This window comes from Nicotiana sylvestris, chromosome 8 (assembly GCF_000393655.2).
Source record: "Nicotiana sylvestris chromosome 8, ASM39365v2, whole genome shotgun sequence".
NCBI lineage: Eukaryota > Viridiplantae > Streptophyta > Magnoliopsida > Solanales > Solanaceae > Nicotiana > Nicotiana sylvestris.
This window is the reverse complement of record NC_091064.1, coordinates 100,047,763-100,117,112: the sequence shown is the minus strand read 5'-3', so window position 1 is coordinate 100,117,112 and position 69,350 is coordinate 100,047,763. Positions and strand designations below refer to the sequence as shown.

At 38.8% G+C, this 69,350-nt stretch overlaps 2 protein-coding genes and 1 pseudogene across 2 annotated transcripts; 1 reads left to right on the top strand and 2 right to left on the bottom strand.

Annotated features, from left to right (window-relative positions):
* Positions 1-51,970: 51,970 nt before the first annotated feature.
* Positions 51,971-53,282, bottom strand: LOC104240560 (protein SENESCENCE-ASSOCIATED GENE 21, mitochondrial-like; annotated as a pseudogene).
* Positions 53,283-56,877: 3,595 nt separating this feature from the next.
* LOC104240561 (late embryogenis abundant protein 2-like) lies at positions 56,878-57,507 on the top strand. The gene is made up of 2 exons (XM_009795423.1): positions 56,878-56,951; positions 57,056-57,507. The coding sequence occupies exons 1-2, from the start codon at positions 56,878-56,880 to the stop codon at positions 57,264-57,266; spliced, it is 285 nt and encodes a 94-aa protein (XP_009793725.1). The 3' UTR covers positions 57,267-57,507.
* Positions 57,508-58,065: 558 nt separating this feature from the next.
* Positions 58,066-68,856, bottom strand: LOC104240562 (poly [ADP-ribose] polymerase 2). The gene is made up of 18 exons (XM_009795424.2): positions 68,619-68,856; positions 68,267-68,540; positions 65,141-65,253; positions 64,933-65,014; positions 63,383-63,618; positions 62,916-63,042; positions 62,731-62,786; positions 61,488-61,561; positions 61,289-61,335; positions 61,045-61,094; positions 60,504-60,566; positions 60,098-60,178; positions 59,765-59,875; positions 59,583-59,658; positions 59,349-59,491; positions 59,068-59,141; positions 58,812-58,917; positions 58,066-58,588 (listed from the first exon to the last, which is right to left on the bottom strand). The coding sequence occupies exons 1-18, from the start codon at positions 68,706-68,708 to the stop codon at positions 58,496-58,498; spliced, it is 1,896 nt and encodes a 631-aa protein (XP_009793726.1). The 5' UTR covers positions 68,709-68,856; the 3' UTR covers positions 58,066-58,495.
* Positions 68,857-69,350: the final 494 nt, after the last annotated feature.

Here is a 69,350-nt window from a genome sequence, read left to right as displayed (position 1 = left end):
GGGTTTAATTTCTTGAAAATTTTAATATTCTATTCCAAGGTTACATAACTTTATCATTTTTATTCCTGAACGTGAGTATAACACTTCTACTTTTCATTCTCAAAAGAACACTCCAAAATCAGAATTCATATATTAAGTAACGTGGTTAAGCCTGTAGAACGTAAGTCTTCAACAATTCAATGTAAAAATTTTGCGGTTCCAAAGGAATACGGTGAAATCTTTTCCAAGAATATTATATGGATTTTTCCTACTCCAGGTATATTAAGGTCATCCCTTTTTTCTTTTTGGCGTGGTCCATGTTATATAGAAGAAACGAGCAAACTCACAGTTTCCATAAACGACTCTATTCATAGAAATACTAGGAGTCTCCTTGTTCTTGATTCCCCATGTGACATATTGTTATATCTTCTATTCATGGGTCTCAGAATAATGCACAGTTGATAAAGTTTATTCGCGAAGAATATTAAGATTTTTAACATATTTTCAAGTGTTTTATTCATTTATGCATGTACATTGACCCATAACCAAACGGCGTTAATATATATATATATATATATATATGTGTATGTATGTATATGGGATATGGGAAAAAGGTTACGGCGTTATGTACGCACCACCACCTGATCAGTTAGTTCATGTTGATGATGTTGCCCATAGAGGCCGAGAAGATATGATGGGATGCCCTCAGTGTCTTGATGATGTTATGTACACCTATACCCATGCATGACACGACATTTATATACACATGCATAACATTATAAATGTTTCAGAATTTACAAAGTTATTCAGATTTAAAGATGGATTTCTTTATTCCATGCTTCATCTATGTCTTTTACGTACTGATTTTCATGCCTTACATAGTAAATTTTTCGTACCGATGACCTATTTCACGAGGCATGTGTTTCATGCTCGTAGGTGAAGGTAGGCAAGATGATGGTCCCCCTTCTTAGGATCCTTGATCAGCGAGAGTTGGCGTGCTCCACTTCATCCGGAGTTGCTTTTTATTTTGATATGATATGTTCGTGTATATATATATATATATATATGGGTATGATGTGACTCAGACCCGTCCTTGTACAATTATATTTCTATTAGAGGTCTGTAGACAGTATGTCTAGTTGGGTTTTATATGGCCTTGCCGGCTTCCGATTTTGAGGTATATAGTTGTCTATAGCAGCCTTATCGGCTCGCCTTACGTATGTTGCACGTATATGTATGTATGCCTTTTTGGGCAGGTTTCCTTCATGTATATTATTCTCGTAATTCAGCAGATGTTATTCAGATTTATATATTAGACGCATGCTTAGGGGTGTTTGACAAGTAGGACTCAGGCACCCATCGCGGCCCATCGATTTGGGTCATGACAAAAGTGGTATCAGAGCAGTTCTATCCTAGGGTTGTCTACAGACCGTGTCTAGTAGAGTCTTGTTTATGGGTAGGTTATGCACCGCACTTATAGATAGGAGGCTACAGGACATATAGGATGTTATCCTCTCTTTTTGTCTTAGATGGTGCGATATAAGAATTCATGTTCCTAACGATATGTTATATTTTCAGTGATGCCTCCAAAGACTGCAACTACCCAGAAAGAAAAGTCTGTGGCTGGTGAGACTACTAGTCGAGCGCCATGAGTTACCAGGGCTCGGGGAGAATCTCATAGTGAGATTCCATCTCAGACTTCACATACCCCGCCCTTTCAAGAAGAGCTCCGAGATGCACCAGCTCTAGCACCCCCTTGTACATCCAGATCCTCAACCATATGCACTGGGTCAGGAGATTAGAGATGTTATTCAGCTATTAACCCGATTAGTAGTCGCGCAGGCTCGGCATCAGGAAGTAGGTATTGGTCATATAGATAGGTCCGTTAGTGCCAGGGTTCGTAACTTCATTAATTTAGACCCTCAGGTATTCACTGGCGCAGACCAAACAAGGACCCTCAAGTATTTATTGATAGAGTGCAGAGGACATTACGGGTAATGAAGGCCACTGCGACTGAGTAAATTGATCTAGTTTCCTATGGACTCCGAGATGTTGCAGTTAATTTGTACGAGTCTTGGGAATTGTCCAGAGGTGAGGATGCCCCTCCAGCGGTATGGCAGGAGTTTACAGAGGCTTTTTTCATCATTATCTACCACCAGAGCTTAGACGAGCCAGAGTTGATATGTTCTTGACCCTTCGGCAGGGTAACATGAGTGTTTGGGAGTACAGCCTTCAGTTTGATTTGTTGTCTAAGTATGCTCCTACTATTATATCTAAGATGGAGGATCGGGTGCACCGGTTCGTGATAGGATTAGAGCCTCACTTCAGCCAGAGATGGATATTTCTCGTATTCAGGCATATGCTCAGGGTGTAGAGGAGCGTAAGCAGAAACAAAGGGCCGATCGTGAGCATGATAGGGCCCAGAATAAGAGAGAGAGGTCTTCGGGTCATTTTAGTGAGTTTCGAGGTGGTCAAGGGCAGCAGTACCTGAAGTATCCAGCCTAGCCATCGGCTAGTGCACCCCCTCAGTTTGGAGGTAAGAAATTTGATCAATCCACATATTCAACGTCTGGTCAGAATTTTTAGGCCTCGGGTTCTCATTATGGGGGTGAGTCAAGTCAAATGAGGTCGCCCTTGCCACGATGTGCTCAATGTGGTAAGCAGCATGCCGGGCAGTGTCATATGGGATTGGGTGTTTGTTATACTTGAGGTTATCCGGGCCACGTTATGAGGGATTGTCCGACGAGAGGTTATGCAAGCATAGCTCAGCCAGTGGGATTTGTAGCTGGGTCATCATCATCAGTACGCCCCCCCCCCTAGGCAAGGTCCACAAGAACCAATGAGTCGTGGTAGAGGTAGAGGCGGAGCATCTAGCTTGAGCAGTCCTCAAAACTGCATTTATGCGTTGGCAGGACGACAGGATCAGGAGTCATCGCCTGATGTTGTTACATGTATATTATCAGTCTCATCATATGATGTATATGCACTGATTGACCTAGATTCCACCTTATCATACGTTACTCCATTAGTTGCTAGTAGGTTTGAAATAAAACCTAAATTGGTTAAACCTTTTGAGGTGTCTACACCTATTGGGGACTCAGCGATAGGTAAGAAAGTATATAAGGGTTGTATAATAGTAGTTCATGGTCGGTCTACCGTAGCAGACTTAATCGAGTTAGATATGGTAGAATTTGATGTTATAATGGGTATGGATTGGTTGGCTTCTGGTCATGCCACCGTTGATTGTAGATCAAAGATAGTCCGATTTCAATTTTCAGGGGAGCCTGTTTTGGAGTGGAAAGGTAATATGGCATCGCTGAGAGGTAGATTTATTTCCTATCTCAAGGCAAGGAAATTGATCAGTAAGGGTTGTATCTATCACTTAGTTCAGGTTCAGGATATAGAAATAGAGTCACCAATTATTCAGTCCATCCCAGTGGTTAATGAGTTTCCCGATGTTTTTCCCAATGAACTTTCGGGTCTTCTGCCAGATCGAGTAATTGAGTTTGCTATTGACCTACTACCAGATATTCATCCAATATCTATTCCTCCCTATAGAATGGCCCCCACAGAGCTGAAAGAATTGAAAGATCAACTAAAGGACTTGCTTGAAAAAGGCTTTATCAGACCTAGTACATCCCTGTGGGGAGAACCTATGTTATTTGTGAGGAAGAAAGATGATTCCTTACAGATGTGTATTGATTATAGAGGTTTGAATAAGGTGTCGATCAATAATAAGTACCCGCTCCCGAGGATTGATGATTTATTTGATCAGTTGCAAGGTGCAAGGTGTTTTTCAAAAATAGACTTGAGGTCCGGGTACCATCAGGTAAGGATTAAGGATAAAGATATTCCGAAGATAGCATTCAGGACCAGATATGGGCACTTTGAGTTTCGTGTTATGTCATTCGGTTTGACCAATGCCCCAACAGTATTCTTGGATTTGATGAACTGTGTGTTCAGGCCCTTTTTAGATCTGTTCATAATTATATTTATCGACGATATATTGGTGTATTCTCGTTCAGCACCAGTTCTAACGCTCCCATAAGGGACCGATGGTTATGTGATCTATTGTGACGCTTCTGGTATTGGATTGGGTTGTGTGCTGATGCAGCATAGTAAGGTTTTGGCTTATGCTTCTAGACAACTAAGAAAGCACGAGAAGAACTACCGTACCGACGATTTAGAGTTAGCCGCGGTGATTCATGCACTAAATATATGGAGGAACTACTTGTACGACATTCATGTTGATATCTATATGGATCATAAGAGCCTCTAGTACATATTCAAGCAAAAGGAATTGAATCTACGCCAAAGGAGATGATTGGAGCTACTTAAAGACTATGATGTTGATATTTTATACTATCTGGGGAAGGCAAACATAGTAGCCGATGCCCTCAGCCATATATCTATGGGTAGCCTATCGTATTTACAGCCAGAAAGATGGGAATAGCCCATGAGGTTCATCAACTAGCTAGTCTTGGAGTTCGGTTACTGGACTCAAGTGATATTGGAATTACTATTCAGGATACAACAACATCCTCTTTAGTAACTGAAGTAAAGGAACTCTAGTACGAGGATCATGTGTTAGTTCATTATATGGATATCACCCCTCAAAAGGAGAAGACACCGTTTGAAATTACAGAAGATGGGGTCCTCAGATATCGGGGGCGATTATGTGTGCCTAGTGTTGTATGGATGCATCGGCTGGTTATGGAAGAAACTCACTATTCTCGTTATTCTATCTATCCAGGAGCAACAAAAAATGTATCATGATATCAAGAAAGTATATTGGTGGGACGGAATCAAAAAGGATATAGCTGAGTTTGTTGTTTAATGTCCTAACTGTCAGTAGGTTAAGATTGAGCATCAGAAACCCGGTGGGTTATTGCAGGCTATGGAGATTCCGACTTGGAAATGGGAAGTAATCAATATAGATTTCAACGTAGTCTTACCTCGTACCCAGCATAAGTTCGATTCGATATGGGTGATTGTTGATAGGCTTACAAAATCAGCTCATTTTTTGCCCATTAGAACTACATATTCCTCAGAGGATTATGCAAGGCTTTATATTAAGGAGATAGTACGACTACATGGTGTCCCTGTATCTATTATCTCGGATAGAGAAGCTCAATTTACAGCTAACTTCTAGAGGTCCTTCCATAAAGGATTGGAGACTCAAGTAAGTCTTAGTACAGCATTTCATCCCCAGACATACGGACAGGCTGAGCGTACTATTCAAACACTGGAGGATATGTTACGAGCTTGTGTAATAGACTTCAAAGGTAGCTGGGATGATCATCTGCTACTTATTGAGTTCGCATATAATAATAGCTATCATTCCAGTATTTAGATGGCTCCATATGAAGATTTTTATGGACGAAAGTGTAGGTCGCCTATAGGGTGGTTTGATGTTGGAGAATCTCGGTTACATGGGCCATACCTGGTCCAGCAATCCATAGAAAAAGTAAAGCTTATCCGGGATCGCCTGTTGATAGCTCAGAGTTGTTAGAAGTAATATTCTGACGTGCAGCGATGAGATTTACAGTTCGGGATTAATGACTGGGTATTTTTAAAGGTATCACCTATGAAGGGTGTGATGAGGTTTGGCAAGAAAGGTAAACTTAGCCCATGATATATTGGGCCTTATAGGATCATTTGGAGAGTGGACCAAGCAGCTTATGAGTTAGAATTGCCCTCGGAATTGGAGTCTGTCCATCTGGTTTTTCACGTATCTATGTTACGAAAATGCATTGGCGATCCTACCCAAGTGGTGCCCATGAATGATGTACAGATTATAGAGGACTTGTCTTATGAGGAAATTCCGGTTGCCATCCTAGACCGACAAATCTGCAAGCTATGGAATAAGGAGGTAGCCTCTATGAAAGTACTTTGGAGGAACAACAATGTGGAAGAAATGACTTGGGAGGCCGAAGAATACATAAAGTCTAGATATCCTTACTTATTTTCTCCTCCATAGAAGGGTCCGACTGGGACATCACAATCGTAAGGTACGGGTATAAATTCTTGTATTGGTTATCATCATTGGTATTGTGAGGCCATTGTCATTATTGATGATTATGGTCCTATGTGGCGTTGAGTTTTAAGCTTCTACAGGGAAAATTGGTAGTAGTATTGTTACTAAGGCGACTCTACCAAAGTTATATAGATCCCGGAGAATTAAACATTTGAGGACGAAGGATGTTACATCTCGCGTTTCCGTACGTTAAAATTTTGTCTTCAATTAATTGACATAGACTCGGGGATGAGATTATCTTGAGGTTAACGTATTTACGCTATTTATAACAAGCAATAAATAAGTGTCATGAAGGATAAAGGGTACACGAATTAAAGAAAACGAGTTTCATCAAAAGTGACCAATTTGGAATAAAATACGGGTCGAGCGATACTACCCGATATTTATGGACTAGTACAATACAATGTACCATATGGCCGTGATAGTATGATGTATTAAGTATATTAAAAATAAGTAAAGTTTTAAGTAATTTGAGATAATTTTTAATTATGAGGGTAATTGGTTAATTACCGGGTAACGGGACATTACCTAATTAACTAAGAAGTGGAAAAAAATAATAATTCCCACTCCCCAAAAGAAACGTGGCAGCTAGCCACCTTATAAGGATATGACTAAGGTCATTCCTTGATTATGTGCCATAAGACTACATATCCTTTCCAATTCCAAGGATTTCATTTCTTGAAAACTTTAATATTCTATTCCAAGGTTACATAACTTTATCATTTTCATTCCTGAACGTGAGTATAACACTTCTACTTTTCATTCTCAAAAGAACACTCCAAAAATCAGAATTCATACATTATGTAACGTGGTTAAGCATGTAGCGACGTAACTCTTCAACAGTTCAACGTAAAAATTTGGGGTTCTAAAGAAATACGGTGCAATCTTTTCCAAGAAAATCATACAGATTTTTCCTACTAGAGGTATGTTAAGGTCATCCCTTCTTTCTTTTTGGCATGGTCAAGGTTATACAAAAGAAACGAGCAAACGCACATTTTCCATAAACGACTTTATTCATAGAAATACTAGGGGTCTCCTTGTTCTTGATTACCCATGTGACATATTGTTATATCTTCTGTTTATGGGTCTCAAAATAATATGTTTTTGATAAAGTTTATCCGCGAAGAATATTGAGATTTTTAACATATTTTCATGTGTTTTATTCATTTATGCATGTACATTGACTCATGACCAGACGGCGTTATATAAGCATATTTATATGTATATATTTATGTATATGGAATATGAAAAAAGGTTACGGTGTTATATACGCACCACCACCTGATCAGTTGGTACATGTTGATGATATTGCTCACAGTGGCCGAGACGATATGATGCCATGCCCTCAGTGGCTTGATGATGTTATGTACACCTATACCATGCATGATACGATATTTATATACACGTGCAGAACATTATAAATGTTTCAGAATTTACAAAGTTATTCAGATTTAAAGATGGATTTCTTTATTCCATGTTTCATCTATGTCTTTAACGTACTGATTTTCATGCCTTACATATGCAGATATTTTTTGTACTGATGCCCTATTTTATGGGGCCTGCATTTCATGCTCGCAGGTGCAGGTAGGCAAGCTGACGGTCTCCCTTCTTAGGATCCTTGATCAGCGAGAGTTGGCGTGATCCACTTGATCCGGAGCTGCTTTTGATTTTGGTATATATATATATAGGTATAGGTATGATGTGGCTCAGTCTCGTCCTTGTACAGTTATATTTCTATTAGAGGTCTGTAGACAGTATGTCTAATTAGGTTGTTTGTAGCCTTGCCGGCTTCCAGTTTTGAGGTATATAGTTGCCTATAGCAGCCTTGTCGGCTCGCCCTACGTATGTTGCATGTATATGTATGTATGCCTTTTTGGGTAGGTTTCCTTCATGTATATTATTCTCGAAAATTCAGCAGATGTTATTCAGATTTATATCTTAGATGTATGCTTAGGGGTGTTTGACAGGTAGGACTCGGGCACCCGTCACGGCCCATTGGTTTGGGTCGTGACAGATGGCCGCAATAAAGATCTACTCCAGATCTGATACTACTGAAGAGGCTCAGTCCAAAAGTTGATTGAAAGTTGCCATAGAGATTGTTGGCCAAATCAAAAGGAACCAAACTAAAATGATGGGACGACAAACATCTCAAATACAATCAGAATCTATTATTGGCTTAGGTTATCATCTTTAAAAGGTGTAAGATCCTTTGCAAGCACGATCCAAAAAGGGAACGATGTCGCCGAAAGGATCGAGAAGGTTCTTTTCTAACTTAGTTTATCTAAGTCACAGAAACCCTTCATACAAGCTGATGATGATGACTTGGGCGATGGATCTATTCTGGTCTCTATTAATATGACCTCTCAACCAAGATCTATCCCATTAATTATCTATGTCATTCTTTATACTCTACTATGATCATGCAAGTGATGGTTATTGAAGCTTCTACCATTAAAAAACATGTAAATTTGACGAAAGCAGTTGAAGGCTTGTCAACGAGCGTACAAGATCAAGATACTAAACTTTTCAAGTTAACAAATAAATTGGATAGCATAGTAGAAGGAGAATTCACACAAATACCTTTAAATCTTAAAAGGTCACAAGAGAAAGGAGACTCCTCCGTGTGAGCATGTGATTTTTGCACTATACGAAATACTCCTATAAAATTCCCAAAAAATAGGTTTTCTGTTAATTATTTGCCATTTTTAGGAATTTTTCTAGAATTTTCTTAATTATTTGCATTTCTGTGCATGTTTAATTTTTATTTAAATCATGAAAAATACCAAAAATATCATGCATTGCATTTAGGATTTGTTTTTATATTTTTAGGATTAATGTAATTAATTGTTTTATAGAAATTTGAAAATCACAAAAAATAGCTTATTTTTACATTTTTGTCATTTAATTTTTAGTTTATTGATTTTTCTCTTTTAATTTATAATTAAGTGGTGTTTGTAATTTTTATAAATAGTTAAATAATTTAATTTCACATTTTAGATAATTTAGGATTTTTAATTAAAAAAGAGAGAGAGAAAAGAGAAAAGAAAAGGAATAAAAAAGGTACTCCAAAAGAATGGATTTTCGGAATTGGATTAAATAACCAAATAGCCCAAAATTTGACCCAAACCAGTCCAAATCCTACCCAAACCCAAGCCCAAAATTAATTATACCCGGTCCAGCCCCGTCTAACCCCAAACGACCTTGTTTCATCACCCTTTAATCCTAGCCGTTGGATTTCCTTGATCCAACGGCTCGCAACTCCCTACCTAATAATTATAAAACTGTCCGAAAACCATACCCCCCCCTAGTTGAACCCTTTCACTTTCCATCTCTCTCTGTAAATCACCCAAACCCTAGCCGCACTTTAATCCCATGCCGCCTCCACCATAAACCACCGCCGAAAATCGCCTCACGGCGGTTTCGGTGGTCCAATCGTCCCCAAAATAACACCATGAACTCCCCTTCAGCTCCCCATTCCAAATCTCCACTCCCTTTCCCTCGAATCACTGTCGGTCTCTTCTAATCTTAAATCGAAAGACACGGCCAAAACCCTAGTTATTCCAAATTCCACCAAATTCATACCCTACAACCCTTACCCCTATCTAAGCCTTAAATTACCTTTAGCCCCTTCCAAATAGCCCCCAATTTACCTGAATTTTAGATCTTAGATTCATAAGCCCTAAAAAACCTTTGTCAGAATTGATTCTGGGTTTTAATGGCTCTATTCTACATGAGTCAAACTGCTTTTGATGAGAGCAGTTGACTTATGTAGTTTGGACCTATTGTTCGAAGTGGCCTGACTCCGACCAAGTCCTCCGGCTCTAATTGTTTTATTATAGGTAATTTTCCAAGTTTTTTTGCTTTATATCTTATTCTCCTTTTTCTTTTCTCCTGGCCACTTCTTTCTCTTTTCTTTTGTTTAATTTTCCTTTGAGTTTTGTTCTGTCTGCAAATTGCATGTTTCAATTTTCTTGTTTTGCATTTGGCCATAGGAACTGATAGTGTTGTTTTAGGTTTTGTTTTTAGTTTGGCTTGTTTTGTTACTCAGTTTCCTCCGTAATTTCATTTTTTCTTCTAATTTCTTTTCCTTTCTCCTAATTACATTTCTGTCTAGTTGCATGTTTAGGCTAAGTTCAGATTTTCGTTCACATGTTCAATTGTTTATTTATTTTCGATTGATTAAAAGCATGTTTGAATCTTGAATACTCAAATTGCATGATTTTGAATCGGTGCCACTGTTTTTCTTTGAATATTTTCCTGGTATCTCCTTGTCTTTTCCTTCTCTTTTTAGATGCCCTAACTCAGTTTTTTTTGTTTAGAGAACTTCTTCTTTTAGGGAATAATTTAGATTTTAATTCTAGGTGGTAGTCTCATGATCCTTCTAGGCTTTTGATTTAGATTTTTGATCTTATTTAGGTTTGTTTATGTTGGCCCTGATGTGAAAATCAGTAGAAACTTTAAGGACCCATTTTAATTAGAAAAGTTTTGATTAAGACTGAAATAAGTAGTAACCTAAAGGGTAAAAAGGAGTTTTTACTTAAGCTGAAAATCAGAAATTTCTAGAAAATGTACAGATGTCCTAGCTGTTATAAAAATGTGCTAAAATATAGGACAGTTGTACCAAGAGCTGTTAAAAGGACTGTACTATTATTCCTTAGGATAAGGAATATGCTTAAAAGATACCTTCCACATCGACAGCCTATATATAGGCTCAATCATTCTGAAAAAAATAGATTTGGATATAGATTTTTCATACAGATTCAGCTTCAATATTCTGCACAAAATCCCTGAAATCACAACATATTTTTTCATAAATCTTAAAACTCCTAATTTTGCTTCCGATTCTTTACAAGTTGGGAATGGTTTGAAATAGGGAGTTTCTTGGTTCAGTTGTTCATTTTCTGGGTTCAAGTGTTTGATTTTGAGTTTGAAACTTGGTTTTTGGACTGTTGTGGTTCCTATCCTGTTGCTTCTCTTTCTGGTTAGAGTTTCATCCAGTTCTTGCACCTTTTAGTTGATGTGTTGTTGTTGTTGTACAAGGTACTAAATTTCATTCTCCCCATGTAATGTTTGTTATTAAAGAAATGTGAAATCAGTTGCATATAAATGATGTTTGGTGATAATGAATGTCTTTTTATGATAGTATTTAGCCTTAATGATATGATTATAGTTGAATCTTGAACATGTGAGTTTAGATTTTGAGCATGAGCAAGTTGATCTATGTCTGAATATTTTATGAGTTTCAATCCTGCAAAGTTAACCATTAGGGCTGGTTTTGAGTTTTTTTAGTCAGTTTTTTACCTTTTGTTTGGACATATAACTTTCCCTTTTATTTAAATCCTTTTGTATGTCCTTTGTTTTTTCTATTATAAGCTGATACCTACAGATTTGGCTATTTATTGGCCAAATTAGCAGGTTTAAAGGCTAGAAATTGGAGTTTACATTATGCTAACACAAGAGAGGACCAAGCTCTAATGGACAAACCATGTCCAAATGAGGAGGGATTCTTCAGGATATCAGTTATCCAAGATCAGTAATAGATTAGCTTTAGTACAGCTTAGTTTATGTATTCCATAGGTATTAATGTAATTTGAGAGTTTTCTTAATTTATTTGAAGAATGTAATGGTTATTTTTAGTTTTCATGTTTTGATTAACTATATTTAGGAATTCAGTTATGTGTTTCTCATGCCTTACAAAACAGTAGTGATGTAGAGGAGCTGGGCTTCAAGCCCACTTAGTGGAACTGAAGAAAAAAAAATTTGTTTGTTCAATAAGAAAGAAAGGGGTTGAACCTGCAGCCCAATCGAAAGGCCAACCTCAAATTGTTTGGGCTTAGCCTATAGGTCCAAAGCTTTGAGTCAGCCTCATAAGCCATCCTTTTCTTCTTAAATCGCAATTCTTTTATTATATTGCAAAAATCAATTGATTAATTTTCTTTAAAATTAGAATCAGGTTGGTAAAAATGAGTCTTCGAATTTGGATTGCAATTTTTGTCTGTTTTTGTTTTCTGATTAAAGTGAATCGTTCTCCTTGCAATTTCTCTAGCAGTTTGGGTAAGTTCAGAACACAAAGGTAGATAGGCCCAGGCGTTAACTGTGGCCCGCCTGGATAAGCCCAATGTGGGTGAATTTGTTCAAAATTCAGACTTGGGCAGAAACTTCAGGTTTCCTTCTCCATTGGACCAATTCACGAGCCCAAATACAGCCTTTACAGCTGATTCGTCCAAGTGAGGAGTCATGGCTGGCCCATTCCTTTTGTCCAAAACAATTAAAAACTTTTCATAATCATTTAGCATTTGTTAAGCTTAAGTTAGCCTCAAATAGGAATATTCTAGATGGCCTTAATTAAATAAGTTTCTTCTAAAACCATTTGAGGTGTGCCATGTTTTAAAACCTATAACATATGGCCCTCATGAACTTACTTAAAAACTTGTAAAATTGAGGTGTGCCATGTTAAATAAAACCCCTAAGCCCATGGCCCTCATAAAACTAGTTAGCTTTTATAGAAAATGTGAGGTGTGCCCTTTTCATTAAATAACACATGGCCCTCATGTAATTAATTCAAACCTTTTTAAAATCGGGGCGTGCCATCTATTAAACTTTCCATGGCCCTCGCAAACATTGTTTGTAATTTGAACCTTCGTAGTTGCTTTAGGCGCGTTCCTTAAATTGATTTTTAGTTACTAAATTCGGGTGTACAATTCATGTGACCCAATTTCAATTCTTAACATTGTTAAATAGAACATGTCGCGAACTGCGGGTGCATTTCATGTGGCGTGGTTCAAGGAATGTTTTAAATAACGTTGAATCTTCCTAAAAGCGTTTTAAAATAATTAAAAGCGGTTAATAAGCTAAAAATGCACAATAGGTTAATACATGCAATAAATCGGATAATAGGCCAACTTTAATAGTTTAAGCGACCATGCTAGAACCACGGAACCCAGGAATGCCTAACACCTTCTCCCGAGTTAATAGAATTCCTTATCTAGAATTTCTGGTTCGCAGACTTTAAAATAAAGGTCGAATATCCTCGATTTGGGATTTTAAAATAAACTGGTGACTTGGGACACCATAAATTATTCCAAGCGGCGACTCTGAAATAATTAAATAATCCCATTTTGAATAATGTCACTTTAATTGGAAAAACTCCCTATTCACCCTCGGGGTGGTAAAAAGGAGATGTGACAGCTCTGGTGACTCTGCTGGGGAACCAAACCCAGAACTTCGGTTCAGGGTTCAAGAATTTGAGCTTAGAATAACTGTTATAATTTGCTTGTTTTATCTGATTTTTACATGTTGAGCCTAATGTGCAAATTGTCGTTTTTTACCTTTGATTGTTTGGACTGTATATAAATTATTACGAAACCCTCCTCTCTCTGAGACTTCTAAATCATCTGGGAAGTGTGCACTTCGTGTAACTTCTTTTCTATTAGAGTAATATCCCAAATTTAGAACGAGGTTCGAATAAGTTGCAAAGCCGGTAAAGCTTATGTATTTCCGGTACGCTGCCTCCCCCCACCCCCCCCCCCGGCTCGAGCTGTCTGCTCGGGTAAGCTAGGTCTAGAACAATACACCGAGGGTTTAAACCTAGTATAACAAAGCCTCACGCTGGATCCCTAGTAGGAACACTTGTTTGCATCACGTGCATTTAACTTTGGAGACTCAACACAGGGGTTGGGTATGTCTAGGACAGGTGTACCCGAAATGAAAAGACCATCACGATGCATTCTACTTGCTACTTGTGCATTTATTTGCTTCGGATTGCATATTGACCGGCTTTTGAACAATAGAGAAAAGTTGGAGATAGAAAAATTAATTTGAGGGTTGAGAGTGATAATTACCTGTTTTGAAAAACTTGGTGTCCAAAAAGTACCGAAGCTCTTCCGAATTTTTGGAAAAAAAAAGAAGAAATAAAACTTTATTTCAATAAAATGTTTGATATTGTTTTTATTATGTCAAAAGTGCCCAAACTACGCCAGTTATACTCACCGGATGTGGGATACGTAGGCAACCCTCACCGGGTCCAACTCTATTTTTGCAAAAATAACCCAAAAAGAACAAAAATTTTATTGTTTTGTCACAAATAAGTTAGGTGATGACATTCTTGTCTAAATAGCCAAAATATCCCCAAAAGGGCGCCGGAAGGCTGCTTTTGCAAGAACAACCATCTATGGTTTCTTTTTCAGATTTTTGGCCGATTAGCAAACACAGCCTTAAAATCTTCTTTCCTGAAGTGCTGAAGGGTCGTATTTGCAAGGTTAGGTTTTTGCTTTGAAATATCAATTTTTGAAAAATTGATAACTTTCTCTTGAGTCAGAATAAATCATGATTTCTTAACCAATCACCCTAATAAATGTGCAGGATGAGTACAATTGAAAATGAACCCTTCGCAGTTCTTGAGGAAATCCCATTACAGCTTCATATGTGGTGGAACGACTTAGGAAAAGTAAGCAGACAGACTGTGGTAAAAGTTTTGGGCGGTCTTGTCAGTCTTCTGAAAATCAAACCAAGGTTGGATGTAATTGAGGCTTTGATACCTTTTTGGGACCCAACTCATAATGTGTTTCACTTTTCTGATTTTGAGCTCACCCACATGCTAGAGGAAATAGCGGGCTATGCCGGTCTTAGTGTGAATCTCAGAAGTCGATACCCGGTGGCGCCAAGAACAGTGACTCCTCACAAGTTTCTAGACCTGCTGAGCATCAGTCAGGAGGTTCAAGATGGAAATCTATCTCAGGGATTTTGCATATTCCACTTCTTGTACTAGCTCTATGGCAATCCCCACGGTTTTGAGGCACCAGATACTGGCCTGACCCATTTAGGAAACAAAGATAAATGGGAGGCACGGCGGGGTTTGGCTTTTATAGTAGCATTCTTGGGTGTCATAATCTCCCAAGAAAAGATGGAAATATAGAATTGGGTCTTGTAGGAATGGCCGACGTCATGATTAAAAAAGCTAATGGCACCCTTGTTCCAATAATCTTAGCAGAGATTTACCGAGCTTTAACCATCTACCGAAAAGGGGGAAAATTCTTCGAGGGTTGTAACATGCTCCTACAAGTTTGGATACAAGAACATCTTTGTCACCGCTTGGGGTACATGAACTATGGCATGACTGGTCTAAATTGCATTGAAGAGTATGAAACCTGGGTAGTGGGTTGTGAATTTCCAGAAGGTACAGAAGCCTGGTTTGCGCATTTGAGTTCCTTAACTTTAGACAAAATTGAGTGGACTTTCGGTTGGCTCCCTGTCACTGAAGTCATTTACATGTCAACCGAGGTGTGCTATCTTCTCCTAATGGGTCTCCAGAGCATTCAGTCGTACGCTCCACACAGGGTGTTGCGCCAACTAGGCAGGTTCCAAACTATCCCACATGACAAAGATCTGAGCCGACAAGTCATCGAATTGGGTCCAAAAGTTGTATTCCTAGAAGGAAAAGTTCATCAGATTTGGAATGAGTGTAGATTTCTAGAGCCGAAGACTCGGGTGCGGGATCTATCTAAAGGCGAGTTAGACCCTAATTACATGATTTGGTTTGGTAAAAGGTTTCAAGTCCCTTGGGAGCCCGAACGACCTGCTAAAAGACCTCACGTCCAGCAATTCACTGACGATTCGTGGGAGAAATGGGATTGGTTGGCGAAAGAGGCAAGCTATAGGGCCAAGATAAGCAAATTGGAGGGACAAATCAGGGATCTCAAATTTGACAATAGTGTACAAGTTGTTGCCGATGAAGGGGAAAAGAAGAAGTTGGCTCAAGAAAACAAAGCCCTTAGAGCCCAGATCCAAGAAATGAAGACAACTATTGAGAATTAGGAAAGAAGCCGAGCAGATGAAAGGCTCATAAGTGGTCTTAGAAGGAAAGTATCTGAGTATCAGGATGACTTAGAAAAATCTGAGGTTAATCTAGTAAGAGCCCGAGCACAACCGACAAAGAATACAGAGGGACGGGTGGAGTTTGTATGGTAGTTAAAAAGGAAATATGAAGGAACAGTCACAGAGTTGAAGAAAAAGCTAACTACCCTCGAAAATGAGATGGCCAAACAAGCTAAGAACTTTAAAGCAGAAAGGGAACATTGCTATGCATTAATGTCCCAACTAGAGGAAGATATGCAATAGCTGCAGGGTCAAAACCATCATGACACCCAGGTGCTAGAAGCTAGGTCTCAGCAAATAGGGTGTTTGCTCCAAGAAAAAGGTATCATCAGGGAGAGGGTCAGAGCAATTGCTGATTACATCATCATGAAGTGCCATAAATGTGAAGACATGACTAGAACCACCTTCTTTGCTGCGGTAGTGACTTTTATTCGTCAAATAATGAGTGACCTGGAGCGTCTTCAAGGGGATCTTGCATGCAGGCCCGTGGCAAGACCGACTGATGTCCCACAGGCCCCTGGAGTAGAAGCACTTATGTACTCTTGATTTTTAGTTTCATTGTTTGAGTTTGTATTTCAATTCCTAGTTTTTAAAGTATGTTTCGAGTCTGTTTGTAGTTTTAAATTCCTAGAAAGGTTATGATGGAGTCTTTTGTAATAGAGAACAGTAGAGTTTTATAAATGAAAATTGGAAAATCCCAAAAAAATTATTTCCTTATTTTTCGCATTTATTTCTTGAACTACGTGATGATCTGATTCACGTAGCGTCATGATACGTAGTCAATCCTCATCAAATCTGGTCATGGTTTTTGTAAATAACTCAAATAAAAGAAAAGAGAGAGCCAAAGAAAAAACAAAGGAAAAGCAAGAAAAGAGAGAAAACAAGAAAGAAAAGAGAGGAAAACAGGAATAAGAGGAGAAACATTAAAGAGCCAAGGTGTAAAGAAAAGAAAATTGGGGAGATAAACAAAAGTCGGGATGAAACACGCAACCGTTGCAAAACATATAGAAAACACACTTAACTGTGTAGGTGCATCACACCCCCAACGTGCAATTACCTATGTGTTAATTGTCTCACACTAACTGATTTGTTGTGTTTGCTACCAAATAGGTTCTATATTAAGGTGGTTGGTTTTGTGGTAATCTGGCTTCACATCCTTACTTTATAAGATCAAAAGGAAGTGTTAAAATGTCGTCGGAAAGTCATCTGCCAATAGTTCCTATCCTGGAGGATAGCCCGCTATCTGTTATCCCAACCTCTGAGTCAGCAGCTGCTGAGGAGAATAGGGCACTGCGCCTCCGCATGCTTGAAATGTGGGATGCCTGGTCCAATGGTAGGGAGCCACCAAGTGCCATACCTAGTTTCCCCGAGTTACTTCCTAGGGCAAGTGGAAATTCCAACGTCCCAATAAGTTACCCGAACACCCCATTTGGATACCCCACCATCTCAGCTCACTTCACCGAAACACCTTATGAGGTCCGCCCAGGTGATTTCGGGAGTGGCCTCTAACATATTCATCGCAATGCCAACTTTCGCTACAGCGCAACCCACTTTGCCCAGGACTAGCTTTGATCCATCATTTTCCACCTTCCAAGTACCATCTTTTCCACCAGAACCTACACAGTTCACCACCAATTCTTACCCTCAATAACCCCGATACGAGTTTACCGTGGGATAGGAGAAAATTACCAAGAACCCCGAGCAGGAGGAAATCACTTGGAAGATGAGGAGCATGGAACAGAGCCTTAAGAATATACAAGATTTAAGCGGACAAAAGATCGCATCTTACGTTGATCTATGTATGTTCCCGCATGTGCATTTGCCTTTGGGTTTCAAGACTCCAAAGTTCGAAAATTATGACAGGCATGGGGATCCCATAGCCCACCTCAAGAGGTACTGCAATCAACTGAGAGGAGCAGGTGGAAAAGAGGAGCTTCTCATAGCTTATTTTGGAGTGAGTCTAGTGGGAATTGCTTCCGAGTGGTACATGGATCAGGACATGTCTCGTTGGCACATTTGGGATGATCTGGCCCGTGATTTTGTCAGGCAGCTTCAATATAACATAGACATAGCTCCCGACAGGAATTCTCTGTCGAATCTCAAGAAGAAGTCATCGGAAAGTTTCCGAGAATATGCTGTTAAATGGCGCGAACAAACGGCCAGGGTCAAACCCTTGATGGATGAAACGAAAAGGGTGAGTGTCTTCCTACAAGCCCAAGAGGCTGACTACTTTCAGAATATGATGTCTACAATGGGGAAATCGTTTGCTGAGGCCGTCAAGATTGGTGAGATGGTCGAGAATGGTCTAAAAATAGGGCGCATATTGAGCCAATCTGCCATAAGATCTACATCCCATTCAAGGCGAGTCCGGAGGTGTAGCAAACAGAAAGAAGAAAGAAGAGGTGGCAATGGCAGCCTCAAGTTTGAGAAACCCCCGTCCACCCAGAGGTTACTTCCCTCCAAGCACCCCACAACATTATTATCCCCATCAGGATGTGGCCTATGCTATGGCTCCTCAACGGTACGCAGTAATGAACGCCCAGCTATACGCTCGGCCACAACAGCAGTTTAATCAAAACAGGGCTCCACCTCCTAGAAATAACCCTCCCAACCAAGCTCAGTATAATCCCCGACATCCACAAAATAATTTCCCCTACAATGCCCATGCTCGGGAGCCACCCAGGAGAACAAACTTCATGCCTATTGATGAGTCATATTCTATCCTTTTTTCTAAATTGGTCCAAATGGGTTTGCTACAACCCATACCCCCGAATAGGCAAAATCCCGAGTCACCTTCTTACCGACCTAGCACCCGATGTGCCTACCATTCTGGGGTGGAAGGACATGACACTGAGGACTGTTAGACTCTAAAAAGGGTTGTTGAAAATTTCATAGAGCAAAAACAAATAGTGTTGAAGGATGAAGAAATTCCTAATGTGACCAACAACCCATTACCGGCTCACAACAACGGGCCCATTATTGGGATGATTTGCGAAGATAAAGAGTTTGATCCTGCCTTGAAAGCCATCATTGCAATTCCTGAAGTCGAAAAAAGCCAAAGGCTGATGCAAAGCAAGAAAAGGGGGAGAAGAAGAGTAAACTCACCCCTCAAAACACAGAAAAGATAGTGGAAACCAAAATTGAGGCAGTACCCCCGAAAGATGCCATTCTTTATGTTCCCCGGGGTCACAGGAAAGAACAAATGACATTGAGCCCTCCAAGAAGATTCGAGCTGAACAAGGGGTCAAAGATGTACGTACCTAATGGGACCTATATGGTACGGGGGCCAGTAAATTCACCAAGGCTGAATGAGCTCGTGGTTATTGGTCACACACCGTAGAGGCCCATGACAGATCCCACTGTCGTCTCATGGAATTATAACAAAGCGGTAGTAACCTACAAAGGAAAAGAGGTCCTAGGAGAAGCAAATTAAACTAACCCAGCTGAGAAATACCTTAATATGGGAGAAGTGAACAATGCCAAGCAGAAACGCTTCCCGATCAAAAAGCCAGTTAGTGCCGAAGAAGTAGAACAGTTCTTCCGAAAAATGAAAACTATGGACTATGAGGTAATAGACCAACTTTGGAAGTCTCCTTCATAGGTTTCACTCCTGTCTTTGCTGGTGAGCTCAACCGAGCATCAGAAAGTGTTGATAAAAACCCTCAACGAAGCTTATGTTCCAATTGAAACCACTGTTGAACAACTGGAGAGGATGGCAGAAAGATTCTTCGCAGTCAATCAGATTTCCTTTAGCAAGAATGATTTGCCCTCAGAAGGGGTTGCCCACAACAAAACCCTTCATCTGATAGTTAAATATGAGGGGTACTATGTGAAGAGAGTCATGCTGGATGGCGGATCTGGAATTGATATCTGCCCTCTCTCAACTTTGAAAAGAATGGAGATTGGGACTGAGAGAATCAAGCCTAACAATATCTGTGTGAGTGCCTTTGATAGCATCAAGAGAGATACCATAGGAGAGATCGATTTGATTTTGACTATTAGTCCTGTGGATTTCGAGGTGACCTTTCAGGTCCTAGACATGGACACTTCCTATTTCCTCTTGGCAAGACCTTGGATTCACGTGGCAGGGGCCGTACCTTCCACTCTCCACCAGATAGTGAAATTTGAATATGAAGATTAGGAGATTGTAGTCCATGGAGAGGACGAGCAGTCAATTTACCGGGTCCCGTCAGTCCCATGTCTTGAAGCTTGGAAAGGTAGTGAACATATAGTTTATCAAGCTTTCGAGGTGGTGGTTGCAGATCAATGTGAGGAAGGAAGCCCTTGTCCTCAGCCTTTTCTGTCAAATGCATCCATCATGATTGCTACCGAAATGATTAAGCATGGTTATAAGCCTGGGAAGGGACTCGGGGCATCATTGCAAGACATCACAGAACCTATCACTTTGCCTACCAGGGAGAAGTTTTTTGGTGTGGGTTTTCATGCCACAAAAGCTGATGTGACATGGGCAGATGAACGAAAGAGCAATGGTTGGGTGTTACCTCAACCGGTTCCGCATCTCTACAGAACATTCGTCAGGCCTAAGTACAGCAAAGAAGAAGAAGATGAGGCCTTCACGGCCGAGGAAATTGTGGACATATATGGAGCGATGAGGCAGATGTTGTATGAAACCCACATGGTCCAGCCGAGAGAAGGCTCGAGCACTGTTGAGGTGATGTATATGGGGACCAATGCCAAGTTGCAAAACTGGAAGGCTACTCCGTTCCCAGTCCGGCGGGAATCTCGGTAGTCTAGTCTTGCCACTTTTTCTACATCACGAGTTATTTCAGGGTGTAACTCGGATGTTTCTTTTAGTTTCATGTCTTTAAATTCCAATGTAAACCCTGTTATCTTCAACATTCAATGAAATGAAATCAATATTTCATCTTTCATCTCTCTTTATTCTTTGTAATTTTTGTTACTTTTTCTTATTTCTTCTTTCAGTTCTAATAATGCGACTTTAAATAACATGACATGCTTGCGGACTTAAATTGAGAACCGCAAGAACATGAAATCAATATGCTTGATGTCTAATTGTGAAATAATAAATCAAGAATCGAAATATGATGAAGAAGAGGCTTTTAGGGAAATAAATCGAGAATTGGAACAATTTGAGAATATAAGCAGAACTTAAATGAACCGAGCCGGTTAATTTGGGTAGTTCTGAAGAAGTCCAAGAAACTATGATAAGCATTTACACGAATAAAAGAACCAGGATGCATTGATCCAACTTTTGTTCGAATTCAAAGATGTGTTTGCTTGGTCCTATGATGACATGCCAGGATTAAGTGTCGATTTGGTGGTCCATAAGTTGCCGACTTACCCCGATTGTCCCCATGTCCAGCAAAAATAGAGGAAGTTTAAAACTGATATCAATGACAAGATCAAAGAGGAGGTCACGAAATAGTTGAAGGCGGGGGGTGATCTGAGTGGTCTGATACACCACATGGTTGGCTAATGTGGTTCTCGTACCAAAGAAAGATGGGAAAACCCGAGTGTGTGTTGACTACCGAGATCTGAATAAAGCAAGTCCCAAGGACAATTTCCCTTTGCCGAACATTCACATCCTTGTTGATAACTGTGCCGGACATGAGATACAGTCTCTCATGGATTGTTATGCAGGATACAGGGTCATGCCTTATGGTTGAAGAATGTCGGGGCAACATATATGAGGGCCATGACTTCCATCTTTCATGACATAATGCACTAGGAAATCGAGGTGTATGTGGACGATGTGATCACAAATCCAGAATACAGGACGACCATGTTCGAGACCTGAGAAAGTTCTTTGAACGGCTGTGTAAGTATGATTTGAAGCTGAATCTGGCTAAATGTGCATTTGGGGTTCTGTCAGGCAAACTCTTGGGATTTATAGTCAGTCGGAGGGGCATCGAGCTAGACCCAACAAAGATAAAGTCTATTTGGGATTTGCCTCCTCCAAGAACCAAGAAAGAGATTATGAGCCTACCGGGAAGGTTGAACTACATCAGCCGGTTCATTGCTCAGTTGACATCCACATGTGAGCCCATATTCAAGCTGTTGAAGAAAGATGCGGCAATTAAATGGACAGATGAGTGTCAAGAAGTCTTTGACAAAATCAAAGAATATTTGTCGAACCCGCTAGTCTTGGTCCCACCCGAACCGATGAGGCCTTTGTTTTTGTATCTGATAGTCTTGGAGAAATCCTTCAGTTGTGTCCTCGGGCAAAACAATGTGACCGGGAAGAAAGAGCAGGCAATCTACTATTTGAGTAAAAAGTTCACATGTTATGAAGCCAAATATACCCTGTTGGAAAGGACTTGTTGCGCCTTAACTTGGGTCGCTCAGAAGATCAGGCGTTACATGTTGGCCTATACCACTGACCTCATCACCAGGTTGGATCCATTAAAGTACATATTCTAGAAGTCGATGCCCACAGAGAGGTTAGCAAAATAGCAAATCCAGCTCACCAAATTTGACATAGTCTATGTCACCTGCACGGCAATGAAAGCCCAGGCTTTAGCATATCACCTAGCTGAAAACCTTATTGATGACGAATACCAGCCTTTGAGTACTTACTTCCCCGACGAGGAGGTGAATTCAGTTAAGGTAACATCAGAAGACACCAATGCTTGGAAAATGTTCTTCAATGGAGCTGTGAACGCAAAAGGCGTTGGAATTGGGGAAATCTTGATCTCACCCACTGGTCAGCACTATCCAGCCACAGCCCGGTTTCGGTTTTTCTGCACAACCAACAGCGCCGAGTATGAAGCCTGCATTATGGGTATGAATATGGCAATCAACCAAGATGTTGAAGAACTTTTGATCATCAGCAATTCAAATATGATTATCCGACAAGCTCAGGGTGAATGGGAAACTCAGGATGTCAAGCTTATTCCCTACAGACAACATGTGGAAGATCTTAGCAAGCAGTTCAAGTCAATTGAGTTCAGGTCATTCCTCGTTTTCACAATGAGTTGGCCGATGCACTCGCTACTTTGGCCTCTATGTTACAATATCCAGGAAATCTCCACATTGACTCGTTGGAAATCCAAATCCGAGAAAGGCATGGTTACTGCAATACGGTTGAGATGGAACCAAATGTTCGGCCATGGTATCATGATATCAAGAGATTTCTGAAAACGAAAGAATATCCCGATCAAGCCAGTGGAGACCAAAAGAGAACCATTAAATGACTTGCAAGTGGTTTCTTCTTGAGCGGCGAGGTCTTGTACAAAAGAACCCCAGAGCTCAACTTATTAAGATGTGTTGACGCCGAAGAGGCTGGAAGAATCATGTATGAAGTACATGCAAGAGTGTGTGGACCCCACATGAATGGGTACATCTTGGCAAAGAAAATCCTCCGAGCAGGCTATTACTGGATGACTATGGAAAAAGATTGCTTCAGTTTTGTCTAGAAATGTCATCAGTGTTAGGTGCACGGTGATCTAATTCATGCACCACCTACAGAACTGCATCATATGTCAGCGCCATGGTCGTTCGTTGCTTGGGGTATGGATGTCATTGGGCCGATCGAGCTAAAAGCTTCAAATGGGCATAGATTCATATTGGTCGCCATCGACTACTTCACAAAGTGGGTCGAAGCAATTACTCTCAAAGCTATCACTAAGAAAGTTGTGGTAGACTTCATGCACTCCAATATCATCTACCATTTCGGTATTCCTGCAACTATCATTACGGATAATGCTGCAAACTTGAATAGTAACTTGATGAGGGAGATACGTGAGCAGTTCAAAATCACACATCGGAACTCTACCCTTTATCGGCCCAAAGCTAATGGTGTTGTTGAAGCAGCAAACAAGAACATCAAGAAGATTCTGAGAAAGATGATCCAAAGTTCTAGGCAATGGCATGACAAGTTGTCATTTGCATTGTTGGGATATCGCACTACTGTGTGCACATCAGTCGGAGCAACCCCATATCTATTGGTTTATGGCACTGAAGCCGTAATACCCGCCGAGGTTGAAATCTCTTCTCTTCGGATCATTGTTGAAACTGAAATTGAGGATAGTGAGTGGGTCAAAACCCGTCTGGAATAGTTAATCCTGATAGATGAAAAACGAATGGTCACAGTCTGCCACGGGTAGTTGTATCAACAAAGAATGGCATGTGCCTACAACAAGAAAGTGCAGCCTAGGAACTTTGAAGTGGGGCAACTCGTTTTGAGACGTATTCTCCCTCACCACCAGGAAGCAAAAGGAAAGTTCGCTCCCAACTGGAAAGGCCCATACATTATAAGAAAGTTGTTGCCAAAAGGGGCATTGTACTTGGGCGACATTGAAGGGAATGATCCTGAAACAGCAGTAAATGCAGACGCAGTCAAAAGGTACTACGTTTAACCCATTTGTGGTACCAATATTATCTGATTTGGATGACGGAGGCTTTCATTCTCGCTACCCAAACACTCCACTCCTTTGCTAACCCTTTGAGCCGGTTACCTTTCTTTCATTACCCTCTTTGGAACTTGAAGATGTTTGAAAAAATATCAAAAGAAAAGAAAAGGCAAAACAACAAAACAACAAAACAAAATGTTTCCCTGAACTACATTTGACTTGATTCCGAAAGGATATGTAGGCAGCCTCTCTTTGGGGTTCAGTCATATCAAAACAAAAATCCAAATTCCCCCAAAAGTGAAATTGGGGCAAATGTTATAATGGTTCGGCGATGGTTCGCCAGAAAGGTTCCAAAGTTGTAATTCAATCCAAACTCTTTTTATCCTAAAACCCTATTCAAGTCCTTTCGACCAATTAGTGAGAATGTTCCAGAATCGGAGAACGCAGCTGTTTGGATCCGATGCAATCAAGATGAGAGAAATAAAATGAGAGAGTCTTATTAGTGAAAACCCACAGGCACCGTAAGGCGATGGTGAGCAAAGAAATTGAAATGAGAGAGTCTTGTAGTGAAAACTCGTAAAAGAGCACTATAAGGCGGCAGTGAGAAGAGAAATGAGAGAGGTCAATTGGCGAAAACCCGGAAAAGGCGTCGTTGATCGAAAAGAATGACTCCTTTACAACCATTGGCACTGAAAGAATCCTGGCAAGGTTTCACGGTTTTAAAACACGGGTCATAATAGGTTTATGAGAAGTTGGATAGTTTCACAGATCCGGTATCCATTCCAAGAAGCATGTCATGTCTATTGAAGTCTGTATGAACTCGAGATAAGTCCTTCCTTCCCCGAAAGTGACACTTCTCTTTTAATTCATTATCCCGTCCTTTCTTTTCTTTGAATCCCTTTCGGTTTAATACTCTTCCGAAACTAATCGAAATAAAAGATGGCAAGATTGGTTTTACAGGTTTCTGTTCAACAAAAGCTAAAATTCAAGGAAAAGCACCTGGCCTCAGTAGGTGCATCAAGTCGATCTCGACTGGCCTTGATGGCCGATGCTCCAGAGTCGAAAACTCTTGAAAAGGAAATAAGCCCAAAGTCAGGTTACCATAAAGGCAAAATAAGAAAGGCCAAGGCCCCACACGGGTTAACCGTCATGCGAAATCTTGGAAAAAGTCCAGATACCCGATTGTGGAAGAGGAATCAGTCTCTAGAAAACCAACAAGCGGTAAAGGATTTCAGCGAAAGAGTTGGGCCGAGATCAAGTGATCAAAACAATCAAGGCCACAAAACCAACCACCGTTTCAAACTGACAAATTTTTCTTTGATTTGAAAACAGGTGCAATCTAAGAAAACCTCGCAAGAAGCAGGTGCAATAAAAGCAAAGAGCGCAGAGACTAGAATGGTCCTGCATGTAGAAGTTAACCCGAAAAGGGAAGTCCCTTCTAAACTCTTCACACATTCTCTTGAATAAAGTATAAAAAGTGAAATGAAAATAAGAAGAAGAAAATTTCCAAAATCATGATAGCCTAGGGTCCCCAATCTCTAGCTTCGTCTTTCCCAACATAGGGTCTCATTCCCCAATTTATGCCAGCATAACCTACTGATCTTTCCAACATAGGGCCCCACTCCCTAGTTGATTCCCGGCATAACCCGAGGACTTTTTTTCTTTTTCGGCATAACCCGATGACTTTTCCGGCATAACCCGTGGACCTCCCCAGCATAACCCGAGAACCTTTTTTCTTTTCTGACATAAACCGATGACTTTCCCAGCATAACCCGTGGACCTTTCCGGCATAATGAACGCAGCCTACTTTGCACTACTAAAAAGTAGGAAGAGAGGGTCGCAATAGCTTCTACCCGATTTGTGGGTCGGGATCGATTTCCACAAGGAGCTAAGAATGGAGTCGAGTATCTATTTAGAGTGGAATTGCATATTTGTTCCAAATATCACTTCCAATCATTTTTGGTTTTTATTTAACAAACTGCTATTATCAACTACTAATTATAAATGCAACTAGATTATGCTAAACGAGAATTGCTAAAAGTTGTATCTAATGGATAAAAAGGCACTAGGGTAGTGACTTTCACCTAGGTGGCTAAACGGGTAATTGCTTCTAAGGCACGATTGACATGATTGGAGAAATATGCTATAACCGCTGCACGATTTTACCCACTCTCACACCTCTCGGTAAAGAGAGTGATTTTATCCAATTGACTTTCTCAAGACCAAATAGGTAGGCAAATTTTCTCAAGCAACTAGGGTTCAAGTCGGGTAATTACTCTCTCGAGGTTTAACCCTTTAATTAAGACTATCAATTCTCTTGAGTCCATCCCAATTCCTTGTTGGGTCAATTTTGGAGACTTAGGCTCTCTTTCTCAAGAAGAGCCAAGTCAACTTCGTACAAACCAGTGTTTGCAACCACCAATTCGTAAATTAAACAATAAAATTGAACAAAATAACAAACACTCATAGTCAATCTAGCCCTAAATCACAATACCCATCAATTATCCACACTAGGGTTGAGGCACAACCTTAGCTAATGGGTTTAGCTACTCATGCTTAAAGAGAAGAATAGAGAAATAGATGAAGATAAAGTCATATTAATTAAACACTAAAGTAAATACAGAGATTTTATCGTTAAAACTAAGTTAAAATGCCCAAAACTGGCTACAGATGGTCTTCTCAAGAGCGCAGCTCAGTTCAGAAAATAGCTGATAATATCTGATACCCTAAAAATGGAAAACGGTTCTATTTATACTAAGCTGGAAAAACTAGACAAAAATGCCCCTGCGGGGTCAGTGTGGACCGCACAAAATGGTGTGTGGCCGCACTAGGCTCTTGACTCTGCAATTCCACTCTCTAAACCTAGGCTCCACAGACCGCGTAGAATGGACAACGGCCACGGAGGCTTCCAATGCGGTCCGCGCAAAATGGATTGCGAACCGCACAGGCTTGAACCCTGGCACTTGACATCTCTCTAAACATTGCTTCTGCGGATCGCATGAAATGGAGGTGTGGCTGCGGTGTCTTCAGTACGGGCCGCACAATATCTACTGCGGTCGCACTGCTTTGATGCCTTCAAATCCAGGTCTCTGAATCTCCCTAGTGCGGACTGCACAAAGTGTACTGCGGCCGCACTAGGCCTATTTGTCCTGAGTTTGTCTTGTCTTTGGTACTTGTGCAGGTTTCACTCCTTTTGAGCCGATCTTTGACATCTCGTCACTTTGTTGATCAAACCTGCAATCAAGCATAACTTATGATCCTTTTAGGACTATTTTGTAAGAATTTATAATCAAAGCGTAAGCAATAAGGAGCATGAAACACGTCAAAATCCCTAGTTATCAACTCCCCCAAACTTAAGCTTTTGCTTGTCCTCAAGCAAACAAAATAAGACTCACCCCTTAAGGGAAAATCCAAGAATTTTCAGCTATCCTAAAATAACCTCAACTAGCATCAATTGGAACTAACAATTTCCCTCAATACAATTGAGTCATTAACAACATTAACCTTTGAAAAACCATGGATCAAGTGTGACACAAAAGCATCAAGAGTTGACTCATTACATCAAAGAACTCTCTCAATTACTTTGGTCATTATGGAACCCAAATTCACACATCCTCTACTCTCCCTAAGCAAACCTCACCTTTTAGAATATTGGCACACAAATCGAGGTTAATGGAAATTCACTCATCTCTCTCAAAAAAAGGTCACAAGTCCGACTCTAAGTACCATATGTTTGCCCCTCATGTGAGTATCCACTAATGTAAGCATCATTCAACTCAAGATCATATAGGGCTTTTGTGGAGTCATTGTGAAGGCTTTTGGTTCAGGGCAGAGAATGTTTTGATCTAAGTGGGTTCTATCTTCCCTTAAGCACTTCTTTTGATTCATTCGGCATACATTCTCTTGACTCTTTGAGTCATATCACCTCTTTCTAAGGGGTTAGAGGGACACGTTGTCACTCTTTCTTATGCAATTCAAACCATTTCTCCTTTTTCAACTTTCCACACCTTTCATTCTTTTGCTTTTCTTGAATCCCTTTTATTCTTTTTCACATTGAGCATTCTTTTTGTCTTTTGCTTTTCTTTATTTTTCATTGCCTTTCCTTTTCTTCATTTTGTGCTTTTTACCAATTTATTGTCACCCTCGTCTCTTCCCCCAAACTTATACTTTTGCCATGTGCTCAAGGAAAGATTGGGTGCCAAGAGAGGGTATCTTTTAGAACGGGTATAGGCTTGTCTCTTGGTTCTTGAAAGAAAAAGGTCTAAGGCTCAAAAGGGTTAACTAGGGATCATATCATTGGTAGGCTATAGAATTTTTCAAGCTATTATTTGGATCAAGGAGGGCCTATAATTATGTCTCAATTAAAAATTCACTTAGGATTTCGCCTCAACAAACATTCGGGGCAAGTTCTAGACCAATGGCTCGGGACTTGGATTTGAAATTCAATTACTCAGCACACAAGCTAAAGGATCGCTAAAGACATAGAGTCGGGGGCCCACAACGACCTTAGATACGATTTGAGCACACAATGGTCCTGAAAAACCACTTGATGATTATCGGTCAACACAAGAGTCTCAAGGTCACGACTTTCACCATCCTAACACAACATTTTGTCTTTGACCATGGGATCAAAGGCAAATCTGCTAGGCCCAAGTGAAGTTTTTCTTGAGGTATCCTTAACCATAAACTACTAAAAACAAAAACAAAAACAGACTCAAACCTTTAAGAAGGTTGTCACGCCATCCATCATTGGGAAGAGCCACCCGATTCACACAACACTCCACCTTTGGAAAGAACCATGGTATTAAGAAAACCAAAGGCTTATTGAAAACGTCCAAAACAAAACAAAAGCTACGAACATAAATAAGAAGCTAAAAACGGAAAATTTTTGCGAAAATAGAACGAATATATACAATAGGGGATTTGAATATACAACGGGGATGAATATATACAATGATGTAACTTTATATACAGACCCAAAGAAAGATGAAAAATGCGATAAAAGTAACTAGATATCAGATTATATACAGACCAAATGTGAAAATCAAGAAAGCATAAAATGAGTCAATATATACAGTCATCCAAAAATGTAGGGCGCACCCCCTCAAATAAAAGCTGGCATTGTCCCCAATGCCAACTAGTCCAAATAAGCATCAAAAATAATAGAAAAAAGATATGAAGACTCCCTAATCCTTGTCGGTCTGCATAGGATCATGGATGGTCCCTAGGTCCTCTGTGTGCTCGGGAACCTCAGACTGGTTCCCGGTGTCCTCCTGCTCAGCTGTTGGGACCTGGGCCTGGACCTAGACAGGCTCTGGATCTGGTACACCCTGTGGCTGACTGGAGAAAGTCTCTGTTGGGTCCGCCAACTGGATGATAGCATCAGCGGCTCTAGAAATCATCCTCTTCCTCTTCGGAGGTCGCTGTGACTGCTCCGACTGTGGCTTAGCTGATGGAACTGGGTCCTCAAACAACACGTCTAAAGGTAGCTGGTCTACCTTAAACTTGTCAACATCCGCCCGCAGCTCCTTCACGGACTCCTTGGAGGCCCGTGTCTTTTGCAGCTTCTTATGCTCCTTAGCAAGCTCTTTGAGAGCCTTGCTATGCGAATCAACCGCCTTTGCTAATGCATCCTGGGTAGTGAGGACTTTATTCTGGTTCTCAAGAATCTCTTTCAAAGCATCCTCAATGGATTGTGGGACATGTGCTGGCTGAGGTGCCGACTGAGCTGCAATAGTGGTGGTCAAGGTGGACAACTTGCATGAAGCAGTATACATCCAGTTGTTGATACTCTGAAGCGTCTAACTCAGTTGGTGGGTAGTGATAGGATAGGCCTGGGAAGATGGGATCTCCGGGCATGCTGATGTGGAAGGGCCAGGAGGAATGGCTGAAGATGTGGAAAGTCTAGGAGGCATCTCAGTAGAAGTGGAGGCAGGCTCAGCGGGGGCCTCTACCACAACTGGCTCTTCAGACTAGCCAGTTGAGGCAGAAGTAGGGGCTTTGTAGTTCTTATCCTTGGGATTGTCATTCCCCTTCACGCTATACTAGGAGAATGGGGCTGTCACCTTGACCTTGATGTCGTATGGCCTCTTGTCCACCTGCAAGTCCCGGAAGTACGTAGTAATGGTGTTGGGGAAGGGATAGTTCCAGTCGCTCTCGGCACCGACTATAGAAATGACCCGAGACATCACATTCCCCACGTTGATAGGGTACCCCGCCATAATGAAAGCAACCAAAATAGCCTGGTGGAGAGAAAGTGTCTGGTCATGGGTAGTAGGGTCTAACCGGCTGGACACAAATGTCTCACAGCCCCTCGCCTCAAAATTTAGGGTCCTCCGTAGTATTTTGACCCCAACAGTTAACCACTCACGAATGGTACCTCGGATTGCCAAGTACTGAGCTAACCATGGACGGACATCCTCGCCCATCTCCAGCTTTTCCATATAAAGGGACTCATCCTCCTCATTGAAATCCAAGTATTCGTTGAGCGACTTCCCATCAAACAACACCTTTGAGGTTCCGAACCTTGGTCACTTTGGAACCCTTTACGATGTGGGCTACATTACAATAGAACTCTTTGACCAAGTGTCCATTATCATCCATGCAGTCATCTAAGAAGTACTCCTAACACACTCTCGTTCTGAACTGTCTATGCACGTCAGGGTTGTAGGGTAAAAGATCTTTGTCAATGAAACTCTGCTCCGATATCAATTTTCTCACCGGCCACCACTCCCTAAATTTGTGGTACGCCACCTGGCTCACAAACCTATCCTCCCAAACTTCGGGTTTTCTAGTTCGGGCAATGCCCTCAACCTGAGGCTCACCACCCTCAGCTACCTCCTCAACCCCTTGCACTTCCTCCTTACCTCCATCTGCACCCTCCCCGATAATGAAGCTGTGGGGGAGGTGGAGTATTCACCACTACCAGATGCTGATCCCTCAGACGACTCAGTGGGAACATGCTCTGGTGCTTGGGCAGTGGGTGATGGTGGAGGAGTTTCATCTATCAATCTGAAACTTGAGTAGAAATGTGTTGGTACTGAGTCTGAAGAAATATCTTGGGAGGGAACATACTCACTCCCCGACTGATCACAAGCTCTATCAGCTACCTTAATTGCCTTTCTCATCTTCTTTTTGTTTTGACAAGCCTGGGGAGTGAGTTTAACCAATCTCTACTTCCCTCCCCGGGAGGAATCACCTCTGCCGGGTTGTTTGGAGCATTTTCCTCTTTGTTTAACCATTATCTGCAAACACAATCATCTTACATTGTTAGTATCAATAGAAGGTGGGCAACATTTATGCAGAAAGGATTATAGACAGAATTGAAAAGTTGCAGCCAGGTTGCAGAAATAGCCTAGTGCGAACCGCACAAAATGGAGTGCAGCCACGTAGGGACTACTGCGGACCACACAATAATGACTGTGGCCCGCACAGGGACTACTGCGGATCGCATAATAATGACCGCAGTCCGCATAGGGATGGGGTTCAGACTACCTTTACTCTGAATCTGACCAGTGCGGCCCGCACAAAATGGTACCGCGACCGCACTGGGCCAGTGCGGACCGCACAATATGTAGTGCGGCCGCACTGACCAAGAGTAATCTTTCTGAAGTTTGTCAACGTAGACCGCACAAAAGTGACCATGGTGCACACTGGGTGCCCAGCAGTGGCACTGAGTTAGGGTTCTTAGATTTTACTTTTAAGTTCAACTTTTGCTAATTTATGTCCCTGCATATTTACCCAGTCCATAAAACTCATTAAGTCCTCATGAATCAGCATTATAACCAATCTAACCTAGCTAGTGAACTAATTAGGGGAGGAACAAGAATTATAAGCTAAGAAAAATTGAAAATAAAATGAAATTGACAGAATTGAAACAAGAAAATGGAAAATTATGTTACCAGTTGTTAGATGAAGTGAGGACTGATCGATGTAAGTAGTTAATTATAAGAAGAAAGCAAGATGAACAGTGCTATATGCTTCTGAGAGTTAAAATTGCAAAAAGGGGTAAAAGGGGGTCCCCAGGGTCTATTTATAGAAAAGCCCCTAGGGCCCAGTCTCACCTACCAGTACAGACTGCACAAAATGGACCGCGGTCTGCACTGGGTTGTTATGATCATGCTTGGCCTAGTATCCCACTGCAGTCCGCACAAAATAGACCACGGTCGCAGTGGTCCACCGCGGATCGCACAAAGTGTAGTGCGGCCGCAGTGGTAAACTTTAGAGAGGTATCATTTTGGCCTTCACCAGTGCGGACTACACAAAGTGTAGTGCGGCCGCACTGGCAACTTTAGAGATTGAACATTTTCTTCACTATGTCTTGCACTGCATCAACACAATCCCTGCAACATCTCACAACCAGTTAGCCCAAAATCAATCCTATACTACAAAGAAAATCAAAGAAAACAAGAAGAAAAACACATGGGTTGCCTCCCAAGAAGTGCCTGATTTAACGTCGCGGCATAACGCATGTTACCACCACATCACTTGAGATGAAGGAGCGCCACCATGTGGCTGTCATCAAACTTTCCAATATAATGCTTTACCCGGTGCCCATTAACTCTAAAGACTTCACCATTTTTGTTTTTCAAATCAAGAGCACCAAAAGGGGTCACAAATACAACTTCAAACGGTCCACTCCATTTGGATTTGAGCTTTCCCGGAAACAGACGTAACTGGGAGTTGAACAAGAGAACCAAATCACCTACGTTGAATTCCTTTCCACGAACATATTTGTCATGAAGGTACTTCATCTTGTACTTATACAAGAACGAACTAGAGTAGGCATGGAATCTAAATTCATCGAGTTCATTGAGTTGTTCAACACGAAGATTAGCTGCAATCCCATTCAAGATTCAATTTCCTCAAAGCCCACATGGCATTGTGCTCTAAGTCAACTGGAAGATGGCATGCTTTCCCAAACACCAAACGATACGGAGACATCCCAATCGGAGTTTTGTAAGCCGCCCGATAAGCCCATAGAGCGTCATCCAACTTCTTCGACCAATCGGTCCTATTTGCATTGACCGTCTTTGACAAGATACTTTTGATTTCTCTGTTGGAGACTTCCACTTGACCACTAGCTTGAGGATGATAAGGGGTCGAAACCTTATGATTGACACCGTACTTGGAAAGCAATGTGTCAAAAGCTTTATTGCAAAAGTGAGGCCGCCCCATCACTAATAATCGCGCGAGGAGTGCCAAACCTTGTGAAAATGCTCTTTTTAAGAAATGCAACAACACTCCGGGCTTCATTGTTAGGTAAATCCACGGCTTCAACTCATTTTGTGACATAGTCAACCGCCACGAGAATGTAAGTATTCCCACAAGAGCTAACAAATGGACCCATGAAATCGATGCCCCAAACATCAAAGATATCCACTTCAAGAATGGTATTGAGAGGCATCTCATCCCTTTTTGAATTTTCACCCGCTCTTTGGCAATTGTCACACCTCTTCACAAATTCACCCGCATCTTTGAACAAGGTGGGCCAATAGAATCCACAACTAAGAACTTTCGAGGCGGTCCTCACCCCACCATGATGGACACCATAGGGTGAAGAATGGAAAGCCTCTAATATACTCAATTGTTCTTCCTTCGGGACACATTTACGAATCACACCATCTGTGCAAATCTTGAACAAGTATGGCTTATCCCAATAGAAATCCAAACTATCCCGCTTGAGCTTCTTCCTTTGGTTAGAAGAGAGCTCACATGGGATTACTCCAGTCACAAGGTAGTTGGCAACATCGGTAAACCATGGCATATCATTCATTGACACAGCAAGGAGTTGCTCATCAGGAAATGAATCATTGATCCCAAGGCCATCACAAAGACTCCCCTCCTCCTCCAAACGGGATAAGTGGTCCGCCACTTGGTTCTCACTACCTTTCCGGTCCACAATTTCTAGATCAAATTCTTGAAGTAGTAACACCCATCTCATCAATCTTGCCTTGGAGTCTTTCTTTGTCATCAAATACCTAAGGGCGGCATGATCGGTGTGCACTATAACCTTGGCCCCCATAAGATATGGCCGAAATTTTTCCATTGCAAACAATATAGCCAACAACTCTTTCTCGGTGACTGTATAGTTCCTTTGAGCCTCATTCATGGTCTTGATTGTCTAGTACACTGGATGAAACATCTTATTAAACTTTTGACCCAGAACAGCCCCAACCGCAACATCACTTGCATCACACATGAGCTCGAAAGGCAAGCACCAATTTGGTGCGGTAATGATTGGGGTAGTGGTCAACTTAAGCTTGAGAAGTTCGAATGCTTGCATACATCCCTCATCGAACATAAACTTTGCATCCTTTTCTAGAAACTTGCACAAGGGGTTTACCATTTTTGAAAAATCTTTTATAAACCTCCGGTAAAAACCCGCGTGCCCAAGAAAACTCCTCACCCCTTTGACAGAAATGGGGGGAGGAAGCCTTGAAATCACCTCTATCTTAGCTTTGTCAACTTCAATTCCATGCTTTGAAATTTTGTGACCCAACATTATACCCTCTTCAACCATGAAATGGCATTTTTTCCAATTGAGTACGAGGTTTGTGTCTTCACATCGGGCCAATACTCTATCCAAATTTCTCAAAACTTCTTCAAAGGAATCACCAACCACACTGAAATCATCTATGAAGACCTCCAATATATATTCCACCATGTCGATGAATATAGCCATCATGCATCTTTGGAATGTCGTCGGAGCATTATACAATCCAAACGGCATCCGAGAGAAAGCGAAGGTTCCATACGGACAAGTAAAGGTGGTCTTCTCTTGGTCTTCCGAGGCAATTAAGATTTGATTATACCCCGAGTACCCATCCAAAAAGCAATAAAAAGCACGCCCCACGAGATGATCAAGCATTTGGTCAAGGACTGGCAATGGGAAATGGTCTTTTCGGGTCACCTTGTTTAGCTTCCAGTAGTCCATACAAACCCTCCAACCTATGACTGTCCAAGTAGGAATAAGTTCATTGTTGTCATTGGTCACCACAGTCATAACACCCTTCTTCGGTACACATTGCACCGGAGAAATCCATGAGCTATCAGAAATGGGGTACACAACCCCGGCATCCAACCATTTGATCACTTCTTTCTTCACCACTTCTTGCATAGCCTCGTTTAATCTTCTTTGATGCTCCAAGGAAGGCTTTGCATCATCCTCCAAGATAATTTTGTGCATACAAAATGCGGGGCTTATTCCCTGAATGTCAGCTAGAGTCCATCCAATTGCCCTTTTCCGCTTTTGAAGCACCACCAAAGTGGCCTCAACCTGCATGTTAGTAATGCAATAAGAAAGAATAACTGGTAAAGTAGAGTTTGAACCTAAGAATTCATACCTGAGGTGTGGAGGAAGTGGTTTCAACTCCAACACCGGTGGCTCCTGAAATTGATGTCTTTGTTGTGGAGTTTTCCGATTTTCAATATCCAAAGACAATTTTCTAGGCTCATAAGAATAAGAGCTCATCCCATGTAAGGCATTCACGCACTCCACTCTACTTGCATCCTCATTGACATCAAGATTTAATAGCACGGCCTCAAGAGGATCCTCTACGTTGATCATAGCACTGGTATCATCCACAATCACAGCTGTGACAAGGTCTACAAATGAGCACACCTCGGTGCTATTGGGTTGCTTCATAGACTTGCAAACATGGAAAACGACCTTTTCATCTCCCACTCTGAAAGTGAGCTCACCCGCTTCAATATCAACCAATTCCTTCCCCGTTGCAAGGAAAGGTCTGTCCAAGATAATAGGAACCTCATAGCCCACTTCACAATCCAAAATGATAAAGTCGGCTGGCAAAATGAATTTGTCCACCCGGACAAGCACATCATCAATAATGCCCAAAGGTCGCTTCTTCGATCGATCCGCCATTTGAAGTCTCATTGATGTTGGCCTAGGTTGCTCGATACCCAAAGTTTTGAAAACCAAGTAGGGCATTAAATTGATACTAGCTCCTAAGTCACATAGAGCCTTGGCAAAATCCGCACTCCCAATGGTGTAAGGAATGGTGAAAGCACCGGGATCTTCAAGCTTCAGGACTATTGAATGCACTATAGCACTAACTTGGTGAGTCATCTTTATAGTTTCACAATCTATAGAACGCTTCTTTGTAACCAAGTCTTTCATGAATTTTGCATAACCCGGTATTTGTTCAAGTGCCTCCACCAAAGGCACATTAATAGATAAGCTCTTTATCATGTCAATGAACTTTTCAAACTGATTATCATTCTTCTGCTTTGCAAGCCTTTGAGGATAATGTGGAGGTGGCCTTGGCAAAGGAGCCTTGGCTTTTGGCACAACCGGCTCTGGCATGTCAATTATGTGTTCCCTGGATGGGTTCACATCATTTTGGGTTTCCACATTGACTTCTTGAATATCAATCCTCACTTCATTGTTCATATTTCATCAACCACATCTTCAACTACCAAAGGGACTTCGTCATCTTACAACTCAACATCATCATCCCAACTTGCTTTTGCTTAAAGGCATTCACATTACCGCCTCTCCCACTTCTTGTTGTGACCGCCATAACATGATTGTTCCCACCCTTTGGGTTCACTACCATATCACTTGGTAGAGCACCCTTCGGGTGAGTATTCAATGACTGAGAGATTTGGCCTAATTGCACCTCCAAGTTTCGGATAGAGGTGTTGTGAGAAGCTAACTGTGCATCAGAATCCGCATTCCTCTTCGTCATCAACTCGAACATCATTTCAATTCTACCCATATCATTACCAGAAGAACTAGGACCTTGAGAAGGGAAAGGGGTGGATTGTTCGGTTGTTGGTACATTGGGGGCCTTTGAAAGCCTTGCCCCCGGTTGCCTTGGTTTCCATTGTTGTTCCACCCGCCTTGATTGTTGTTGTTGTCCCAATTGTTGTTATTTCCATTCCAATTGCCTTGGTTGTTTTTTTGATTACCCCAATTGTTGTTTTGGTTGTTGTTGTTCCAATTGCCACCACCTTGTTGTTGATTGCCCCAATTTCCTTGGGGTCGCCATTGTTGGTTTGAAGAGTTGCCTCTATTGACTTGATAGTTGTTGACATATTGTACCTCTTCACTTTGGTCATCATAACCATCATTTTGACACCCATCATATTCATCAACAAATTGCTCAGAATTTCCTTGATTTTGTTGCCTCCTTTGCCTTCTCTTGTTGACAAGCATACTAACACCTTCCATGGCATTCACTTGGCGAGGATTCTGAATTTGTTGCAACTGCGCCTTAGCCAATTGGTTCATAGTAGTAGTAATCTCATCTATCGCTTGCCCGTGGTCGTGCAATTCCTTGTGCAAATGGATAATCGTAGGGTCACCTTGAGGCACATTTGCTCTACTCTGCCATACTAAAGAAGTGTCTTCCATTTCATCAAGTACTTCACATGCCTCATCATAAGAAAGCTTCATAAAATTGCCCCCGGTCAATTGGTTAACAATGCATTGATTTGTAGTATTTATGCCCCAGTAGAAGGTTTGTTGGATCATGGCCTCGGTCATATCATTATTTGGGCACTCTTTCACCATCGTTCTATACCGCTCCCAAATCTCATGCAAAGGTTCCGTTGGCTCTTACTTGAAGGCTAATATTTCATCTCGAAGTGCCTCCATATGACTAGGAGAGAAGAATTTGGAAATAAACTTATCCGCCAACTCATCCCAAGTTGTGATGGAATGGTTGGGGAGTCTCTCGAGCCAGTCTAATGCCTTCCCCCGAAGTGAGAACGGGAAAAGTCTCAATCTCAGCGCATCCTCGGATACATTCGTCTGCTTGCTCCCCCAACATGTATCTATGAACCCCTTGAGATGTTTGTAGGCATTTTAATTTGCAGCGCCCATGAAGTACCCATACTGCTCAAGTAAGGTCAACATCACATTGGTTATCTAAAAGTTGCCCACCCGGATTTGGGTGGGACAATAGCACTTGCATAGCCCTGGTTCGGTAATACTCTGGGAGCCACTCTTGGAGGAACCGGGGGAGGGTTTGGAATATTGTCATTTGGATTAGCATTGGCATTCCGGCCTCTCCGTTGACCTTGAGGTGCAAGAGGCACCTCATCTTGCTCAAGATCATCTACCTTCTCCCCTGCTATCACGTTTCCAAGAGGGTCATTAGCGTTGTTTAAAGCTATGTTGGTACCTGAGTAGTGATACAAACAAGTAAGTAACAAAGAAGGAAAGAAGAACAATACACAAAACTAACTAAATAGATAGCCAAAACCGTTAGCTCCCCGGCAACGGCTCCAAAAAGTGATCGCAGCCTACTCCACACTACTAAAAAGTAGGAAGAGAGGGTCGCAATAGCTTTTACGCATTTGTGGGTCGGGATCGATTTCCACAGGGAGCTAGGAATGGAGTCGAGTATCTATTTAGAGTGAATTTGCGTATTTGTTCCAAATATCACTTCCAATCATTTTTGGCTTTTCTTTAACAAACTACTATTATCAACTACTAATTATAAATGCAACTAGATTATGTTAAACGAGAATTGCTAAAAGTTGTATCTAATGGATAAAAAGGCACTAGGGTAGTGACTTTCACCTAGGTGGCTAATTGACGGGTAATTGCTTCTAAGGCACGATTGACATGATTGGAGAAATATGCTATAACCGCTGCACAATTTTACCTACTCTCACACCTCTTGGTAGAGAGAGTGATTTTGCCCAATTGACTTTCTCAAGACCAAATGGGTAGGCAAATTTGCTCAAGCAACTAGGGTTCAAGTCGGGTAATTACTCTCTCGAGGTTTAACCCTTTAATTGGGACTATCAATTCTCTTGAGTCCATCCCAATTCCTTGTTGGGTCAATTTTGGAGACTTAGGCTCTCTTTATCAAGAAGAGCCAAGTCAACTTAGCACAAACCAGTGTTTGCAACCACCAATTCGTAAATTAAACCATAAAATGACCCAAATAACAAACACTCATAGTCAATCTAGCCCTAAATCACAATACCCATCAATTACCCACACTAGGGTAGAGCCACAACCCTAGCTAATGGGTTTAGCTACTCATGCTTGAAGAGAAGAATAGAGAAATAGATGAAGATAAAGGCATATTAATTAAACACTAAAGTATATACAGAGATTCTATCGTTAAAACTAAGTTAAAATGCCCAAAATGGCTACAGATGGTCTTCTCACGAGCGCAGCTCAGTTCGGAAAATAGGTGATAGTATCTGATGCCTTAAAAATGGAAAAAGGTTCTATTTATACTAAGCTGGAAAAACTGGACAAAAATGCCCCTGTGGGGTCAGTGCAGACCGCACAAAATGGTGTACGGCCGCACTAGGCTCTTGACTCTGCAATTCCACTCTCTAAACCTAGGCTCTGCGGACCGCGCAGAATGGACTGCGGCTGCAGAGGCTTCCAATGCGGTCAACGTAGAATGGACTGCAGCCGCGAAGGCTTCCAATGCGGTCCGCACAGAATGGATTGTGGGCCGCACAGGCTTGAACCCTGGCACATGACATCTCTCTGAACATTGCTTCTGCGGACCGCATGAAATGGAGGTGCGGTCGCGATGTCTTCAGTGCGGGCCGCACAATATCTACTGCGGTCGCACTACTCTGATGCCTTCAAATCCAGGTCTCTGAATCTCCCTAGTGCGGACCGCACAAAGTGTACTGCGGCCACACTAGGCCTGTTTGTCTTGTCTTTGATACTTGTGCAGGTTTCACTCCTTTTGAGCCGATCTTTGATGTCTCGTCACTTTGTTGATCAAACCTGTAATCAAGCACAACTTATGAGCCTTTTGGGACTATTTTGTAAGAATTTATAATCAAAGCGTAAGCAAGAAGGAGCATGAAACACGTCAAAATCCCTAGTTATCACATAACCCAAGGACCTTTTTTCTTTTCCTGCATAACCCGATGACTTTCCCGGCATAACCCGTAGACCTCATCGGCATAACCCGAAGACCTTTTTTCTTTTTCGTCATAACCCGATGACTTTCCTGGCATAACCCGTGGACCTCCCTGGCATAACCCGTGGACCTTTTTCTTTTCCGGCATAACACGATGACTTTTCTGACATAACTCGTGGACCTCCCCGGCATAACCCGAGGACCTTTTTTGTTTTTCGGCATAACCCAATGCCGGCGACATAACCCGTGGACCTCCCCGGCATAACTCGAGGACTTTTTTCTTTTCCGTCATAATCCGATGACTTTTCCGGCATAACCCGTGGACCTCCCCAACATAACCCGAGGACCTTTTTTCTTTTCCGTCATAACCCGATGACTTTCCCGACATAACACGTGGACCTCCCCGGCATAACCCGAGGACCTTTTTCTTTTCCGGCATAACCCGATGACCTTTCCCGGCATAACCCATGGACTTCCCCAGCAGAACCCAAGGACCTTTTTATTTTCCGGCATAACCCATGGACCTCCCCCGCATAACCGAAGGCCTTTTTCTTTTCCGGCATAACCCGTGGACCTCTGCGGCATAACTCGTGGGCCTTTTGTTTTTCGGCATAACCCGATGACTTTCCCGGCATAACCCGTGGACCTCCTCAGCATAACCCGAGGACCTTTTCTTTTCCGGCATAACCCGGTCATCTTTCCAGCATAACCTTGTGATCTTTCTAATTTAGGGCCCCAATCCCTAGTTGAGGTCATTATAGATATAGGGCTCCACTCCCTAATCTCTTTTCCCAAGGATACACAATCCTGATTTAACCCTTTCAATAAAGAAATAGTTTAGATTTTGTTATAATAACTCACGAAATTTTCCTAGTAAAACTAGGGCAGAAAAATTTTGTTCGTTTGTTTGTTTTGGTGCCTGGACAGGTTTTTCACCGTGAGGCACAAGGTTTGAGATGATCAAAAGAAGAAGTCTCAACCCAAATAAAAGAAAAGAAAAAGAAATGAGCTCTAAGTGTAGAAGCGGAGAAAAGATGCGGACTGCTCAAGATATGATTGAAGTCACAAGCTTTGTATGTCCCGCCTTGATCCGAAGAGCTGAAGAAATATGAACATCATTCGCAACTAACGAGCATCAAGATTCAGATCAGAGTCTGCAGAAAGAACCAGCCAAGACTCAAGATCGAGCTTCAGAAGATTTATAGATAGGAATCCTGTAACTCTTAGTTGATAGGTTTAGCTAGTTTCGCTTTTTATTTTTTCATTTTGGTGCAATAAGGAGTTCAGCAAGCAGAAACTACAGCAACAGCAGTGAAATCACAGTTTTCCGGTAGTCCCAGCTACCAATACTTCTAGAACTACACTGGCCTGATTCCTTTATAGCCAAGGATATGTAGGCAGCCTTTGAAGCAAGGTTTGGTCGGGCTCTTTCAAAAAATGCTTCTCATGGAGTTTCAAACGGGCAAAAATCTCTCATAGTTGCTCATTTTGTCTTTGCCCGAAAACCCTTCATATTTTCGAGCAAAGAGGGGCAGTTGTGAGCATGTGATTTTTGCCCTATACGAAATACTCCTATAAAATTCCCAAAAATATGTTTTCTGTTAATTATTTGCCATTTTTATGAATTTTTCTAGAATTTTCTTAATTATTTGAATTTCTGTGCATGTTTAATTTTTATTTAAATCATGAAAAATACCAAAAATATCATGCATTGCATTTAGGATTTGTTTTTATATTTTTAGGATTAATCAGTAATTATTTATTTTATAAAATTTGAAAATCACAAAAAAAGCTCATTTTTACATTTTTTGTTTTATAATTTTTAGTTTATTGATTTTTCTCTTTTAATTTAGAATTAAGTGGTGTTTGTAATTTTTATAATTAAGTAAATAGTTTAATTTTATATTTGAGATAATTTAGGATTTTTAATTATTAGGATTTTTAATTTTAAAAAAAAAGAGAAAAAGAGAAAAGAAAAGGAATAAAAAAGGTACTCCAAAAGAATGGATTTTCGGAATTGGGTTAAATAACCAAAGAGCCCAAAATTCGACCCAAACCCAAGCCCAAAACCAATTATACCCGGTCCAACCCGTCTAACGCCAAACGACCCCGTTTCATCACCTTTTAATCCCAGCCGTTGGATTTCCTTGATCCAACGCGTTACAAGAAAAAGGCTCATTAGTGACCAGCATTTAGCGATGGGATTGAAATCTGGTCGCTAAAAGTATACTTATAGCGACTAGTTTTATTTTTGGTACCTAATTCTAGAATAAATAACGACAAGACTGAATTTCGTCCCTATAATTATAAAATTACCGTCCCTAATATGCAGAATAGAGCGGTAGTGCAGGACTTGAGGTGCCGCCCAAAATTTCTTCTAAAAATTTAATATTTTTATAATTATAAAGAGATAGAAACCTAGAAAAAGAAATAAAAAAATAGAAACACTTAAAGACATTCCCTAAGTCGTCATTTAGGAACTAGAGTTTACTCTCTATCTCTCAACGTTTCTCTCAAAATCCCTAAATCCTTATCACTTTGACAACTAGTTCTGGTGTTTCATCAAAATCTATTCTTGATTTCATTGTTCAAAGTGACGATTTTAATCATCAATCTGTTCACGACTATTCTACAAATTATTCAATTTTGCTAAGTTATTTTGGATAATTTTTTCCACCACCAACTGAAGTTGGATCGGTGCTATTGAGTTGGCATTCTATGATTCAACAAGCTGTTTTTATGGCGAGGCCGTCTCTCTGAGCCATTTTGAGAAGAAGAGCTCATGTCTTATTCACTTCAGCCTCCGCAGTGAGATGAAAAGGAATTGTTTTATTGTGATCCAAGGTGCTTCCAGGAGTATTTGCTTGAAATTCATAAGTTTTTCTTCCCATAATTATATTCTTTTTATCTGCTTCAGCTATGCTTGTATATGTGCACTGACAATGTTGTTGCTTGAATGCAAGATTTGATTATCTTTACGACTTTCTTAAGAGATGAAGTGTTCCAATCATCGGTTAATGTTCCTTTGTTCCACTCACTATTTTAGACTTGCTGGGTTTTGCTATTAATTCTTGTGGGTTTTATTTTATTTCATTTACAGGCGCAGTGAGTTATTTTTAATATTTATTTTTATTGTTGCTCTTCATTTTGTTGATGGATACATGTTATCCATGTTTTTTCTGAAATTAGGTGTTTATTTTATAGTGCACTTCTTAATATTATTATACTACAAATATTGCAACTAACCACTCCTTTACGTACTAAAAGGAAACTTTAATCAATAGGATTATTATACTTTATTACCAATACATACGGAAGTGGACATCGTTCTTAAGTTGTAAAGAACCTGATTTTTATTACTGATTTCTATCTTTTTAAAATGGAACTAGCGTGTGACTGCTAAAGTCTAATTTAATTATTTCTTCATGGGAGGTTTTTGAAGTATAACCTTATGTTAAGAAGACACTAGGTTCAATCTCATAAAAGTTGGAGATAGGCATCTCGTGATATTCCAATTGTTCAATCTACAACTACAACAATTATGCTTCAATCTGGAACTAGTATATATACCAGAAGTTCAATCAAGAGCTCGTATATACTTTTTATTTTATGTATATTTTAATGTAGTTTTATGGTATCCAGAAATCTAAATAGGATAAACAATGCAAAAGTTTGAAATTTGGGTGGAATGGAAGATTTCATATTAATTTAATGGAATGTTCATTCCTCCTTGCTTGTGGAGCATCATACTGGCAAAAAATGAAATACTAGATCAGGCAGAACTAGAAGCTAATAGCACCATTACCACACTTATTTCCTAATTCTCACATCTGTTAACTTTGTTTATTTTGTAACTACCTACTTATCAAAATAATAATAATAATAATAATAATAATAATAATAATAATAATAATAATAAGTTTGAAACTACCTAGAAATTATCATTATCTATATTTACCATGTGCATTTGTTGCAGTGGTGCTTTAGGTTGGTAGTTGTCATTCAAAGAATTTGAGAGTTCTATCCCTTTCTCTTTTGATTTTGGGCAGTAGGTGTGTGGGTGATAAGATCCAGGCTTAGCTCTCACTTGATGAAAACATGCTTAAAGAATTATGCCTTGTAATAAGAAAAATGTCAGCTTGTTGTTGGCATACCATTTTGGTTGCTTAGTACTCTTGCAGCTAGATGTGTTTATTTGATTGAAAGTCGATTTACTATTCTTTCATGGATTTTCTTCTTATGTGAGTTCATTTAAAATCCAAACTGTTTCATTCTTGAAATTTATGTATCAGGATGTTTCAATGAAAATCATTTCATTTGCTCAGCAAGGTGCTAGAGCTATTTGTGTGTTGGCTGCCAATGGCGCAATTTCAAATGTTATACTTGGTCAGCCAAATTCATCTGGTGGAACTTTGACCTATGAGGTGTGGCACTTTACTTTGAGAAATTCGATTTGCATGTATGCATCTGCTTCATTCGTAGTCAATTGTTTGCATATATTTTATATTCTCTGCATTCTTCTTATAGAAAAGAGCTATTGGCATTCTGCTTGATATCCTCCTTGTCTTTAAAAGGGAAGCGAAATACTCTATATGTTTGCATTTATGCGAATTGTTCGAAACATGCAACCTTGTGCCGCATTATAATGAGTTTGTTTGAAGCTTTGACATCCATGTCGATATGGATTAAATTTGTTATTGTGCGAAGGCGCTCAGCTGCTTCTATATTTTTTCCCTTTTAGTTTGAACATTCTTGTATTAATGTTTGTCATTGACATATAAAATATAGAGCTCCGTCATCTTTGGTGAGACATGTTGTCTAATTTCTATAGTATGTATAGAGAAGTATTGTTCCTTTATCCCACGTTGAACCAATCCAATAAAATAGTTATGGGTAATCTTTCTTCCTTAGATAATGCCTAGTAATCTAACTTATGATTCATGCTTTTCGCAGGGTCGAATTGAAATTCTCTCTCTGACAGGATCGTATATGTCTAGTGATTATGGAGTAACAAAAATCAGAACTTGAGGGATGAGTGTGTCCCTCTCGGGCCCTGATGGTCGAGTTATTGAGGTGGACTTGCCGGAAGCTAAGTTCCTTTTCTTGATTCTTTTCCCTTCTCTTTCTAGGAGTAAGTTCGATAGCTGGGAACAATGCCATTTGAAGTTAGCACAATTTAAGCTGAAACTTGAGAGAGTTAGACAGCAGGTCCAGAAATTTCTTTCACGATTCTTGTAAAAATTATGTTTCTTTTACTTGTCACAAACATATCTATGTGCATGTGCATTGATCATTATGGAATTTCTAATTATTATCTCACAAGTTAATGGATAATTGCAAGGACACCAAGTTTTAGGTTCAAATGCAGGATAATTGTCAATAGTTTATTTTTTTTATTTTTGCATCAGTAGATTTGTGTTGAGTGATATGAAAATTTGCTACATTGAACTGATAGGAACATGAACCCCTCATAGTTTCTTATTTACAGAATAACCCAAAATATGATTATGATAATGAAAAAATAATTATCTGTTTGTCTTCCTCTAAGCCTATGGAACCTATTTGTACATAATAAGATGTAGTTCTCCTTGTCATTGATGAAACAAATTCATTTTTCGAGTGTCTCTTATAGTGTTTTAGTTGCAGACATGGCTATTTTGTGTTTTCTTTCATCATGCAAGTTTCTTATATGACCAAAATATTGTTATATTGCAATTTGTTTATGAAATAATGTAGGTCTCACAATTAGTTACCCAATATTTCTAGTTGATTATTATAGTTTTTTAAGTGAATTTATTTCATACTTCTCACAGGTCTTGAGACATCGGTTTACAAGTGAAGATGCAGATTTTGGAGACTTCAAGTTGACAAGCTAATTATCATTTTCCCAGAACTATAGACAACAATTCATTTTATTTGCAAGTGATATTAATTTATTTTCTTCCCGAGGGGTGTGTAAATAATACAGTACAAATGGAATGTTAATCCTTTCTTTTGTAATTGTTAGAAGTATATATATGAAGGCATTATTGATAAGTTTGTCTATATGCATTCATCATATACATTATGAATGGAATAATATTTCGGAAAAGAAGGACATAAAATACATTCCTTCAGGGACCACATTTCATAAGATCTTTAAGGACCAGAAAATTTTGCCCTTAAAGTCATATTAGACCTGTAAAATTTTGTCATTGCAAATTAATAGGCACCAGATGCAGCATCCAACGTTCATTTTTATCATTCTTTAGGGACCAGAAATGTGGCCCTGAAAGTATATTAAGGACCAAAATCGCCTTTTTAAGGACCGGTCACTAATCTCGTCGTTACTGACCTTTAGCGGCAAAACTTCTAGCGACCAGAAAGATCAAGTGACGACCAGATTTTTCTGGTCGCTAATGATATTTAAGGACCAGAATCGAACTTTTAGGGACCATTATTCTCCTCCCTAAAGGCGATTTTTCTTGTAGTGACTAGGGGTGTAAAACACCGACTAAACCGACCGAACCGTACCGTACCGAACCGATTTTTAGGTTTGTTTTAATAAAACCGTAGGTTTTTATATAAATATATAACCGTACCGATAATTAGGGTAGGTTTTTATTTTATAAAAATAAATCAAAAAAATATTGAACCGTACCGAATAAATTTACAATGTGAAAAATATATTTATATATTACGTTTAAAAATAATAAAGCATTAAAAAAAATTCGGGACCTTGGAATTATGAAATAGTTAAAAGCCAACAAGTAATTAAATTTAAACCATAATTTCCAAATCTATTATGCTACTCCTATTAAAACTAAATTGTTTCCAATATATTCACTTGCAAAACACAAGGTATTGTAGCGATTATGAGTAGAAAACTATAATGTATTGAATATGTTTCCTCTCATATGATTTAGATTTATCTTTTTGAATATTTAATCTTCTATAGACTTTATTCTTGAGACCCATCTGGGTTAATATCTTTCTACTCGTGTGATTTATATTTTTTGTATTTGCTTAGTTTCTTTTACGCTAATGTAGAATAATTAATGGATCTATACTCTAGTCATCTTTTATATTTTCTTAATTTACTACCTTTTAAACTGTAAAAATATCTAGAGAGTTTTGCTAAGTCCTATAAAAGTACGTATGTTATTGCATTCTACTTCTAATAATGATTTTTATATTGCATTTAAAAAAAATTATCGAATATTTACCGAACTGTACTGATACCGAAGAGAAATCGACATGATTGGGACGGTTTCGAAAAGTCTAATTTTGGTTATATATAATAGAATAACCGAAAAATTGGTATGGTACAAATATTATAAAATAACCGACCGAACCGAACCATTGACACCCCTAGTAGTGCCGGCTCGCAACTCCCAACCCAATAATTATAAAGCTGTCCGAAAACCATACCCTCCCCCCCCCCAGTTAAACCCTTTCACTTTCCATCTCTCTCTGTAAATCACCCAAACCCTAGCCACCCTTTAATCCCACGCCGCCTCCACCGAAAATCGCCTCACGGCAGTTCCGGTGGTCCAATCGTCCCCAAAATAACACCACAAACTCCCCTTCACCTCCCCATTCCAAATCTCCACTCCCTTTCCCTCGAATCATTGTCGGTCTCTTCAAATCTTAAATCGAAAGACACAGCCAAAATCCTAGTTATTCCAAATTCACACCCTACAACCCTTACTCCTCTCTAAGCCCTAAATTACCTTTATCCCCTTCCAAATCACCCCCAATTTACCCGAATTTTAGATCTTAGATTCATAAGGCTTAAAAAACCTTTGCCAGAATTGATTCCGGGTTTTAGATGGCTCTATTCTACATGAGTCAAACTGCTTTTGATGAGGGTAGTTGACTCATGTGGTTTGGACCTATTGTTCGAAGTGGCCTGACTCCGACCAAGTCCTCCGGCTCCAATTGTTTTATTATAGGTAATTTTCCAAGTTTTTTTTTCTTTCTATCTTATTCTCCTTTTTCTTTTCTCCTAGCCACTTCTTTCTCTTTTCTTTTGTTTGATTTTCCTTTGAGTTTTGTTCTGTCTGCAAATTGCATGTTCCAGTTTTCTTGTTTTGCATTTGGCCATTAGGAACTGATAGTGTTGTTTTAGGTTTTGTTTTTAGTTTGGCTTGTTTTGTTACCCAATTTTCTCCGTAATTTTATTTTTTCTTTTCTGACTAGTTGCATGTTTAGGCTAAGTTCAGATTTTCGTTCACATGTTTAGTTATTTATTTGTTTTCGATTGATTAAAAGCATGTTTGAATCTTGAATACTCAAATTGCATGATTTTGAATCGGTGACACTGTTTTTCTTTGAATATTTTCCTGCTATCTCCTTGTCTTTTCCTTCTCTTTTTAGATGTCATAACTCAGTTTTTTTGTTTAGAGAACTTCTTCTTTTAGGGAATAATTTAGATTTTAATTCTAGGTGGTAGTCTCATGATCCTTCTAGGCTTTTGATTTAGATTTTTGATCTTCTTTAGGTTTGTTTATGTTGGCCCTGATGTGAAAATCAGTAAAAACTTTAAGGATCCATTTGAATTAGAAATGTTTAGATTAAGACTGAAATAAGTAGTAACCTAAAAGGTAAAAAGGGGGTTTTACTTAAGCTGAAAATCAGAAATTTCTAGAAAATGCACGGATGTCCTAGCTGTTATAAAAATGTGCTGAAATATAGGACAGCTGTACCAAGGGCTGTTAAAAGGACTGTACCATTATTCCTTAGGATAAGGAATATGCTTAAAAGATACCTTCTCCATAGGCAGCCTATATATAGGTTCAATCATTCTAAAAAATACAAATTTGGATATAGATTTTTCATACAGATTCAGCTTCAATATTCTGCACAAAATCCCTGAAATCACAACATATTTTTTCAGAAATCTTAAAACTCCTCATTTTGCTTCTGATTCTTTACAAGTTGGAAATGATTTGAAATAGGGAGTTTCTTGGTTCAGTTGTTCATTTTCTGGGTTCAAGTGTTTGATTTTGAGTCTGAAACTTGGTTTTTGGTCTGATGTGGTTCCTATCCTGTTGTTGCTCTTTCTGGTTAGAGTTTCAGCCAGTTCTTGCACCTTTTAGTTGATATGTTGTTGTTGTTGTGCAAGGTACTGAATTTCATTCTCCTCATGTAATGTTTGTTATTAAAGAAATGTGAAATCAGTTGCATGTAAATAATGTTTGGTGCAAATGAATGTCTTTTTATGATAGTATTTAGCCTTAATAATATGAATATAGTTGAATCCTGAACATGTGAGTTTAGATTTTGAGCATGAGCAAGTTGATCTATGTCTGAATGTTTTATGAGTTTCAATCCTGCAAAGTTAACCATTAGGGCTGGTTTTGAGTTTTTTTTTCAGTTTCTTACCTTTTGTTTGGACATATAACTTTCCCTTTTATTTAAATCCTTTTATTTGTCCTTTGTTTGTGCTGTTATAAGCTGATACCTACGGATTTGGCTATTTATTGGCCAAATCAGCAGGCTTAAAGGCTAGAAATTGGAGTTTACATCATGCTAACACAAAAGGGGACCAGGCTCTAATGGACAAACCATGTCCAAAGGAGGAGGGATTCTTCATGATATCAGTTAACCAAGATCTGTAATAGATTAGCTTTAGTACAGCTTAGTTTATGTATTCCATAGGTATTAATGTAATTTGAGAGTTTTCTTAAATTATTTGAAGAATGTAATGGTTATTTTTAGTTTTCATGTTTTGATTAACTGTATTTAGGAATTCAGCTATGTGTTTCCCATGCCTTACAAAATAGTAGTGATGTAGAGGAGCTGGGCTTCAAGCCCACTTATGGAACTGAAGAAAAAAAAATTGTTTGTTCAATAAGAAAGAAAGGGGCTGAACCTGCAGCCCAATCGAAAGGCCAACCTCAAATGGTTTGGGCCTAGCCTATAGGTCCAAAGCTTTGAGTCAGTCTCATAAGCCATCATTTTCTTCTTAAATCGCAATTCTTTTATTACATTGCAAAAATCAGTTGATTAATTTTCTTTAAAATTAGAATCAGGTTGGTAAAAATGAGTCTTCGAATTTGGATTGCAATTTTTGTCTATTTTTGTTTTCTGATTGAGTGAATCGTTCTCCTTGCAATTTCTCTAGCAGTTTGGGTAAGTTCAGAACACAAAGGTAGATAGGCCCAGGCGTTAATTGAGGCCCACCTGGATAAGTCCAATGTGGGTAAATTTATTCGAAATTCAGACTTGGGCAGAAATTTGAGGTTTCCTTCTCCACTGGGCTAATTCACGAGCCGAAATACAGCCTTTTCAGTTGATTCGTCCAAGCGAGGAGCCATGGCTGGCCCATTCCATTTGTTCGAAACAATTAAAACCCTTTCATAATCATTTAGCCTTTGTTAAGCTTAAGTTAGCCTCAAATAGGAATATCCTAAATGGCCTTAATTAAATAAGTTTCTTCTAAAACCATTTGAGGTGTGTCATGTTTTAAAACCCATAACATATGGCCCTCATGAACTTAATTAAAAATTTATAAAATTGAGATGTGCCATGTTAAATAAATCCCTAAGCTCATGGCCCTCATAAAACTAGTTAGCTTTTATAGAAAATGTGAGTTGTGTCATTTTCATTAAATAACTCATGACCCTCATGTAATTAATTCAAACCTTTTAAAAATCGGGGCGTGCCATCAATTAAATTTTCCATGGCCCTTGCAAATATTGTTTGTAATTTGAACTTTCGTAGTTGCTTTAGGCGTGTTCCTTAAATTGATTTTTAGTTACTAAATTTGGGTGTACATTTCATATGACCCAATTTCAACTCTTAACAATGTTAAATAGAACGTGTCGCGAACCGCGGGTGCATTTTATGTGGCATGGTTCAAGGCATGTTTTAAATAACGTTGAATCTTCCTAAAAGCGTTTTAAAATAATTAAGAGCGGTTAATAAGCTAAAAATGCACAATAGGTTAAAAGATGCAATAAATCGGATAATAGGCCAACTTTAATAATTTAAGCGACCGTGCTAGAACCACAAAACCCGGGAATGCCTAACACCTTCTCCCGAGTTAACAGAACTCCTTATCTAGAATTTCTGGTTCGCAGACTTTAAAATAAAAGTTGAATTTCCTCGATTTGGGATTTTAAAATAAACTGGTGACTTGGGACACTATAAATTATTCCAAGTGGCGACTCTGAAATAATTAAATAATCTCATTTCGAATAATGTCACTTTAATTGGAAAAACTCCCTATTCACCTTCGGGGTGGTAAAAAGGAGGTGTGACACTCCGCAAAGCAAGCAACGATAACCAAGGAGATCCAAGTCTTCCCTGAAGGTTTGATTCTCGTTAAGAAATTGAAGGACTTCATCATGGAGGCTATCAAAGATAAATCTGAGTCGTCATACAAATTATCTTTCATATATGCAACAACATATACGCGACGAATTGACAACTTGAAAATGCATATTGGTTATCAACCTTCTAAGTTATAATAGTTTGATGGCATAGAGAATCTGAAACAACATATAGAGCACTTTGTTGATACTTGCAATAATGCTAGAATGTACGGCGATTACTTTGACAAACAGTTTGTTCGGTCTCTGAAAGGTAATGTATTCAATTAATAGACAGATTTTAAATCTGGTTTCATCGATAGTCGGAAGCAGTTGGAACAAGAGCTTCTCAATCGTTTCTATAGTACAAGGCTGAACTTACCGTAACCATTTGAAAGTGCTAGCTATTATAAGCTTGTTCGGTTATTAAGGATAAAAGAAATTCTCTTTCTCGTTATAGAAGGTGAATAGGAAATTATTTTCAGAACTCGAAAGTTAAAAAGATAGTAAAATTTATTTAAATTTTAACCCAACAAATTAAGAATTTGTGATCTTATTACTCCAAGAAATCAAACGACGAGGCAATTAATAAGGATTTAAAGCATTCATCATCAAGCACTAAAACAACACAAGAAGTTAACAAATCAAAAGATACAATAATCAGATTATTCTTCTAATCAAGAATCAAAGTCATCCTAAGATTAATTTCCAGAAGCAATTTATAATATCCAGATAAGTTTCTATTAATGTCCTCTGATGTTGCTCTTCAGAAGCATTCGCCGTAGCTCGACGGCATCAATCTGGTTTTCTTGATTTTCCGGTCTGTAATAACCAGTTACGGAGTCCGGCACCCATGGTGATTTTGGAGCTGATTCGTCCCCTTCTTTCTTCAATATCATCATCATGTTGCTCTGCCCAGCAGCTCCTCCTCTTCCACCCCCTAATGCGGCGCCCCCTGCCGCCGCCACTGCATATCCCTTCCTATAAAATGTAAAATAGGAATTGTAAAAGTTATAAACATAAATTGCCAGGAGAAATGTAGAAAAAGATGCATACTTCATGCTTCTTGTGTAATTGGCATGTTCAAATGTTACGTTCTTTTAAATCGCATGGACCTTTTTTTTTTTTTTAAACTTCAACTAAGGGAAAAAACAGAAAGAGAAGAATAAACTGAAAGCACGATTAGTAATTTGCAAGGTTTGCATGCTTCCGTCAAATTTCTAGTACAAAGCATAAACTGTTGCTCCCCGTCGTAGTCATCTGAGGGTCATTTTAAAGTAATTCACTTTTCGTAAACAAAACAATATTTCAAAAGATACGAAATTACAGATTCTTATTCTGAAATCAAGACACAACAATCTACGTCTTATTATTTGATCAAAAATCAACTTTTGTTAAACGAAAAGAATGGGATGGGAAGTACACCTTTTGTTCCACTTATTTGTTTGACATAATATTTTTTATTAGTCCATTTCAAAAAAGATTATTACATTTCTATATTTTCTTAATGAGAAGTATTTATAATCACACAAATAAGATCATAAGTTTCAAAAATCTTATAGGCACACAAATGTTACACATTTGAAAATTTTCCTTTCTCTATTAAATTGTGTTAAATCAAACTATGTAAAATGGAGTGAAACGGAGGAAATACAATTTTAAGGTGAGATTGAGAAGCATAGTTACCTGGTTACAACGAGAGAGACTCTGTCAGCAACTACAGTTGAAAAGAGCTTACGTTGGAGAAAAAGCGAGCCATTATCCAATTTACTATAATAGGCCAAAGAGTATATATGAATAGAAAAAAAAACTCCTACTAGAGTAGCAGTAAAAAGAAAAGAAAATATATATGAGAGTGGTTTGCTTAGAAGAGTGGCTCTGTTGATACTTTTTTGATGTGAAATTATTGATGGAAGAAGAAATTAAAGGACCATATTTATAAGCAGAGGAATACGAACCCCCCCCCCCCCCCCCCCCAAAAAAAAACACTTAAAATTTCTTTCTTGTAGAAAATTTTTCTCATAGAAAGTTTCTCAACGTCTTATAGTCCAACACAAATCAAATTCCCTTTGGTTCACCAAGTTAATAGAGTATTACTAGTAGTTTGTAATGTCAACAAGAGAAAAGGTTAGTTTAAAACTTAAACACAACAAACTTCAAATGATATAAAGTAATGGATGTTTGAGTTGTTGTAGTTATTCCCTCTATTTCATTGCTACTTTTCTTTCTTTTCTTTCTTTCTTTTCCCAAAAAAAATATTATATTTTATACTCCCTCTGTTTCAATTTATGTGAACTTATTGACTTTTTAGGCCGTGCCAAAAAGAAATGACCACTTTTCTTATTTGGAACTATTTATCTTTATGCAATAATTTATATCCACCCAAAATATATGTGCCCCATTTTACATCACAAGTTCAAAAATCTTTTCTTTTTTGTTAAATTCCGTGTCCAGTCAAATAGGTTTATATAAATTAAAACGGACGGAGTATTTAAAAATAATTTTAAACTTCTCATCTTATTCTTAATAATAAATTTCATAACCGCAAAAATAACATGTCATGTTTAAAATAATAAAATTTAAAAGTCTTCTTTTTATTTTCTAAAATGATGTGTCTAGTCAAACAAAGTATCATAAAAGGGAGTTGCAACTTTACTCATAGTATTAAAATCATCAAATGGAAAATTTGTCGCTGACTTAATTCAATCTCCAAATATGACATGATAGCTTCATAAATTAAACCAAAATCAAATCTTTGCAACCCTTTCTAACATTGATATCAAAAAAATTAAAAATAAACAGAAAACCAAGTTAGTCAAAAAATTCAATTTAACAGTCTCTTTTTTCTGGACAAGAGCTTAGCTAGGCAAGATATTTTTATTTTTAAATTATTTGGCCAATTTCAATGTATCATTCTGTTAGTTGATGTCAGATGCCTTTATTTCTCTGTTGCCAGCTCCCACAGCAAATCCCCTAATACCACAGCAGCAATTGGTGGATTTGCAAATATATGGGCTATCTACTAAAGGGGAAATTTTGTTATTATTATCTGATTTTTCTGGTTCAGAAATTCAGAATTAAGGATAAAAGATAAGGTAAAAATAGAGTCAATTGAATTCTTAATTCTTATACACTTGTTCCAAACTTTTTAGGTAATTTTCTCATTGGACCAACTTTTATCTTCTGGGGATGACATAATTTATCTTCCTCCATTCAAACAATCGAAGCTTAAACCAATAAAAAAATCATTAACAGTTTTCCTGAAATTTTTTACCTCTCAGTCTTAGCAGGTGTTGCATAAAATTTCCAAGAGCTTCGTTTCTGACATTAAATATGAAGTCCTAGCCAATAAAAACGACTAGATGGTGTCATATATAAGGATAATTACATACAATTATGCAAATATAGTTTCTTTTTTCATTTTAGCTAATTAGAGGAATGATTCTAATCAAATTCTTTACTGAACATTCGCATCACATGCAAATATAGTTTACGTGCTAAAAGTTTATATATAATGATTGTAAACTACTCTCAACGTATACTATAGTAAATAAATTCGCATTTTTAAGATTGTGAGTAACTAGGGTTTCTTTTTCTTTTTCTTTTTCCAGAGACTACATCAGTGATAGTTCAATTGCATTACTTCCTTCTTTTTTAATTCATAATAAGAAATTATAGTATGTAACTGATTTATTTAAAGAATTGCGAAGTCTTTTCGTAATTTCTTTCATTTTCTTTTCTCCAACAAGTCAAACGGCATATAAGCTTTTAGTTAAGTACTTTTCAACTAACTTGCTATTTAATTATCCACATTTCAAACTATAATTAATGGAGTAGTACTAATTTTGCAAAAATTAATGACTCTGTGCATGCATGTTGGACTAAGAAGTTTGTTTCTATGAAATGAAATACTAATTCAGTTAGCAAGTTGGGAATGTAACATGTCGAAGCAAGCAAGTAGACCTTATTTTTCCCACATTTCAACACTTGTAAGCTAAAGCTAAAGCCAGCCGCCCTCTGTTTCTCTCTCTCTCTTTTCCTCTAGACTAGACTCGCTCTTCTTCACATCCAAAAACAATTCCAACACAGCCGATATTTTCTTTTCTTTTTTTTTACTACTCGATCTTGCGGTTACGACGTTGTTTTTAATCATATATATATAATGTTTAACCCCAAAATATGTTGTTGGTCTCCGTGAAACGCAGGTGTTTGTAAGGTAAGAAAATAACTCAAAGCACCAAAAGCAAGAGGATGTTGATGTTACACGTCTGAGAGGAGAAAGAGCCGCGTATGTAGAGAGAGAAAGAGATCGTGAACGGAATAGTCTAAAATAAAATATGCCGTAAAGAAAATTGTAGGCGTACAGTCTGTCTAGACGATGCTGAAAAGACTAAAATACCCCTAGACGACGAAGAGCTGCTTATTCTCGCTTCTAAATAGTAGGAACTACTATACTCTTTGGTGTTTGATTTGGATATATAATTAACGGAAAAGGGTCAAATATGTCCTTATACTATTGAAAAATGTCTAATATTACCCTCCATTATGCTATCCGTCCAAATATACCCCTAACGTCATACTATCGGTCCAAATGTATCCCTGACATCATGAAAGTGGTACAAACCTACCCCTCCTCCGTTAACTGTCTCCCTATGAACACATTTTATTGCTACCTCACCATTTCACCCTGTTTGCAGCTACCAAGTTCAATTACTTTAAAGTTGTATCATTATTTTGAAGACTTCACTGCCTCTACTTCCTCTTGTTTTTCAAAATACATGTTGTTTCTCCGACCGATCCTGGAATTGTACGTACATTTCACTTGATCTTACAATTTTGTGTTTTATTTTGAATTTCCTTATGTTGCCGCTGAATTTGTAAGACCTATTTAGGGAAAATTTAGTAGTACTTTTATTTTAACATAAAACGTAAGGAGAGAAAATGGTAGCCTTCCAGAAATGTGGTTGAAGAGAAAGAAACAAAAAAAAAATCAACTCTCGTGTCTAGGTTGTTTTTCTTTCTCACCATGGTCGATTTTGAAACCTTAAACTAGTTTGCCTGTATCTTTGCTTAGTTTTTTATATAAAACAAAATGTATTTTCGTTCGTATAAGCATAAATTTTGAATAGCAAAATCAGAATTTTCTCGGTTCACGTTGCTTCATATTATCTTTAGCTGTTAGCATTTCTTTTGATATAGTGTGTTTGTATATCTATGATCTGTGATTTTCTTCAAATGAAAGGGAAGGAAAGGTTGTGGGGAAGGGATGAAAATGGGAGTATAATAGTGAGGTAGCAATGAAATGTTGTAATAGGGAAGCAGTTATCGGAGGAAGGGTAGGTTTGTACCACTTTTATGATGTCAGGGATATATTTGGACCGATAGTATGACGTTAGGGATATATTTGGACTGGTAGTATAACGGAGGGCAATATTAGACCTTTTTCAATAGTATAGGGACATATTTGACCCTTTTCCGTATAATTAATGGCTCGCTCTTTGTCCAACTCTAAGCTCTATTCTACCTTTGTTACTGACAGACTCTCTCTTGGTGTAACCAGGTATAACACTCCTCTCCCATTCTTTTCCTTTTCCAAAAGTTAAAAGATGGACTCTCTTTTTTTTCTCTTATTTATACTAGTATTATATTTGTTACATTTTGTAGGAAGGGATATGCAGTGGCAGAGGTGGCCGGCGGAAGAGGAGGAGTTGCGCAAAGCAACATGATGATAATGATGAAGAAAGGAGGGGAAGAATCAGCTCCATGGGTGCCTGACCCCGTAACTGGTTATTACAGACCGGAAAATCAAGCTAATCAGATTGACGCCGTTGAGCTACGGCGAATGCTTTTGAACAACAGCACTAGAGGACACTAATTAAATAAATTATAATACAGATCCAGGGAGTTTGCTTTGTTTCGTTGTAATGGGGTTATAACTTTTCTTAACAAAAATAAAAAGAGGAACACAAGATCTGGTCCGGGGGCAGAAGGATATATGAATAAACTTGAGATAGAGATTTTAGGATGACTTTGATTCTTGATTCGGACATGATCTGATCTTGTAACTTGTAACTTTTAATTTTATTATGGATCTTGTTACATATATTAGTGCTTGATGATGATGACTAGTTTAAAATCCTTGTTAATTACCTCCTCATTTCTTGGAATAATAAGTATCATAAATTCTCCACGTCTTTTGTTGGATTGTAGGTTTCGTAATCAAATGTGTTTCTTTTTATAGTACATCTTTTGGAAAGTATCTCTTCATGCAAAGTTTATATTTGGGGCATCCTGGGAAAGAATCCCTTTCATGCAGTGTACACTATACGAAAAGGTTTTGTATATAGACATTGAGAAACAGACGTACATGATAATTTGAAGACTTCTATAACCTTTTTGTGGTAGGTAGGAGAACCACAATGGGAAACAAAAAAGAGGGATGTCATAGGAATAGAAACAAAACAGAAAAGAGAAGTGGAAAAAAGGGATGTATGTGATAGGAATATGTTTTAATGAAATTATTTAATGGAAATATGGTCATCATTTAGAAACAACAAAACAATAATTGGCCGTTCTTAATCAACGAACACGTGAGAGAATTTATAAGTTATTGCATACCAATATGTGATGAATTGTGACATAATATAAAGTTCTATGTATGTATAGAACAGGTTTTGCATTTCTAATTAGCCCTTGCTAATAGCTTGTGAATCTTGTTCAGTCATACCAGTAAGATACATCCAAATCAACAAAACTCTGCAGAAACAAAAATACATAAGGGAATACCACTCCGGGTTAGGGGTAAGGTGTACGTACACTCTACCCTCCCTAGACCCACTTGTGAGATTTTACTGGGTTGTTGTTGTGGTTGGAATACCACTACCTAAAATCTCAGGCACGGAAAAGGGAGAATTCAATATAAGCATCTCATAACCACTCATTTCTATACCTAAATATTGGCAACGTTTTCTCATTTTCTGGATATAATACTACCTGGCTAGAATTGCGTAGATGACCAAAAGTATAAATTTACATGATAAAATACCTAAACAATATTCTGATAGTCAAAACTAAGATGAAAATCTATAACCATATTTACAGTGATTATCTCCCATAATTGAACTCAACCTGGATAATGTAGCGCATCCTTATTTGCTCCGCGTTGTAAACTATGTACTCGTTATACAACAAATGTCCCTGCAAAGAAACATGTAAACAATGCTTACATGACCTGCTATACATACATATATATCACACAAAATGGTAAGGCCCAAGGGACAAGGCAGCTATCATGAAGTAAGATATTGAAGTTCATTTTAACACAGAAGGATTTATCATTCACAATTTCGCATATCACAAACATCATATGCATATAAGATTTTGAACTAAAAGGGATTTCATCAACAAGGCTAGAGCAAACCTTGTGGTCTGGTTGCTCCTTTGGCTTTCCCAAAGGAACGACGACACCATCTTCAAGTAGATGAGCTTTTGAAAAATCTGGAGCAGTAGCACCGACTCCTTTGGTGCTGCAATATCAAGAATCATGATATTCCCGTGAATCATTCTTTTCAAGCTCAAAGCATGGTTGTCTATATCTATAGTTTTTTTTATTTTTATTTTTGTTGTATTTTGAGTTACGATCTTAAGCAATAACATAAATATGAGAAGATTGAAACCTTAGCTTTCCCGAAGGCAACTTATCAGCATTGTAGTTTGATGACAGAAGCTCATTCATTTCACCAAGAGCAACCTGTTAAGGAAGTAACAAGGTCATCAGTGCGCAAATGCTATTATTACTTTTTGGATTGCAGGAGGCTTCTCTCCTATCCAAAGCTTGAGAAAGAAATCATGTGAAACAGCAAGCTAGATATAGAGAGGTTGTGGCAAGTAAAAGGGACTCGTCTAGAGGAATAAGAGACGAGAACAGAAATTGGGCTGGATTGAAGGGCTAACCAACCTCACATAACAGAAGCACACCATCCCTAGCAGTAGAGGATGCATAGCAATAATTTGCACTTTTGGAGAACATATCAGCAAAATAAACACCTTTACCAAACATATACCCTGTCGAAGGTGCCTCTGGAGGAGCAATTCGTAAACCTACGGTATCACGCAGGAACCATCTTTAGTGAATCTACTGAAGATTTAAATCACGCTTGAAAATACTTAAGCAAGAGAATTAGCAAACAACCCTGTGAAAGAATGCCAGCCCAGTTTGTCAGCCGAGAACCATGCCATAAAAGCATCCTATTACTTGTATTCGAGAACTGCATCCAAAAGTTCATATGTTTACATCAGGCTTAGGTAGTAGTAGTTATAAGTTATAAATAGAAACAGCTGTTGTAAGGCATTTTATGGGAGTTTTGCAATCACCTTCTGGAATCTTTCAGTTTCATCACCTCTTGATGCCCTAAATATTTGAACAATATCGACAGTATAACCAGAATGTGTTTTTGCATGAGTATTCTTCATGTAATTCTCAATCTGACAAAAAATAACATAACTCAGCTTTATAAACTCCAGACATGAGTAATAATCAGAGACGAAAAGACATGAAGTGGTGATCACTCCATGGACAAGATGAACAAATAATATTCACAATTTTCATACTTGTCATGCTGATCAACACACCGAATGAAGGACGAATACAATATTCAAAAGATAAAAGACCATGAAGTAATAGATCCAGCAAAAACTTGTTCATACCATGACATATTCCTGGGTACCAACTTCAACTGGAATAAGTTTGCAACGAAGTTGTTCATATTGATAATACAAAGGATCCTCCTACAAGAAGATGACAAGTTAAGGCATATAGATGCAAATTCATAATCATATCTTAATCCTCAAAACAGTTATTGTGTGCAAAGCAAATTAAATTGTGTTAAAAGCCAGATCTCTTGGAAAATAGCTTCAACTAAACTGTTTCTTTTTTATTTTAAAGATAAATCAAAAATCATTTCACTGAGATGCACCAAGATGGAGACAAAATTTATGAACTTCTATTTTTGAGCTTCCAAAATATTTATCTATACATAAACGAATGTTCTTTTAGCACCAAAGTTAAAGTGAAAGAAAAGAATACTTTCAACGGGACTCAGCAACGTAGTACCTGTATCTCTGTGTTATCTTGCAATAACTTAGTTGCGACTTCAATTTCAGCAAGAGCTTCGACCTTTTAGTTTCAAGAGTTACGCCACAGCAAAATCAGGTGAAAATGAGTAACAGAATAAACAAGCAGCATGAGAATAAACGTTAAAAGCCATTGAACTAAAATGTCATTGTAGAGATAATTTGTGATTGAAACCAGCTAATTTCAATTTTCTAACATATGCTTTGTTAGCTCATCTGCATAAGCCACCTATATCTCCTTCGTTAAAGGCATATAACTATCAACTTTGAACCAAACTCATTGGTAGAGAACATCAACTAACAATAAATAAGAAAGCCATGCTTCTACATCGAAATGACGGTTGATACTTCTGATGAGACATCATAGGATCAGTTCAATTAACTTGGTAAAAGTGCAGACACTTCCATTCCTTTAACAGAAATGCACCCATGATAGAGTAATACATACATAGTGAATAGAGAATAATGATCGGGAGGAAAGAGAAAAGGAGAGAATTTAGCACAGAGAAAAAGGAAGTCACCATTTCAATTTTGCGTTTTAACTTCTGAGGGGTGTCGATGATAAACTCACCTGACAGCAAGTCAACAAGTATATCAGTACGTTAAGCAAAATCCTTCTAACAAAGCTACCACAATCCACCTCAGAGTCACTGAGAAAAAGGACGTGGGGAAAAGAAAAACTGGAAGTTCAAGCAAGCAGATGAAGCAGGATAAGGAGGCAACACGAGGTTTCCTGGAAAAGGAATAGGAACTAAGATGACTTACGCATCTTCTTGAAGCCAAAATCATGAGGAATGACTGTATAGAATTCACTGCAACATAAGAGCGAAGAAACATCAAACCATATATTCATGTCTTAAGCCTGCTCCTGAAGTCCCAGAGACAACATGATTAGAGATAAGCTGATATGCATTGATCAGTGACCATAATCAGACAACTCGCAGTAGGGATGAAGCAAGTTTACCTGGTCAAATCTTCAAGCAGTTTTCTGTTGGACTGGCCAATTACATCAGAAATCCTTTTCAAGACATCATAGCCCTAAACAAAGACCAATTTTCAGTTGAATAGTTGAGAGTATTTCTCTCATTTAGTAATCCCTTTACTTATTCGTTTATGTCTTGGTCAATGTAATAAAGCACGACAGCTGGAACTATAATAGTAAAGAGAATTTAAAAGTTTCCGGCTACATGTATCCACTTCCTGCCTAACAGTTTTCTCCCTACAACCTTCAATACTTTTAATTATTTACATAGAAGCAATATAAATCTTTTGAAGGAAAAGCCAACCAGTTGAAGCCAAATGAGAGTAGACTTTCAAAACCCGCTACCACCACCTTCCTTTATTCCGGCACAATTTGAACCCAGAGACAGTACTAAATTTAGATAAATTAGATGACACACTGATGTCATGAACTCTAGGGGACCTCTTAATTGGAAAAAATAGATTCCACCTTCGACCCAGCAGATTTCATTTTCGAATCCAATTTAACTATCCTGATCTTTTTCCTTTTCTTAATCCTTCTCTTTTTCTTTTGGGGGGACTAATTCTGATAATCTCAGAAGTGCCACAAGAGTGCGGCCCAGATTCGCCCTAATGCTACGATGTACCTCCTTCAGTAAGGCCTGGAAGCATTTTGGTGCTAGCAAATGTCATTCTTTTCAGGGGAAGGGAAGAAGAACCAAAAATTTGCGAGCTTTAATAGAGTCTTCTTGACTTTACAAAAAGTGAAGAACCAATTCTAGAAACCTAACTTTTTTCATGGAAAGACAGAGCAAAATATCCTTCCCAAGTTATGAAGCTAGTTGACAAATACTGATTGCTTAGAAATAGATGAAGTTTGACTGATTTATCAGATTCAAAATAAAGGAAATTGCTTTAATGGGTAAAAATAGGTGGGAGGAAAATTCATCTCACAAAAAATAATATTAGATGTTATAGAATTAACTTATAACACTTAGAATGTTCGAATGTTAGAAAGACGGAATAGAACATCAGGGGAAATGGCCAAGTCAAATCAAGTAAACTGGAACCAAGGGAGTATCAAATTCATGATAACAAATTTAGGTGTAACGGAATCTTTACATGATTTGACTTGTGCTTCATCGACTATTTTTCATTCAGGACCATACAGATCTAAATAAATGACGACACAAATAAGTGGTTCAGAAATGAAACACCCATGCATAAATAATGTGCCAGATACTTGCCTTCAAAATAGTTGTTTTGCTTAATTTACCAAGTGGCAACTTGTTAGCATTGTACCCTGTCCAACAACAAAAAAAAAATAGATAGCAGTTACGATAAAAGTGGTGAATGAGACCTCATTGTGGAGTGTCAAAATTACATAGCGATCTAAGATAAGAATCATAATGGAGTGACAAGAGTGCAAAACCTATTTCCATCATTTGCTGCCTCATCATATTGACATTGCAAATAAGAGATATGAACTTTGCAATCCGGGCCTCTAGCTTAGTCTCACGAGGTTGACTTTTTGGTATTGAGTTGGACAGTTCTTGGACCTGTTTGAAAGGTTCATCAAGCCCTCAGATCCACTAGTACACATTACTGTATAGCTGTTGCAAGTCAACTTGATAAACAAAAATGTTACTTCAAATCTAACTGCTTATTCATATGACAAAAAGTACAAGTTACAGTGTGAATACTGTTTTTTCACAATTGAACTCAGATGCAACAGCAGAAAGAGAGCAAAAGGTTCTAAGTTGATGGAGAAAATAATGCATTTAACACATCTACATAATTGTGATATGTAACAACACATTCTACGTTAATGCAAAAATAACAAGTTTTAACGCATGAACGTAGTTGTCCCAGTAGTACAAGCAACTTAAAACAACTCACAGATGACTCTTTCCCAGTTTCATCATAGTCCATTTCCAACCAAGTATATTGCTTTGGTTGACAAACAAAATCTTTCCGGTTAGACCAATAGTTCTTGGTCTTGTCATAGAACTTGCTCTCAAACTCAGAGGTGGCAGCATCTGCGGAGGTATAGGGACCATTGATTTTTGTTCCACCCTTTGCACCAACTCTGCCCCATCTAGTATACACTAGGAAGTTCCCACCATTATCATTCTCTGCAATCAGATGAATAAAATCAGGCAAGCAAATATGGAGAAGGCTAATGAAATAATTAGATTTGAGAAAACTTTCAAACATGCAAAGACTCAAGATCATGCTCCTATTATTCTATGGGAGCTATGGAGATCTAGATGCAGCTCCAAGTGTGATCAAGAAAACCCTTCCATTATAAGGTCCAAGTCTATGGTCAGCTTCAATATTTCCCAGCTAATCAAGCTGCAGTTCAAGAAAGTTAGATTTGGTGATAATTGGGAAGACATCTGCAAGATGACTGAGCAGTCTACAGTTGAAGTTCAAACTACTATAGCCAAATGGATCGAACCTCGTATTCTTTTTGTGAAGCTAAACAGTGACGGTTCATGCATTGGTGGTCACTGAAGTGGAGGAGTTATAAGAGACGGTCTAGGCAGATTCATCATGGCTTTTTCTAATCCGCTGGGGCAAGGTACCAGTGATTGGGCTGAAGCTTGGGCTCTCATGTTTGGACTAACTGGTGCATTGAACAATGATATAATCTTATCATTGCAGAAACTGATTCCTTATTGCTTCAGAACTGTATTAATGGTATCTGGGCAACACCATGGAGACTGAAAGACACTGTTTAGGAGATAAAGAAGATGTTGAGCATTCCTGGAGTCTTCACTAATCATTGTTTCAGGGAGGCAAATAAAGTTGCTGATAAAATGGCTTCCCTGGGACACAACAGGAACCAATTGCACATATACACTTTACCAAGTCAACTTAAGGGACTTCTAAATACCGATAAACAGCAAATCCCTTCTTTCCGGATCAAGAAGAGAAAGCCAGCTATGATCGTTTATGAGCCCCTTGAAGTATTTACCTGGTGCTAATTTTTTGGAGGAATACCTTATCTTGTGTAGTTAGTATTCTTCATACCTTTAGCATTTAATTCATCTATCTAAGATGTATGATAGTTTGCCATCTTCTCAGGCATCTAGGGAGGCTTTATATGTCGTACAGCTCCCTCAAATCTCTTGTAAACTTTTTTTGAAAGATGAACGAAAATGCTCAGTTAGTATGCAAAAAAAAATGTAAAGATCAGGATTTTTTTCTAGAACATGATGAACCAAAATACAATATTCCATAGCTGTTCTCATGTTCTTCCCAGCCATCAGAAGTCGTCAGATGATACAACCACCAATTAACAGGAAGAATTTGTAGTGTATATGCTCCCATAGCATGGAAAACCATTTTAAAAGGAAAACAAAGAACCTTTTACACTTTACTAGGCAGTTCATTACCAACAAATTAAGACGTATGTGAGGCTGAGGCAACAAATAGAACTTAACCTAGAACTTGAATGATATAGAACTTGTTATTGTTGTTGCCAACATTTGTTTGGTTCAATGTGGCATCATAAATCTCATTGCCCTGCATATCAACAAGAATTCGCTGAATCAAAACCTTCTTTGTTAGAAGAATAAGAAAAAGAGAAAACACGAGCAATGCAAATACTTCTTTGCAACCAGAAGCAAAAACTTTCTGAAAAAGACTTACTTGTTGCAGGACATGGTAACGTGCCTTGATGTCATTTGGCAGGTACTGATCCAAAACAGCTGCACCCTTCTTTGTTGCCGTGACCAATTTCTCTTTCTCACCTTCATCCCCATCTGCCAATTTTTTTAACAGTAAACAAGACAAAATCATATATCACTAAAAGAAAAGGATGAAAAGAACAACCAAAAAGGTAGTGTAAATAGTCAAGTTAGCTTCAGGTTAAACATGTAGCACTAAGTTTAACACAAACCACACAACTACGTTGTCATTCAGTACTATAGTGCATATTACCACTCTGTGGCATTAACTAATGTGTATATGCCAGTAATTACAATGATAATCCACTGTCTAAAGTGGTCAATTCTACTTAGTATACAGCTACTCCCTAAGTATCTACATTTAGTCCCTTTTGATTTAGTGATTCTTGAATCGATCATAGACTAATCCACCCTGAAAATAAAAATTTCGACGATCACAAAGCTATATGAAAAGTAATATGAATTGCTACATTTCATCTCAAATTGACAACTTACTAATAAACTTGAAAGTTATTGGTCAAAGCCACTTTCTTTCACGAACTGAAAAGGCTTAAATTACGGGCTGAAGTAGAAGTAAAAATGTGAAAGGTGAAAATATATTAAAACAAGACTATGTTAAGTCTCTACTCAGCAATGCACTCAAGCACCATCTGTGGCAGTTAGGACACACATAATCCCGCAAACAACTGCCTAAACCAACATAAATTACTCCCTTGGCCTGACCAATTTTCAGTATAATATTTCACTTAAGATCTTCAAATTTGGACAGAACTGCTACCAAAGAAACTAAGCTTTGGTTCCAAAACAAAGGTAGTTATGTTAGTGAATTAACTGATGGTTAAATTTCATAAGTTAAACTCTGATTAATTTGGTACTCATAAAGTAGTAGAAGAGATTTGCCAAACAGCAACACTATTGTAAGAGTTTAAGTTTTAAATGGGAAGTGAGGTTAAATTACGCTAAGAATGTGTTTGGCACAGAGGAAAACACTTTCCAATTGTCTCCTCCGCACCCTCAACCCCCCCCCCCCAACCCTCTCCACCCTCCCCTCCCCACCCTCACAAAAAATACCCCTCAACCCACACTCCTACCCCCTACTCACCATCCTACCCTACCCCATCCCTCAACAACTAAACCCTACACTCTTGACCCCAGAAGCAGAGCTAGGATTTCAATCTTATGGGTTCAGGATCCTAATCTGTTTAAGTTACTGGGTTCTAAATTAATATTTGTACATAATGAATTTTTAAAAGGTAAATACAAAGTTTGAATTAAAGCTACTGGGTTCGGCCGAACGCGTAGCCAGCACTGTGACTCCGCCCCTGCTTGACCCCCACCACCCCTACCTCAACTCCTATCTCATAGTATTTTGCTTAGATTATATATACATATACATATCCTTTTGGAACAATATTTTTTGTTTACTTACCAAACGGCCAAAAATAAATAAGAAAATCACTTATTTTCTAGGATAACTTGTCCCGTCAAAAACATTTTCCTTAGTACCAAACACACCCTAAGAAAATTCATGGCGAAATGGCTTCCTGGTCACTTAAACTTGTCGGGTTTTTTAAAGCTGATACATAAACTTATAACTTTCCCATTTGAACACTCGAACTCGTTTTTTCCATAACTAATGAACACATTTGACCATTGACCATGCCCATGTGGCGTCAGTTGGTCCTAATCAGCAGCCCGAGTGAGTAACACGACGCACAGGAGCGTGAAAACCCCCTTCCCAACGCCCAACAGTACAAAATACCCCCTTCCTCCATTTTTAAAAATCTGAAGCTTCATTTTCAATTTTTTTTTTTCATTTTTCAGACCGTGAAAATGGTGGAAAGTTGTATATTTTGTCATTGTAGAGTTGAAGCTAAGTTTTGAACTTCCCCATAACTTACCCTTCCAAGTTCGTTGATTGAAATCCTTCAAAAGCTTTCCGTACTCCTTCTGGATGTTCAAGCTGATGGTAACAGCCCTATGGAGGAACTCGGATGTTCGGATTCTCTCTGAAATTCCAAGCTAGAAAGACGACACACAACGGCATGCCGGCAGTGATCTTCAAAACAAGAGATTACTATGTCATCATGGCGGCTCAATGTAAGAGGACAATTGTTGGTCGATTTCTGAAGACCCGACCCCGAATTATAGGTCAAGATTCTCTAAAAAATTCCCTTTGAAGGGATCTGCAAAAATTGGAGTTTATGATAAATTAAATGTGTTTCTCAGCTTCACTAATGATGAAGATTACAATTTTGTTCTATATAAGCGGGTGATTGAAATTGAAGGTCTGCAAATGTGGTTGCAGAAGTGGAATCCATATTTTAAGCCTGAAGAAGACCTACCTACCAATAGATCCTGTCTGAGTCCTGCTGCCCGGATTACCATTTCATATGCATAACTGGTATTATGTCAAACATATTCTTGAAGAAGTAGGGACTCCATTGGAGCTTGATGTGGCGACCAAAACTATGAACATACCTAGTATGGCGAAGGTAAGCGTGGAAATTGATTTACTCAAACCTTTAATCGCCAATGTTTGGGTTAGAGATGAAGATGATGATTTGCCTCTTAAAGATTCGTTCAACGCATTGAATATTAAAACATACCCAAATTCTGCAAACATTGTAAGAAATTACGGCACTATCTTGTTAACTGTTGAATCCTAGAAATAAAAAAGCTGGAAGAAAAGAAGGAAGAGGAACGAAAGAGTAACATGGAAAAGGATCAAGCTGAGCCACCTGTGAAACAAAATAATGAAAAGCAGATAGCCATTGTTGATGAAGAAGAACGCTAAAGCAGTCAAAGAGAAGGAGTTGATGCTTGACTTTTCGCGCCCTTACGTGTAAGACATCCATTGGTCATTTGCTGACTGGATGGACACGTATGTGTATGTGTAATACACGCGTACATGGTCAATGGTCAGATGTGTTTATTAGTTATGGAAAAAATGAGTCCGAGTGTTCAAATGGGAAAGTTATAAGTTTATGTATCGGCTTTAAAAAACCCGACAAGTTTAAGTGGCTAGGAAGTCATTTCGCCAAAATTCATTACTCAATGTATATAACTTAAATTCCTATTGCAATACCTCCAACATTATCTTTTGACATGTCATTCTGTGAATCAGAAGCAGCACAAAGCCTCTCAACAAGTTCTTTCTTTGACCCAGTAGTGGAAATCCCACGAGAAGTGGCTAACTCCCTTAACTCCTTAACACTCATCTTCTTATACTCCTCCTCCACAGTCAGAGTCTTCATCTTCTTCCCATTTGAGTCACAATCATCATCCCTCGATCTTTTTCTATCAGCGGTTAATTGTTTCTTGTTTTCCTCCTGCTCAATAGCCTCCTCTAACCTACTTACCTGCAATTTGGGTAAAACAACACCATTATGAAAAATACATTTAAAGAAAAGAATTAGTGAGGGTTATTAAGTGCAAACCAAGATGGGTTTGTTTCCAGTGGTGTCAAGACCGCGACTCGAAAGTTGCTTACGGAGTTCATCCACTTTAATCTTGGTGATGGTGGCCATTGTTTGAATGTTTTCAAGTTGTTGAAATTTTAAGTGCTTAAGGAATTGGAGAGGATTGAGAACTACTTAGTGAATGGGAAAAAGCTTGCAAAGGAAGAGTGTTTGTATATTTGTGCAGCGCACGCTTTTGCGCGGGGCTCCTTTTCGCGTTCGGAAATTGGAATCAGTCTTACGCTTTCGTATAAATGGACAGGTTTCTTTTATTATAATTATTAATAATTATAATAATAATTAGGGGTAGAGAAAAATGGGGAGGGAATTACAGGGAACCACCAACAAAATGAACAGGTCCATCTACTCTTGTTTTCTTTTCTTTTTTCTTTTTTTTTTCAAATTGGCAAGGAAGATAAATTGAAAATTGAGGAGAGGGAGAGAAATAAAAGCTAAAAATAGCATGGACTAGTCAGTTTTCGGATTGGTCATTCAAAAATAGACACCATTAGTCATTGAAAAATAACCATTATTTTGCTGCAATACGGAAAGTTCCAGCATAATATACTGGAGATCGGTGCACCTGTGTATGAAATTCTAGCATATTATGCTGGAATCCAGTGTATTAGTATAATATACTGGAGTATTTTTTCGGATTTTGAACAGTGTTTTCTTTTAAATTTATCTTTACATAAAAAGTGGCTAAATTTC

Coding starts and splice junctions, on each gene's coding strand:
- LOC104240561 (XM_009795423.1), top strand. CDS start 56,878: ATGGCTCGCTCTTTGTCCAACTCTAAGCTCTATTCTACCTTTGTTACT. Junction 56,952..57,055: donor CTCTCTCTTGGTGTAACCAG/GTATAACACTCC, acceptor TACATTTTGTAG/GAAGGGATATGCAGTGGCAG.
- LOC104240562 (XM_009795424.2), bottom strand. CDS start 68,708: ATGGCCACCATCACCAAGATTAAAGTGGATGAACTCCGTAAGCAACTT. Junction 61,336..61,487: donor CTGCTTGAAGATTTGACCAG/GTAAACTTGCTT, acceptor CTTATGTTGCAG/TGAATTCTATACAGTCATTC. Junction 58,589..58,811: donor AGGAGCAACCAGACCACAAG/GTTTGCTCTAGC, acceptor GTTTCTTTGCAG/GGACATTTGTTGTATAACGA.